This window comes from Hordeum vulgare, chromosome 5H (genome assembly GCF_904849725.1).
Source record: "Hordeum vulgare subsp. vulgare chromosome 5H, MorexV3_pseudomolecules_assembly, whole genome shotgun sequence".
Classification (NCBI taxonomy): domain Eukaryota; kingdom Viridiplantae; phylum Streptophyta; class Magnoliopsida; order Poales; family Poaceae; genus Hordeum; species Hordeum vulgare.
The window spans coordinates 393405107-393477195 of NC_058522.1; the positions used below are offsets into that span (position 1 = coordinate 393405107).

At 44.4% G+C, this 72089-nt stretch overlaps 1 protein-coding gene and 1 long non-coding RNA gene across 2 annotated transcripts; one reads left to right on the forward strand and one right to left on the reverse strand.

Moving 5' to 3' along the window:
* The first annotated feature begins 27358 nt into the window (after nt 1-27358).
* LOC123395654 lies at nt 27359-30349 on the forward strand. Its single transcript, XR_006609806.1, has 4 exons — nt 27359-27562; nt 27640-27866; nt 29800-29849; nt 30113-30349. It is a non-coding gene; the product is annotated as an uncharacterized LOC123395654 (long non-coding RNA).
* Nucleotides 30350-35184: 4835 nt separating this feature from the next.
* LOC123398136 (clavaminate synthase-like protein At3g21360) lies at nt 35185-38829 on the reverse strand. The gene is made up of 3 exons (XM_045092645.1): nt 38205-38829; nt 37856-38109; nt 35185-35644 (listed from the first exon to the last, which is right to left on the reverse strand). The coding sequence occupies exons 1-3, from the start codon at nt 38727-38729 to the stop codon at nt 35299-35301; spliced, it is 1125 nt and encodes a 374-aa protein (XP_044948580.1). The 5' UTR covers nt 38730-38829; the 3' UTR covers nt 35185-35298.
* Nucleotides 38830-72089: the final 33260 nt, after the last annotated feature.

Below are 72089 nucleotides of genomic sequence, written 5' to 3' on the forward strand. Positions count from 1 at the left end.
AGGAATCGAAACTTCTCTTTCTATTCAATGCACATGAAGATGGAGGTTTCTACATCCTCTTTGGGTACCTATCACATTTGGGACTACTTTCATAGCATAAGCCAACTACCAAATCACGCACCGCCGTGCTCTAAAGATATAAGTGAAGCACAAGAGCAAAAGTATCTAGCTCAAAAGATATAAGTGAAGCATTAGAGCAAAAGTATCTAGCTCAAAAGATATAAGCGAAGCACTATGAGCATTCTAGCAAAATCACGTTGAGTGCATGTATCTCTCTCTCTCAAAAAGGTGTTCAGCAAGGATGATTGTGACACAACAAAAAGAAAAGACTCCTAAGATACAAGACGCTCCAAGCAAAACACATATCATGTGGTGAATAAAAATATAGCTCCAAGTAATGTTACTGATGGATTGAAGACGAAAGAGGGGATGCCTTCCCGGGGCATCCCCAAGCTTAGGCTCTTTGGTGTCCTTGAATTTGGCTTGGGATCCCTTGGGCATCCCCAAGCTTGATCTCTTTCCACTCCTTATATCTTTGTCCATGAGAACGTCACCCAAAACTTGAAAACTTCACAACACAAAACTTAAACAGAAACTTGTGATAACATTAGTACAAAAAACAAACTACCACTTCTTTTGGTACTATAGCAAACTTGAATTCCATCTATATTGATGATGGGCTACTATATTCTCACTTTTCCATGGCTAGTACCCCCCGATACTAACCATAGTTTCATCAAAACAAGCAACCAACTCAACAAAAACAGAATCTGTCAAAAACACACGACTCTGTAGAAATCTGTATACTTCGTATACTTCTGGTACCTCAAAAAATCTGAAAAATTACGAAGGCGTAGGGAAAAAGCATATCAATCAGCATAAAAAAATCAACTCAAAAGCTCTTTCTTAATAAAAATTAAAAATCATGTCGTGAGCGAAAAGTTTCTGTCTTTTTCCAGCAGGATCAAACAACCATTACCAAGACTAGTCATGAAGGTTTTGCTTGGCTCAAACACAAAAATAAACACAAAAAACACAATCACAACATAATTGTGATGGTGTGGACGCAACAAAACATAAAAAAAAATATAAATTCATTCGGTTGCCTCCCAACAAGCGCTATTGTTTAACGCCCTTAGCTAGGCATTGATAATTCAATGATGCTCACACAAAAGACAAGAATTGAAGCACAACGAGAGCATCATAAATCATGTGAAAATCACATCTAAGTCTAACATACTTCCTATGCATAGGCATTTTATTGGAAATGAGATTGTCAAGACAACCAATAGTTACCATATGCAAGGAAGAAGAAAGAGACAATAGCAATCTCCACATAACGAGAGGTAAATTGGTAACATGAAAGTTTATACCACAATACTTTCCTCCCTCATAGAAATTACATGTGGGACCATAATCAAATTCAACAAAATAGCTATCACAAAGGATATTCGTTTCATGATCCACATGCATGCAAAGTTGACGCTCTTCAAAAATAGTGGGATTATCATCAACTAAAGTCATGACTTCTCCAAACCCACTTTCAATATTATTGCAAATATCATTGCAACAAGTAGTAGACATAGCAAAACTAGCATCCCCAAGCTTAGGGTTTTGCATATTTTTAGCATGATTATCATTAATAGAATTTATAATGAAATCATTGCAATCATGCTTTTCATTCAAGGAGTCCTCGTGAATCATTTCATAAATTTCTTCATCACGATTTTCAGATTCACGCATCTCAAGCAAAACTCCATAGAGAAAGTCAAGTGCACTCAACTCACTAGCAATTGGTTCCACATAAGTGGATCTCTTAAAGAGATTAGCAAGTGGGTGAGGATCCATATCACTAGATTTTCAGCAAGCGAAGATGCAAGCATATTGAAGGCACATAGCCCCCAAGCAAAGAAAAAGCAAGCGAAAGAAAAGGGCGAACGAAAAAGGCAAACGAAAAAGAGGCAAATATTTTTGTAAATTTTTGTTTTTCAGAAGTGGGGGAGAGGAAAACGAGAGGCAAAAAAGTAAATGCAAGAGATTAGTTTGCGACACTTACTTGGATGAGTTCTTGACTTGATCCTCCCCGGCAACGGCGCTAGAAATTCTTCTGCTACGGCAACAAAAGTCCTTTACTGGCGCTTAGGAATCCTTCTTGTTACTTCTCTGGTTTGCGTCGGTTTTTCCCTTGAAGAGGAAAGGGTGATGTAGCACAGGAGCAGTAAGTATTTCCCTCAGTTTGAGAACCAAGGTATCGATCCAGAAGGAGGGCCTCGTCAAGTCCAAAGTACCTGCGCAAACACAAACAAGCTTGCACCCAACGCTTCCAAGGGGTTGTCAATCCCTTCAAGATTGTTTGCAAAGTGAGATCAGAAGGCGGAAAGTGCAACAAAGTAAAAAGTGTAAGGCTGAAAATATGGTGTGGAGTAGACCCTAGGGCCATAGTGTTCACTAGAGGCTTCTCTCATAATAGCAAATATCACGGTGGGTGAACAAATTACTGTCGAGCAGTTGATAGAATCGCACAAAGTCATGACGATATCTAAGCCAATGATCATGCATATAGGCATCACGTCTGAGACAAGTAGACCGATACTTTCTGCATCTACTACTATTACTCCACACGTCGACCGCTATCCACCATGCATCTAGTGTATTGAGTTCATGACAAACAGAGTAACTCTTTAAGCAAGATGACATGATGTAGAGGGATAATCTCAAACCAATGATGAAAACCCCATCTTTTTACCCTTGATGGCAACAACATGATGCATGCCTCGCTACCCCTTCTGTCACTGGGTGAGGTCACCGCATGGTATGAAGCCAAAACCAAGCACTTCTCCCATTGCAAGAATCATAGATCTAGTTGGCTAGACAAAACCCACAACTCGAAGAGAATTACAAGGATACGGAATCATGCATAAGAGAGATCAGAAGAAAGTCAAATAAGATTCATAGATAATCTGATCATAAATCCACAATTCATCGGATCTCGACAAACACACCGCAAAAGATGATTACATCGGATAGATCTCCATGAAGATCATGGAGAACTTTGTATTGAAGATCCAAGAGAGAGAAGAAGCCATCTAGTTACTAGCTATGGACCCGTAGGTCTATTGTGAACTACACACGCATCATCAGAGAGGTCATGGTGTTGACGAAGAAACCCTCCATGTCCAAATCCCCCCTCCGGCAGGGCACCAGGACGTGCCCCAGATGGGATCTTGCGGAGACAGAAGCTTGCGGCGGCGGAAAAGCGATTGCGATCGTCTCTTGATTTTTTGGGAATATTTGGGAATATATAGGCGCAAGATCTAGGTCGCGGGACCTCCAGGGGGCCCACAAGCCTGGATGGCGCGCCCCCCTGGCCTCGGGGTGGGGGCTTGTGGGGCCCCTGGCACTCCTCTGGCTTGGCTCCCAAGTTCTCCAATCTTCTTCCGTTCCAAAAAAATCTTTTCGGGGATTTTCTTCCGTTTGGACTCCGTTTCAAAATCTCCTCTGAAAGGGGTCAAAAACATGGAAAAACAGGAACTGGCACTTGGCACTGAGTTAATAAGTTAGTCCCAGAAAATAAATAAAAAGCATGTAAAACATCCAAAGTTTTACACGATAATAGCATGAAACCATCAAAAATTATAGATACGTTGGAGACGTATCAATAACCCACAAGTATAGGGGATTGCAATAGTTTTCGAGGGTAGAGTATTCAACCCAAATTTATTGATTCGACTCAAGGGGAAGTGAAAGAATATTCTCAAGTATTAGAAGTTGAGTTGTCAATTCAACCACACCTGAAAGATTTAGTATCTGCAGCAAAGTATCAGTAGCAAAGTAGGGTGATAGGAGCAGGAGCAACAGAGTAAAAGTAGCAACAGCGACAGCAGTAGCAGCAAAGTAACGTAGCAAGGACCAGTAGGAAAGGACTCATAGGCATTGGATCGGTGATGGATGATTATGCCAGATGCTATTCATCATGTAACAGTTATAACACGTAGAGATAAGTAACTAGCTCCCGTTCGTCAATCTAATGTAGGCATGTATTCCGTATGTAGTCATACGTGCTAGGAAAAGAACTTGCATGACATCTATTGTCCATCCCTCCCATGGCAGCGGGGTCCTAATGGAAACTACGGGATATTAAGGTTCTCCTTTTAATAAAGAACCGTACCAACGCATTAACACTTGGTGAATACATGAACTCCTCATACTATGGTCATCTCCGAGAGTGGTTCCGGCTATTGTCACTCCGGGGTTGCCAGGTCATAATACATAGTAGGTAACTACAACTTGCAAGATAGTATCAAGAAAACACATATATTGGCGACAACATAATAGGTTCAGATCTGAAATCATGGCACTCGGGCCCTAGTGACAAGCATTAAGCATGGCAAAGTAGTCGCAACATCAATCTCAGAACATAGTGGATACTAGGGATCAATCCCCGTCAAAACTAACTCGATTACATGATAGATATCATCCAACCCATCACCGTCCACCAAGCCTACGATGAGATTACTCACGAACGGTGAAGAGTATCATGGAATTGGCGATGAAGGAAGGTTGATGATGACGATGGCGACGATTTCCCCTCTCCGGAGCCCAGAACGGACTCCAGATATGCCCTCCGGATGAAGAACAGGAGGTGGCGGTGCCTCCGTATCGTAAAACGCGATGAACTCTTCTCCTTGATTTTTTTCCGGGCGAGACGGACTAAATAGAGGTGAGATTGGAGGCGGTGGAGCTTTTTGGGCCCCACAAGCCTGTCAGGCGCGGCCAGGGGGGGCGCGTCTGGTGGGCTTGTGGGCTCATGGCTCCACTTCCTCCGCTGATTCTTGCGCCGGTATTTTTCATAAATTCCAGAAAAATCTCCATAAATTTTCAGGTCATTTCGAGAACTTCTATTTCTGCGCAAAAACAACACCATGACAATTCTGCTGAAAACAGCGCTAGTCCGGGTTAGTTACATTAAAATCATGCAAATTAGAGTCCAAAACAAGGCCAAAAGAGTTCGAAAAAGTAGATATGACGGAGACGTATCAACAATCTATTTGTTACTAAACCTAATTTGATTAAAGGAAAGTTCAAATTTTGTTATTTACCTATTCACCCCCCCCTCTAGTAAACCATATCGATCCTTTAAATTGGTATTAGAGCCTCGTCTCTGTTTTAAGGGTTTCACCACCCAAAGAATATGGTTGGTGACGAGGAGCGGGTTCGGGAGGTGTCCGAGGGAGCTGCTGCAAACTCGGTCACCCAAGAGGAGTTAAATGAGGTTATGTCCACATTTAAATCCTTAGTGACTGTCGAAGTCAAGAACATGCTTAAAGATTTCCTTGATATTTTCAAACTGTCTACTGCCCATTGTTTGTGGCAAATCCCACAACTTCGGATACGGGGGCCAATTCTGAAAAGGAAAATGCTAGTAGTGAAGAAGATAAATTGCCTCAAGGAATGAGTGGGGCAAATACCTTTGCCTCGGTTCCTCCTCCCATGGTCTATGGGGGACCGGTCCACCCATCACATATTATTAATCTCGGTCCTGCACCAAAGCTTGTTAAGAATGATTTTGCTAACTGGGTTTTTCATATAAAGGATCATTTGAATCATATCTCAACACAACTTTGGAGAATCATCGAGCAAGGCTACTACCCTCATGATCCAAGAAACCTCACTCCAATAGAAGAGGTTGACAGTCAGCTCAACCATTTAGCCCTGTTCATCCTTCAAGCGATTGTTCCCATTGAAGATCTTGCTCACTTGCGTCCCCTCACTTGTGCCAAAGATTGTTGGGAGCACATCATTTCCATGTACAAGGGAAGTTGTAGTATTCAACGTTCAATCTATGAAGTGATACTTGATGAGGCCGATGAATTTGTTATGATTGACGATGAAGATCATCATGAGCTATACCTAAGGGTGAAGACTCTTGATGTCGCTCTTCCAGATCATGGAAGCAAGGATGTGGATGACAATTGGATCAAGTGTAAGTTTCTCAAGGCTATTATGCCCTTCAACAAATCCATGTCCTCCATCATCCTTCAGAGGCTAGACTTTCACTCCTTGTCTTCAAGCGATGTGTTGGATGAGTTTATTGAAATGAACATAATGAATAAGACTGCTGACAATGCTCTTGTTCATGTTCAACTGCCAATAAAATACTCTCCCAACCTTGCCTTGAAGGCCAACGCTGAATTGGAGGAAGATGAGGAAGAAGAAGAGGAATTTTGCCTTGAAGACACAAAGTATACTTATCACGAGCATATGGCTCTCGCCTCAAGACAATTCTGGGGGAACAAGAGAAACTCAAAGCCAAATTTCTCCTAGAACAAAAAAATGGTCCCAAAGGCAAGCAACATGTGAGGACTTGCTACAACAGCGGCAATGTGAGTCACTTGGTGACTGACTGTCCTTATGAGAAGAGGGAAGACAATGGTGGCAAACTTATTCGGAAAGACAAAGCCGAGCCCTTCCTTAACAAGAACAACTTCTTCAAGAACAAGCCCCAAAAGGTGTTGGTGGCTCAAGAGGAATACCTCTCATATGAGGATGAGGATGATGATGCAAGTGGTGAACTGATGGAGATGGCCACCGTAGCCATTGCATCCTCTTCTACAAGAAAGTTGTCCCTCTTCAACGCCCCCAATGACAACCACATTGACAAGTGCCTTATGGCCGAGGCATCCAACAAGGTAACATCCAACATTAAAACTTCCAACCTCAATGCTACCATTTCCACTACCTTCGTTAATGGTGATGAAAAGGAAGAGGTGGAGGATGAGGAAAACTCCTTTGATAAATTCACGAGAAAACTCAAGGGTAAATCCAAGAAGCTTTGTATTTCTCTCTTGGAACAACTAGGAGAGGCTAATGACCTCACTTAATCTCATGAAGAAACTATCTCCACATTACAAGGTCATAGTCGTGACTATGCCGATGAGATTGCGAATCTTTCTATTGCTCTTGAAGAAGAGCAAGGACTTCGTTTAACTCTTGAGGAGTCACATAATGATGACCTTGCTAAGTTAAAAAAAGATATTGATCATCCTCTTGTTCTTACTCGTGAGCTTCAATCCGAAAAGGTTGCACTTGGGCTTGACAATGTTAGACTCAAGGAAGAGCTTGCAACACTTGACAAGCCTCACAAGGCCTTGAAAAATGTTGATGTCCCTTTAAAAGAGTCTCATGCTCAACTCCAAGTAAAACTCACTAAAGAAATAGCCATTTGCTCTCCATTTGTTTTAATTGATAGTGTCATGAGAAGAATAAGGACCAAGCTAAGGGTGGTAATGCCAAGAAGGGCAAAACCCCTCTACCCAACACAGCTCTCAACTTTAAATCCTCTTATGTTTTATGTCGTGCCAGTGATGGGGATGTTTTTGCTAAGTTCGTTGGTTCTTATGATGAGTACGTTGAATGGTCTATTTGGGTTCCTAAGACCCTTGTTACTAACTTGAAAGGACCCATTAAAGAATGGGTACCTAAATGCAAGCATTGATCTTATGCAGGAGTTTGCTTCCTACGGGGTGTCATTGTTGCTTGATAGTGGAGCAACAAATCATATGACCGGAAGAAAGGACTTGGTGGTGAATGTTCTTCCCAACCCATCCATTGCCACTCAAGTCTCCTTTGGTGATGATGCGATGTCAAAGGTATTGGGTCTCGGCAAGGTGGTAACTTCTGTGGAACTTACCATTGAAAAGGTTATGCTTGTTGAGACCCTCACATATAATTTACTTTTCGTTCATCAACTTGCACTTATGGGCTTTAGTATGTTCTTTGGCATTGACTCTATGGCCCTTTGTGGAGCAAGACTATTAAAGTAGCCTTTGTTGGACATGTCAAGAACGGTCTCTATGTGGGAGCGACCCACTAAGACCGTGACTTGCCTAATGGCTAAACTTGGTGAGGGATGGCTTTGGCAGCACTAGCTATCCCATGTCAATATGAGATCTTTGCAAAGTCTCCTCAAAGGGGATCACATTCTTGGACTAAAAGTGTGAGTTTTGCAAGAGACCATGCTTGCAATGCATGTATTAAAGGAAGGATTCATGAGACAGCTCACCGTCCCACGACTGTCATCTACTCAAAAAGGACCTTGGAGCTCCTCCACATGGATCTCTTTGGTCCTCCATCCTATTATAGTCTTGGGGGAAAAAGTATTTCTTGGTGATAGTGGATTATTACTAAAGATATACATGGGTATAATTTTTCAAGAGAAAGAGTGAGACTCAACAAACCATCATCGACTTTGCTAATGAAGCTCAACACCAACATAATGCAAAGATATTGATGATTAGAAGTGACAATGGCACCGAGTTTAAGAATTACACCCTAAATGAATTTCTGAGTGATGAAGGAATCAAGCATCAATACTCTGCTCCTTAAACTCCTCAACAAAATGCTGTGGTGGAATGGAAGGACCGGACGTTGATGGATGTGGCAAGAGCCATGATGGCAGAGTTTAAATCTCTGTATAACTTTTGGGCCGAAGCCATCAACACTGCATGTCATGCATCCAATCAGCTCTACCATCACAAAGGCTTGAACAAGACTCCACATGAAATTCTAACCAGCAACAAGCCCAACGTCAAGTACTTTTGGGTGTTTGGCTATAAGTGTTTCATTCTTAAGAAAGGTGCTCGATTGTCTAAATTTGAACCTAGAGCTCAAGAGGGCATACTTGTTGGTTATGCTACAAACTCTTGAGCTTACCGTGTCCTCCACAAGTCCTCAACACTCATTGAGGAGACGTGTAACGTGGATTTTGATGAGAGTAATGGCTCCCAAGTGGAGCAAAGTGTCTCTATGATGTAGGTGATGAAATTACTCCCCAAGCCATAAGAAGAATGGGTGCGGGACACTTCATGGCCGTTAAGGAACCCCTTGTGGCTGACGGAGAAGGACAATGTTCCACTCATGTGGAACCATCACCGACGCAAGACCCACACGCTTCCAAAGAACAAGCAGAAGGGGCCCTCGACCTTGTGATCTTGATCAAGGACAAGATCAACCTCAGAATGATCCTGCACCTAGTGATGTCCTTGATCAAGATCACCCCTCTGAGGATGCTCATGTTCAAGAGCAAGCTCCAAATCAAGACCAATTTCAAGATCAAGAGAAAGCACAAGAACAAAATCAAGCTCAAGATCAAGGGTAAACTTGCAAAGGCAAGACACAAACGGCTCCTCAGCTTACCCCTGAGGATATTCGAGAAAGACGTGCAGACAGGAATGCCGAAAATCTCATAAAGAATTCTCATATACTGGAGAATGTCTATGACAGCTTACACAGAGGGGTAACCACTCGTCGTCAATTAACAAACTTTATTACCCATCATGCGTTTGTTTCTTGCACTAAACTCCTAAAGGTACAAGAGGCTCTCGATGACATGGATTGGGTTGAAGCCATGTAGGAAGAACTCAACAATTCCGAGCGCAACAAAGTGTTGCAATTGGTGCCAAGACGAAAGGAGAACCATAATGTCCTTGGGATAAAGTGGTTCTTTAAGAACAAGAAATATGTGAACGGTGTCTTCACTCGTAATAAGGCAAGATTGGTAGCACAAGGCTACTCACAAGTCAAGGGCATTCAATACGGTGAAACCTTTGCTCATGTCGCTCACCTTGAATCTATTTGCATGTTGCTTGCATTTGATTCTCATCATAACTTCAAATTATACCAAACGGATGTGAAGAGTGCATGTCTTAATGGTCCCCTTAAGAATTTGGTTTATGTCAAGCAACCCCTGGGTTCGAGGATCCCAAGTTCCCTAATCATGTGTATGGTCTCGATAAGGCACTCTATGGCCTTAAACAAGCCCCACGTGCGTGGTATGAGCACCATACCAAGATGTTACATGACCATGGATTTGAAGTTGGGAAAATTAACCCCACTCTTTTTACTAAGAAGGTCAAGGTAAGCTTGTTCATATGCCAACTATATGTTGATGATATTATCCTTGGTTGTCCTAACAAAGCTTTTAGTGAAGAATTTGCGGCTAAAGAGTTTGAGATGTCTCTGATGGGAGAGTTGAAGTTTTTCCTTGGATTCAAAGTCAAGCAACGAAGTTAAGGGACCTTCATCAATCAAGCAAAATATACTCAAGACATGCTTAAAAGGTTCAAGATGGATGATCTCAAACCAGCCAAGGCCAACACTCCCATTCCTCTCAACTACCATCTTGGCCTCGATCCCAATGGCAAAGTTGTGGCTCCAAAGGTATATCGCTCTATGATCGGCTCCTTGCTTTAGCATTGTACATCCAGACTGGATATTATGTTGAGTGTGGGAATTTGTGCACAATTGCAATCCGCACCTAAGGAAAGACACTATGTGGTGGTCAAGCGAATCTTTCGATATTTTGCTCATTCCCCAAACTTTGGCTTATGGTATCCCAAAGGTGCTTCACTTGATCTCATAGGATATTTCGACTAGGATTGGGCGGAAGACTGTGTGGATAAGAAGTCAACTTCGGGAGGTTGCCAATTCCTTGGTCGCTCTCTGGTAAGTTGGTATTCAAAGAAACAAAATTGTGTTTCTCTCTCGTCCATCCAGGCCAAATATGTAGCTACTGCCAGTTGTTGTGCTCAGTTTCTTTGGATGAGGCAACTTTAAAGTATTATGGTGTCACTTGTGACAAAGTGCATCTTTATTGTGATAATATTAGTGCTATCTCGATCTCCAACAACCCTATTCAGCATTGCAAGACGAAGCATATGAGTATTCTCCACCATTTCATTCGGGAGCATATAAAGCGTGGGAAAATTGATTTCATTTATCTGAACACTAATCATCAACTTGCAGATATATTAATGAAGCCTTTGAATGAAGCAAGATTTCATGAGTTAAGGCATGAGCTAAATATCATTGATTTGAGCAATGTGGATTGAAACTAGGCACACCCCACCACTGTCATGATTTTATCTTGTTTAGGTGTAGGCATGGATTTAGGGGGAGTTTTGTTCTCCCAATGAACTCTACCTCCCCCTATTATGCATAAATCAATCAAGTCTTTCACTTTGCCCATTTTGAATGGTGCTAGTGCTTCAAAGACGAGTTTTGGTCATGGGCCCAAGGTTAAAATCTTCGCGGTGCCATACCATTTGACTCAAACATAGGTGGCCTCGGCCACCGCCCATTCTTTGTGAGACTATTGCTCTGTTTAACTCTTCATTGTGTGTATTGTTATTTCCCTCGAGCTTATTATCATCTTTTTTATTGCTTAAATTTTCTGGAATTTTTGTCGTGTTGTTCTTCGTAGTTTGGGGCTGGGCTGATCTTGTGACAGAAGCGGTACTACCACTCTGGCATGGCCGGTACTACCGCTCATGTCCGCGGTACTACCGCTTCGGGAACCGCCTAGGGGGTCATGAGATGGGCAGGGTGTTGGGTAACGTAGCATAAATTCAAAAAATTTCCTACGCATATTCAGATCTTCCTATGGAGAGACCGGCAACGAGAGAGGGGTGAGTGCATCTTCATACCTTTGAAGATCGCTAAGCGAACGCGTTACTAGAACGCGGTTGATGGAGTCGTACTCGCTGCGATTCAGATCGCGGTGTGATTCCGATCTAGTGCCGAACTACGGCACCTCCGCGTTCAACACACGTGCAGCCCGGTGACGTCTCCTGCACCTTGATCCAGCAAGGAGGAGGGAGAGGTTGGGGAAGAACTCCAGCAGCAAGACGGCATGGTGTCGATGGAGAGACGAGGTCTCCCGGCAGGGCTTCGCCAAGCACCGGTAGAGAGGAGGAGAAAGAAGGGCAGGGCTGCGCCGAGGGAGAGGGAAAAGTCTGTCCCCAAATGGCCAAAACCCTTCTATATTTATAGGAGGAGGGGGAGGGCTACGCCACCCCTAGGGTTCCCTCCCTAGGGGCCGGCGGCCACCAGATGGGAGAGGGGGGGCGGCGGCCACGGTGGGAGAGGTGTGGAGCACCACGTGGTGGGCCTAAGGCCCACCTGCGCCTAGGGTTGCCCCCTATCCCCACCACATGCGCCTTGGGCTGGGTGTGGGAGGCGCACCAGCCCACCTAGGGGCTGGTTCCCTCCCTTACTTGGCCCATCTAGCCTCTCGGGGCCGGTGGCCCCTCCCTGTGGACCCCGGGGCCACTTCCGGTGGTCCCGGTACGTTACCGGTGACGCCCGAAACACTTCCGGTGTCCAAAACCATCCGTCCTATATATCAATCTTTACCTCCGGACCATTCCGGAGCTCCACGTGACGTCCGAGATCTCATCCGGGACTCCGAACAACTTTTGGTAACCTCGTATAACAATTCCCTATAACCCTAGCGTCATCGAACCTTAAGTGTGTAGACCCTACGGGTTCGGGAGATAGGCAGACATGACCGAGACACCTCTCCGTCCAATAACCATCAGCGGGGTCTGGATACCCATGGTGGCTCCCACTTGCTCCACGATGATCTCATCGGATGAACCACGATGTCTAGGATTCAATCAATCCCGTATACAATTCCCTTTGTTTGTCGGTATAGAACTTGCCCGAGATTCGATCGTCGGTATACCTATACCTTGTTCAATATCGTTACCGGTAAGTCTCTTTACTCGTTCCGTAGCACGTCATCGTGTGACTAACTCCTTAGTCACATTGAGCTCATGATGACATTCTACCGAGTGGGCCCAGACATACCTCTCCGTCACACGAAGTGACAAATCCCGATCTCGATTCGTACCAACCCAACAGACACTTTCGGAGGTACCTGTAGTGCACCTTTATAGTCACCCAGTTACGTTGTGACGTTTGATACACCCAAAGCACTCCTACGGTATCCAGGAGTTGCACAATCTCACGGTCGAAGGAAAAGACAGTTGACATTAGAAAAGCTTTAGCATACGAACAATACGATCTAGTGCTACGCTTAGGATTGGGTCTTGTCCATCACATCATTCTCCCAATGATGTGATCCCATTATCAATGACATCTAATGACCATGACCAGGAAACCATGATCATCCATTGACTAACGAGCTACCAACTAGAGGCTTGCTAGGGACACATTGTGATCTATTTATTCACACATGTATTACCTTTTCGTGTAAATACAATTATAGCATGAACAATAGACGATTATCATGAACAAGGAAATATGATAATAACCATTTTATTATTGCCTCTAGGGCATATTTCCAACAGTCTCCCACTTGCACTAGAGTCAATAATCTAGTTACATTGTGATGTATCGAACACCCATAGCATTATGGTGTTGATCATGTTTTGCTCGTGGAAGAGGTTAATCAACGGGTCTGTGACATTCAGATCCGTGTGTACTTTACAAATCTCTATTACTCCACTCTGGACGTGGTCCTGAATGGAGTTGTAGCGGCGTTTAATGTGCTTCGTCTTCCGGTGAAACTTGGGCTCCTTGGCTATGCCAATAACCCAAGTGTTATCTCAGAAGAGTGTCATTGGACCCGACGCGCTTGGAACCACTCCAAGGTCGGTGATGAGCTCCTTCATCCAAATTCCTTCATGAGCCGCTTCTGAAGCAGCTATGTACTCCGCTTCACATGTAGATGTTGCCACGACTTCTTGCTTGCTGCTGCACCAGCTCACTGCCCCACCATTCAAAACATATACGTATCCGGTCTGTGACTTAGAGTCATCCGGATCTGTGTCGAAGCTAGCGTCGACGTAAACATTTACGACGAGCTCTTCGTCACCTCCATAAACGAGAAACATTTCCTTAGTCCTTTTCAGGTACTTGGATATTCTTGATCGTTGTCCAGTGTTCCATACTGGGATCACTTTGGTACCTCCCTACCAAACTTATGGCAAGGTTTATATCAGGTCTGGTACACAGCATGGCATACATAAGAGAGCCTACGGCTGAAGCGTAGGGGACAGAACTCATCTTCTCTCTATCTGCTGCCGTGGTCGGCGACTGAGTCTTACTCAATCTCATACCTTGCAAAACTGGAAAGAACCCTTTCTTTGAGTTTTCCATATTGAACTTCTTCAATATCTTGTCAAGGTATGTACTTTGCGAAAGACCTATGAGGCGTCTCGATCTATCTCTATAGATCTTGATGCCTAATATGTATGCAGCTTCTCCAAGGTCCTTCATCGAAAAACTCTTGTTCAAATAGGCCTTTATGCTCTCCAACATCTCTACATTATTCCCCATCAATAATATGTCATCCACATACAGTATGAGGAAAGCTATAGAGCTCCCACTCACTTTCTTGTACAGACAGGCTTCTCCATAAACCTGTATGAACCCAAACGCTTTAATCACCTCATTAAAGAGAATGTTCCAACTCCGAGATGCTTGCACCAGCCCATAGATGGAGCGCTGGAGCTTGCACACTTTTTTAGCATCCTTAGGGTCGACAAAACCTTCTGGTTGCATCATATACAACTCTTCCTTAAGGTTCCCGTTAAGGAACGTTGTTTTGACGTCCATTTGCCAAATTTCATAATCATAAAAGGCGACAATCGCTAACATGATTCGGACTGATTTCAGCTTCGCTACGGGAGAGAAAGTCTCTTTGTAGTCAACTCCTTGAATTTGTCGAAAACCCTTTGCGACAAGTCGAGCTTTATAAACGGTTACATTACCGTTTGCATCAGTCTTCTTCTTGAAGATCCATTTATTTTCTATGGCTCGCCGGTCATCGGGCAAGTCCACCAAAGTCCATACTTTGTTATCATACATGGATCCTATCTTGGATTTCATAGCTTCAAGCCATTTGTTGGAATCCGGGCCCACCATCGCTTCTTCATAGTTCGAAGGTTCACCATTGTCTAACAACATGATTTCCATCACAGGGTTGCCGTACCACTCTGGTGCGAAGCGTGCCCTCGTGGACCTTCGCGGTTCAGTAGTAACTTGATCCGAAGCTTCATGATCATCATCATTAACTTCCTCTTCAGTTGGTGTAGGCGCCACAGGAACAACTTCCCGTGCTGCGCTACTATCGTGTTCGAGAGGGGGTGTAATTACCTCATCAAGTTCTACCTTCCTCCCACTTACTTCTTTCGAGAGAAACTCTTTCTCTAGAAAGGATCTGTTCTTGGCAACAAGGATTTTACCTTCGGATCTAAGATAGAAGGTATACCCAATAGTTTCCTTAGGGTATCCTATGAATACGCATTTCTCCGCTTTGGGTTCGAGCTTTTCTGGTTGAAGTTTCTTCACATAAGCATCGCAGCCCCAAACTTTAAGAAATGACAACTTAGGTTTCTTGCCAAACCATAGTTCATACGGTGTTGTCTCAGCGGATTTAGACGGTGCCCTATTTAAAGTGAATGCTGTAGTTTCTAATGCGTATCCTCAAAATGATAGCGGTAAGTCCGTAAGAGACATCATAGTTCGTACCATATCTAATAAAGTGTGATTACGACGTTCAGACACTCCGTTGCGTTGTGGTGTGCCAGGCAGCGTCAGTTGTGAAACGATTCCACACTTCCTTAGGTGTGTGCCAAACTCATGACTCAAATACTCTCCTCCACGATCAGATCGTAGACACTTAATTTTTCTTTCACGTTGATTCTCGACCTCACTCTGAAATTCCTTGACTTTTCAAATGTCTCAGATTTGTGCTTCATCAAGTAGATATACGCATACCTACTCAAATCATCGGTGAGAGTGAGAACATAACGATAGCCACCGCGAGCTTCAACATTCATTGGACCACACACATCAGTATGTATTATTTCCAATAAGTCGGTTTCTCTCTCCATTATTCCTGAGAATGGAGTCTTAGTCATATTTCCCATGAGGCACGGTTCGCATGTGTCAAATGATTCAAAGTCAAGAGACTCTAATAGTCCATCAGTATGGAGCTTCTTCATGCGCTTAACGCCGATATGACCAAGGCGGCAGTGCCACAAGTATGTGGGACTATCATTATCAACTTTACATCCTTTGGTACTCACACTATGAATATGCATAACATCACGATCGAGATTCATCAAGAATAAACTATTTACCAGCGGAGCATGACCATAAAACATATCACTCATATAAATAGAACAACCATTATTCTCTGACTTAAATGAGTAGTCGTCTCGCATTAAGCAAGACCCTGATACAATGTTCATGCTTAAAGCTGGTACTGAATAACAATTATTAAGGTTCAAAACTAATCCCGACGGTATATGTAGAGGTAACGTGCCGACGGCGATCACATCGACCTTGGAGCTATTCCCGACGTGCATCGTCACCTCGTCCTTTGCCAGTCTCCGCTTACTCCGTAGTTCCTGCTTTGAGTTACAAATGTGAGCAACAGCACCGGTATCAAATACCCACGAGCTACTACGAGCGCTGGTAAAGTACACATCAATAACATGTATATCACATATACCTTTAACGTTGTCGGCCTTCTTGTCCGCTAAGTATTTGGGGCAGTTCCGCTTCCAGTGACCCTTTCCCTTGCAATAGAAGCACTCAGTCTCAGGATTGGGTCCATTCTTTTTGTTCTTCCCAGCATCTAGCTTACCCGGCACGGCAACGGCTTTGCCGTCTTTCTTGAAGTTCGTCTCACCCTTGCCCTTCTTGAAACTAGTGGTCTTGTTGACCATCAACACTTGATGCTCTTTCTTGATTTCTACTTCTGCAGACTTGAGCATCGAGTACAACTCGGGAATGGTCTTCTCCATCCCTTGCATGTTGTAGTTAAGCAAAAAGCCTTTGTAGCTTGGTGGGAGAGACTAGAGGATTCTGTCAATTATAGCATCATCCGGAAGTTCGACTCCAAGTGAAGTCAGACGACCGTGTAACCCAGACATTTTGAGTATGTGCTCACTGACAGAACTGTTCTCCTCCATCTTACAGCTAAAGAACTTGTCGGAGACTTCATATCTCTCGACACGGGCATGAGCTTGAAAAACTAGCTTCAGCTCTTGGAACATCTCATATGCACCGTGTTGCTCAAAACGCCTTTGGAGCCCCGTTTCTAAACTGTATAACATGCCACACCTAACCAGAGAGTAGTCATCACTCCACGTTTGCCAGACGTTCAGAATGTCCTGGGCTGCTGCGGGAGCGGGAGGGTCACCTAGCGGCGCATCAAGGACATAAGCCTTTTTAGCTGCTTCAAGGATGAGCTTCAAGTTGCGAACCCAGTCCGCATAGTTGCTACCATCATCTTTCATCTTGTTTTTCTCTAGGAATGCATTGAAATTGAGGTTGACGTTGGCCATCTACAATACTTATAAAGACAAATTTTAGACTAAGTTCATGACAATTAAGTTCATTTAATCAAATTAAGTATGAACTCCGACTTAAATCGACATCCCTCTAGTCATCTAAGTGATACATGATCCATGTCGACTAACCCGTGTCCGATCATCACGTGAGACGGACTAGTCACCATGGTGAGCAACTTCATGCCGATCGTATTCAACCATACGATTCATGTTCGACCTTTCGGTCTCTTGTATTCAAGGTCATGTATGTACATGCTAAGCTCGTCGAGTCAACCTAGGTGTTTCGCGTGTGTAAATCTGGCTTACACCCGTTGTATGCAAACGTTAGAATCTATCACACCCGATCATCACGTGCTGCTTCGAGACAACGATCCTTCGCAACGGTGCACATTTAGCGGAATACGTTCTCGAAATTATAAGAGGGATCATCTTATTATGCTACCGTCGTTCTAAGCAATAAGATGAAAAACATGATAAACATCACAATGCAATCATATAGTGACATGATATGGCCATTATCATCTTTGCTCTTCCGATCTCCATCTTACGGCATCGCATGATCATCATCGTCACCGGCGTGTCACCATGATCTCCATCATCATGATTTCCATCATCGTGTCTCCGTGAAGTCGTCACGCCAACTACTACTATCACTACTACTATAGCTAACCGTTAGCAATGAAGTAAAAGTAGTAAGCACATGGCGTTGCATCTCATACAATAAATTAAGACAACTCCTATGGCTCCTGCGGGTTGTCATACTCATCGACATGCAAGTCGTGAAACCTATTACAATAACATGATCATCTCATACATCATACATGCAACATCACAACTTTCGCCATATCACATCACATGTCAAACCCTGCAAAAACAAGTTAGACGTCCTCTAATTGTTGTTGCAAGTTTTACGTGGCTGATTTGGGTTTCTAGCAAGAACGCCTTCTTACCTACATGACAGCCACAACGATGATATGCCAAAGCTATTTACCCTTCATAAGGACCCTTTTCATCAAATCCAATCCGACTAGAGTAGGAGAGACAGACACCCGCTAGCCACCTTTATGCACGGTGTGCATGTCTGTCGGTGGAACCAGTCTCACGTAAGCGTACGTGTAAGGTCGGTCCGGGCCGCTTCATCCCACAATACCGCCAGAAAAGAATAAGACTAGTAGCGGCAAGCAATTGACAAATCATCGCCCACAACCTTTTGTGTTCTACTCGTGCATAGAATCTACGCATAGAAAACCTGGCTCGGATGCCACTTTTGGGTAACGTAGCATAAATTCAAAAAACATCCTACGCATATTCAGATCTTCCTATGGAGAGACAAGCAATGAGAGAGGGGTGAGTGCATCCTCATACCTTTGAAGATCGCTAAGCGGAAGTGTTACTAGAACGCGGTTGATGGAGTCGTACTCGCTGCGATTCAGATCGCGGTGTGATTCCGATCTAGTGCTGAACTACGGCACCTCCGCGTTCAACACACGTGCAGCCCGGTGACGTCTCCCGCACCTTGATCCAGCAAGGAGGAGGGAGAGGTTGGGGAATAACTCCAGCAGCACGACGGCGTGGTGTCGATGGAGAGGCGAGGTCTCCCGACAGGGCTTCGCCAAGCACCGGGAGAGAGGAGGAGAAAGAAGGGCAGGGCTGCGCCGAGGGAGAGGGAAAAGTGTGTCCCCAATGGCCAAAACCCCTCTCTATTTATAGGAGGAGGGGGAGGGCTGCGCCAACCCTAGGGTTCCCTGCCTAGGGGCCGGCGGCCACCAGATGGGAGAGGGGGGTGGCGGCCAGGGTGGGAGAGGTGTGGCGCACCACCTAGTGGGCCTAAGGCCCACCTGCGCCTAGGGTTTCCCCCTCTCCCCACCACCTGCGCCTTGGGCTAGGTGTGGGAGGCGCACCAGCCCACCTAGGGGCTGGTTCCCTCCTGCACTTGGCCCATCTAGCCTCTCGGGGCTGGTGGCCCCTCCCGGTGGACCCCGGGGCCACTTCCGGTGGTCCCGGTACGTTACGAGTGACGCCCGAAACACTTCCGGTGTCCAAAACCATCCGTCCTATATATCAATCTTTACCTCTGGACCATTTCGGAGCTCCTCGTGACGTCCGGGATCTCATCCGGAACTCCAAACAACTTTCGGTAACCTCGTATAACAATTCCCTATAACCCTAGCATCATCGAACCTTAAGTGTGTAGACCCTACGGGTTCGGGAGACAGGCAGACATGACCGAGACACCTCTCCGGCCAATAACCATCAGCGGGGTCTCGATACCCATGGTGGCTCCCACTTCCTCCACGATGATCTCATCGGATGAACCACGATGTCAAGGATTCAATCAATCCCGTATACAATTCCCTTTGTCTGTCGGTATAGAACTTGCCCAAGATTCGATCGTCGGTATACCTATACCTTGTTCGATCTCGTTACCGGTAAGTCTCTTTACTCGTTCCGTAGCACGTCAGCATGTGACTAACTCCTTAGTCACATTGAGCTCATGATGATGTTCTACCGAGTGGGCCCAGAGATACCTCTCCGTCACACGGAGTGGCAAATCCCGATCTTGATTCGTACCAACCCAACAGACACTTTCGGAGGTACCCGTAGTGCACCTTTATAGTCACCCAGTTACGTTCTGACGTTTGATACACCCAAAGCACTCCTACGTTATCCGGGAGTTGCACAATCTCACGGTCGAAGGAAAAGACACTTGACATTAGAAAAGCTTTAGCATACGAACAATACGATCTAGTGCTATGCTTAGTATTGGGTCTTGTCCATCACATCATTCTCCCAATGATGTGATCCCGTTATCAATGACATCTAAGGCCCATGACCTGGAAACCATGATCATCCATTGACTAACGAGCTAGCCAACTAGAGGCTTGCTAGGGACACATTGTGATCTATTTATTCACACATGTATTACTGCTTCCTGTTAATACAATTATAGCATGAACAATAGATGATTATCATGAACAAGGAAATATGATAATAACCATTTTATTATTGCCTCTAGGGCATATTTCCAACACACGGGAGGTTCCAACTTCCCCCCATACCCATTCTCTTTTCCTCCCTCTCGTTCTTCCTCTCAAAGGGGGCCGCAACCCCCCCCCCCCCCCCCGTGGAGGCCGGCTCCTGATCTCCCCCTCCGGGACGTGCCTCGATCTTCTGGTCGGCGGGGCTCCTGCCCCCTTGCACCATGGACTCCGGTATTTCCCATCTCCTTTCCCCTTTTTGTGTTAGGCTTCTCACATCTCATTTTAGGGCAATACATGCAATGCGTTTCTACATTATTTAGCAAAGTATTGTCATAAGAGGGTACGCATTTGTCTTCCTGAATGTATAGTCCTTCTAGGTGTAGTCCTTTGCGCGAGATCTATAATGCCGCGGAAGCTATTTTCCGCCTCTCGAGCGGTAGTACCGCTGCTAGGTGTATGGTACTACCGCGGACGCGGAAGTACCGCTCACAAAGCACGGTACTACCGCTGGTACTCCAGACCTCTCTTTTGTGTGTTTTTCCAGGGTTCTCTCTATTTTCTTTGTTATTTTCGTGGTTGCTGCTTGGTATTCACTTGTGGCTTATCTCTTCTATGCCTTGTTGTTCGACATCCAAGTGATGGTGACTATGTCCCTCCTCGTCATGTCAATCCTGGTCGGGCCGGTTCCAAGCGGTTTCGTACGACTAATGCTGCCGAAGCCGGTGCTAGTACGAAGCAACCTCTACAACACGTGAAGCGAGCTGTTCGCAAGACAAAGGCTCCCAAAACTCCTGATGAGATGACCAATGCTGAATTTTGGAATTTTGCAAGCGTAACCCATACCATCTTCCTCCGAACGAGGACATGGTTGGTTGTCCCTTATGGACCAAAGAGCAGTCTATCACTCTTATAGGGATTCTGAAGAACAAAACCAACATGTTTGTGCCTGACGTCAAGTCCATCGACATAGAGCACATGGGCAACAATCCCCACACTGCCTAATTTGCTGAGGCCCGTGCTCTGTGTGCTCAATGGGGTCTGGATCCAATCATCAGCATCAACAAGGATTTCGACTGCGAAGTTGTGGCTCAATTTTATGCCACCATTCACTTTCACGCTGATGTGAAACGCCACTTGACTTGGATGACTGGCGACAGGGTTCTTCACTCCGACTGGAAAACATTCATGCATTCCTTAGGCTATGAAGATCATGGACTGAATGAGCCTATTGCGCTGAGGCCACACACCGAGGAGAGGCCCATTCACAAGAACATGTTGATTCAACATACGAAGGTTGTCCAGACTGTCGAGGGTACTCGCACTATGCTTGTTCCTTTTCTGGATATTATGTATTGCATCTTCCACAATACCGTGTTTCCTCGGGTTGGTAACAAGGATCAGGTTCACTCCTATCTTGTGAATCTTCTGCTTATGTGCATCAAAAAGAAAGGTCATGATTCTACTTTGGATGTTTCCCACATCATGTGGAATGAGCTTCGGTCTATGGTTCTGGGCAAGAAAGTGCCCATCTATGGACAATATCTATTCATGCTCACTCAGGATACCTGGGCTGCTACATTTCCTAATGAGCTCATGGTGGCTGATCATATGGTGTCTCATGGTGTCCTTAAGCTTCATGTGAAGGAAAACCGGGACACTGCACGAGTGGGTCTAGAAATTGCTACCACCGACTCTAGCGATGAGCCTGAGCCGGCCTACACTGATGACACTTATGTTCCTCCTTCTAAGCATGTTTTGTCTTGGGCATCCAAGCTCAAGACAAAGTTGCAGAACCTTCTGTGCTTTCAAGTCAAGGTGAAGTACAAGGCTCATGTGGACTCCAAGAAAGCTCGCAGCTGTGACCAGATCATCATGAGGAAGATGGGTCTGCCTGTTGACACCGTGTCTGAGGACCGGATTGTTGATCAGGAGGAATGGGTCAAGAAGAACTGTCCGTGGCTTGAGTTAGATGAGGATGTTCCTACTGGCACTAATGAAGAGGATGATGATGAGGAGGACTAATATCTTTGGGCTTGTCATCACCTTCTCTCGTTTTTCATTCTCGTTGTCCCTTTTTGGTGTCTCGATGCCTAAGGGGGAGAGTTAGGGATTTATCTTGCTGAGTTACAAGTGTTTTTATTTGCACAGGTTTTCTCTACCTCGTGAACTCGTTTATCATTTTCTTTGGTTTATGTGTGTCCAAGACTCGTGTGAACTTATGTATGGTGTAAGACATATGCTACCCTGTCTATCGTATTATGTCTATTATCTCTATTTTGTGAGATCCCATGTCTCATATACTTGCTTACTTGTTTTTACTCTTCTTCTGTTCACACAAGTATATAGCCTTGCATATAAAACATAGGGGGGGTATTGATCCTAGTGTGTGCTCTTTGCATTCCAAAAGCATATTCAAATAGAGCACACGTCTAGGTGGAGCCCGTCTATATTTTCTAGGTAGCGGGTTTGCCTAAACTTTCTCTTAAATTCTTGTGGCAAATCCGGTGTTGTCATCAAACCACCAAAAAGGGGGAGATAGTAAGAGCATAATCTTCCCTAAGTTCTTTTGATGGTTGATGACAACACCTTTGTGGACAAATCGTATTCTTTGACATTTCAAAGGTTATCAGGTGGCATGAGACGGTTATTCTTCCCCTTGGATGTTAAATGAGAAGATGGAGTGCTTCGTATGATTTAGTGTTGGTGGACCTGAGTCATACGATAGTCCGTACTATCAAGAGGGGGTCCGCAGTTGGAAAAGTTGGGAGAATCATTCACGTACACATCCGTCACCACCTTTCCTTCTCATCTCTTTGGATCCGTCATCTTGCTGTCTAGTAAGCGGAAGTACCGCTCGAAGTTGGGCGGTAGTATCGCTTGCGCGGTACTGTTGCTCCTTACTTCCGCTTAACTTTCCCGATATTTCGGTTCTGTTTAGCAATTATTTGGTGAGAGGAAGTACCGCTCGGAGTTGGGAGGTAGTACCGCTTCCGCTTAACTTTCCCGATATTTTGATTCTGTTCAGCAATTGTTTCTCAGCGCAAGTTTGCAGCAAAAGTACCGCTTTGAGTGGTATTTTTGCTTTGTTTCTTCTCTATGTGAGCTGAGCAGTAGTACCACTAACCGGAATGATAGTACCGCTCCAGCGGAACTTCTGCTCCTCTTCTCCTATTTGTTTGGCTGCCTGGCCCATTTCTTCCATGCAAGTGGAAGTACCACTCCTCTAAGCGGTACTTCCGCTCTTGCACAGTTTTTGGGCTGAAAACGGTCACTTTGTTCCTCCACTATATAAGTGGGTCTTCTTCCCCATGGAGACTCACCTCTTTTCGCCCAAAGCTCAACTGTTTCTCCAAGCTCCATTTTAGCCTGATCTCTCTCCCTAGCCAACAAAACTTGTTTGTATTCTAGGGTTTGGTTGAGAGGGCCTATATCTACACTTCGACCAAGAGAAATTTGATTCCCCCATTAATACCTTGCGGATCTTGTTACTCTTGGGTGTTTGAGCACCCTTGACGGTCGAGGTCACCTCGAAGCCATATTCCATTGTGGTGAAGCTTCGTGGTCTTATTGGGAGCCTCCAATTAAGTTGTGGAGATTGCCCCAACCTTGTTTGTAAAGGTTCGATCGCCACCTTCAAGGGCACCACTTAGTGGAATCACGGCACCTCATATTGTGTGAGGGCGATAGGAGAATATGGTGGCCTTAGTGTCATCTTGGGGAGCATTGTGCCTCCACACCACTCCAACGGAGACGTACTTCCACCCAAAGGGAAGGAACTTCGGTAACACTTCCTCGTCTTCATCGGTTCCACTTGTGGTTACTTCTTACCTTTACTTGTATTTACTTCTTGCTTATTATTGGTATTGTTAGCATGATATAGGTTGCCCACTTAGCTGCATATCTAGACAACCTATTTGTTGTTAAACCTAATTGGTTTAAAGGAATGTTTAAGGTTTGTTAGTTGCCTATTCAGCCCCCTCTAGTCAACCATATTGATCCTTTCATGTGTTTGACAAGAAGAAGGTGCACATCTATGCTCCGTATCTGTTCAAGATGATTGAGGACACCTGGAATGTTGCCTTTCCTACTAATCTTTTGGTGACTCGTCACATGGTGACTCATGGTGTACTCAAGCTCAGTGTGAAGGAGAATTGGGGCATTCCACCCACTAGTCCATATATTGCTAATACTGACTCGGATGAGGAGCCTGAGCCCGATTATGAGTTTGTTCTAACTCCAAGACTGGACCTTCTTGGGCCTCCAAGCTCAGGAAGAAAATGAAGGCTCTTTTATGCTTCCAGGCACATGTTGATGCCAAGAAGACGCGCAATCGTGACAAGATGATCATCAGGAAAATTGGCCTTCATGTCGAGAGTAGTTTAGAGGACAAGATCACTGACGAGGAGGACTGGATGAAGGCCAAATGCCAGTGGACGGAGTCTGAGGAGGAGGTGTGTACTAAGGAGGTGTGTGCTGCTTGAGATGAGTCTGAGGGAGATGATGACGAGGACTACTGAGCTTCTCTTGTCTCCTCTTTTTGTTGTCTCCATGCCAAAGGGGGAGAAAGTATCTTAGTTTAAGATGGATTTGCCGTGCTGAGTCACGAGTGTGTTTATTTTCATTTTTTTATCTATCTCGTGAAGTCGTTTATTACTTGATTTGGTTTGTGTTTGCCCAAGACTTGTGTGAACTTATGTATGGTGTAAGAATATGCAAGTATATTCTGTTCACGCAAGTATATAGCCTTGTCTATAATATATAGGGGGGAGTGTTGATCCTAGTGTGTGCTCTTTGAATTCCAAAAGAATATTCAAATAAAGCACACATCTAGGGAGAACCCGTCTATATTTTGTAGGTTTTGGGAATGCCTAAGACTTCTTAGTTTATTCTTTTTTGGCAAATCCCGTATTGTCATCAACCCACCAAAAAGGGGGGGATTGTAAGAGCACAATTTGTCCTAAGTAATTTTGGTGGTTGATGACGATGCCCTTTGCGGACTAATCGTGTGCCATATGCTTTTAGAGAATTATCAGGTGGCACGAGACGGTTATATTCCCCTCAATGAGTGAAAGTGAAGACGGTGCTTAGCTATTGATTTAGGGTTGGTGGACTCGAGTCATAGATAATCTCGTACTATCATGAGGGGATCCGCGTTCAGAAAGGTTGGGTGGAACAATATCTCTCACTCTTGCACCCCATCCATTTCCCGGAGCAAAGGATCCTACAATTGAGATAAGTCATATCTTAATTAAATAAAAAAAGTGTTCTCAACAACAACATTGGTTCAAAAGAAAATTAAAAATATATATATAACTTTTTCTTCAGCAATTATTTTCGAGTCAGCTACAAAGAACTTTCCTTTTAGGTGAATAAATAAAAAAATCGAGGGGAAGGGAAAGAAATAACGGATTACATATAACGTTATGGGCCCAAAACTTCCTACACCAAGATCTATGCGCAGTTGAGACGGCCCAATAAGACCCAATACGTTATAAATCCTCTCTCCCACATAACCCTAACCCTAGTTCCCAGCCACGTCCCCTTGCCTCTCTTCTTGCCAGCCACCAGCCGCCAGCCTCAAACGTACAATACAATACCGAGTGAATATGATAAGGAGAGGTTCTTAATACAATAAGATATCACACTAAAATAAAAAGTACACACTGCAGTGCAATATAGTAGTACTATGATTAAGCACAACACACTAATAGTCAATTTATTTAGGTGTACGTGGTGGAATTTCCTGGCCTATAGGCCTTGTTGGAGAGAAACGTGGCCTGGTGCGTGCTTAAGGGAGAGAGACGTGGCCTGGTGCGTGCTTAAGAGAAACGTGGCCTGGCACCACCGCATATCATCTGCCGCATATGAATGGATAAGGGAGAGAAACACATCTGGTTTCCCACAGCACCGCTTCTCCCATTCCCCATCTTCTCCTCGATCTGGTGCAGGACCTCACCACGCCAACCCTCCTCTTCCCATGGCTGCTTCTTCAAGGGAGGCGGGGTGCTCCCCGCGCCGCCGCACGACCACCGCCGCTTCTGCTCGCCCCGGGGGCGCCGGTGAGGCCGAGGGCCGCCGGCGACCACGCGCCCCGGACTGCAGCGCGGTTCTGCGCCATGGCCGCGGCGAACTTCCGCAGGATGCAGCGCGCCTCTGGTGGAGGCGTCGGAGGGAGGGGCGTTGCTGGAGGCGGGGGCGGAGTCGCCGGTGATGGTGGAGGTAGCGTCGACGACGAGCCCAGGTCCTCTATCCCCTCTTCTTCAACCTTGATCTTGATGTTCAAGACGGGGATGGTGGGGTAACCGCCGCGTTCCTCTGGATCCGGTGTCGGAGATGGCAGATCCGGGACGGGGCCGGTGTGTGCTGCCACAGCCGGCGTCAGGGATGGCAGATCCGGGGCGTGCCCGTCCATGCGCGCTGGGCACGGTCCGAACTCGTGTTGCATGCAGTACGGGGGAAGAGGCGGCGGCGCGAGTTCACAAGGGAACAACTTTTCTTCTCCGAGGAATGGCGCTGATGGCCCTGCAAGAAGCCAATCCATAGGAGGGATGTTGAAGGCGGATGGCGGAGTGGCCGGTGCGATGTAGTCGCCGGCGACGGCCGGAGCCGAAGGCCCGGCCTGATGTATTGCAGGTATGTCTCCATTTGCAGCAGGGGTCGGAGTGGAGGATCCAGCCCGGTGCACCGTCGGTGCTTGCCCACGTAGTTGGTGGTTGCCTCGCCGGGCATAGCCACGACGACGGTTCTGGCGGTGGTTCCCGGCGAAGAAGCGGCGATGAGGGCCACTCCGGTTCTGGCGGTGGTTCCCGGCGAAGGAGCGGCGACGAGGGCCACTCCGGTTCCGGCGTTGGGTGCGTGGAAATCGGTTGTCTTCTTTCTGCAGGAAGCGTGCGAAAGCGAAAGCAAGCGAGGACAAATATCTTCCTGCCATTCTCAGCTTTCTCGTGGCTCTTTGTCGCTCTCGGCAGAGCGAGTGCTGATAACGTGTAAAGTGTAAAAACGATGGATAGAAACAAATGATGGAACAGTGTTCTCATTGATTGAAGATGTGGGTATTTATATCCCTGGTACAAAGGCGGTTTACAAGGAGCAGTTGTCAGATTGAGGCAACCGACATAGCAGGGATTATCCCTTAATTAACGTATTTAATTAATTCCTAACAAGCACCACCTATGCCCAACCACCATGTCCAGATCCGCGCACCCTTCCCCGTCACCACCCGAGCACAACCACCGAGTTGTCTCCCACATGGCGTCCTGCTTCCCGCCCCCTCGTCCTCAACACTTGCATCGCAATGGACACCAGCGTCACCGCCCTCGCAGCCACGTACACGGTGGAGCTCTCCGAGAAGCTTGCTGCTGAGCGGCATCTTCACAGTCGCGCGCTCCGGCGGATCCCTCACCAGGCCCTCAGGTTCGTCCCCGACCCATCCTTCCCGGATGCGTTCCCTGTCTGTACAGGGGATCTTGATTTTAGTTTTGGTCTCGTAGGAAGCTGGTGGATTGGATGTACCTGAAATGTGTGGATCGGAGAAATTGGCACTTGTTTTGGTGGATGAGAGGGCCGTGAGCATGAGTATTGTACCTACAAGATCGTTCTAGATGGTTTGTTCTCCCAAGGTATTCCCATGTGTTCATCCTGGATCCGTTCTCCATCGTCAGAGAGCACGCCGATCAGCTACAGGCTCGCATGTACTCACATGTATTTCAGCTGACAGGTATTCACAACACACCGTATTCTCTATTTACTCCCTTCATGTTCAGGCAGTGCGATTAGTTCACTATGGTTCAGCTTACCACAAAGTGTTTAAAAGGACCATCTTGTGAACGACAGGTCCTTTATCATCAAAAAGAAACTGCACATAACGCCGTAACTATTCTGATCCTGTGAACGATGAACACATCAACTAATGAGAAACTAAGCTTGTTTGAAAATGCAACACAAGGGCCGTGCCCATAAATTGAACCAGCAGCAAAACATAGCACAGCCCTCTTCTGAATACCACACAACATCACTGCAAAAACATCACCACTAAACATCATGAACAGGATTAATTAGGGAACATGAAATGACCTTCGAGTCCAACAAGATCCTTAGCTATCTTGGTTGATCCCTGCCTTTTAAGAAATTTGCGATTATATTTGTAATAGCATATATTATTCTATGAGTATGCATTTTGGAGTATATTTGTAAGAGCATATATTGTTTTGGAGGAAAAGCATATACCGTTAACTTTAAATAAGTCTGTATCTATCTTGGTTGATCACTGCCTTTAAGAAATTTGTGATTATATTTATAAAAGCATATACTATTTTGATGTATCATAGATAGGGAATTAATCTGTTTTATCGCCATAGCATGACAGCACATCATATCAAGGATGCCACTCCATTTTCAGATATTTTAAAAATAATAACTCGCCAAGTATTCCAGTCTTTTTATATTTTAATGTATATGTATTTTCTGTAGTACATCATTTTTTTGTTCTATGAGTATGCATTTTGGAGTATATTTGTAAAAACATATATTGTTTTGGAGGAAAAGCATATACCGTTAACTTTAAATAAGTCTGTATCTATCTTGGTTGATCACTGCCTTTAAGAAATTTGTGATTATATTTATAAAAGCATATACTATTTTGATGTCCCATAGATAGGGAATTAATCTGTTTTATCGCCATAGCATGACAATACATCATATTGAGTATGCAACTGCATTTTCAAAACCGTTGGTTGTTAACTCCTTCTGACCGTTCCATGGTTACATGATTTAATAATTTTGTCGCAATAGCATGTCAGCACATCATATCGAGGATGCCACTCCATTTTCAGATATTTTAAAAATAATAACTCGCCAAGTATTCCAGTCTTTTTATATTTTAATGTATATGTATTTTCTGTAGTAGATCATTTTTTTGTTCTCTAATATCAGCTAAAATTAACAATGTAATATTTTATTCTCAGAAATTTTCAAATATAATAAGCAAATTACTTGGTCTGTAGCATAATACTAGCGGTCTCTGTATGCATTGTCTCACTGCTAGAAATCATTTCCTTCCTGTCCCGTTCAGCATTAAACTCAACCATCTAACGTACACTGCAGCCGTCAGCACAGCTTGCCTATACTTGTTCGTGCAATCAGACAGAACGGATACCCACGGCAAGCACAACAACGCACAGCACTGCTGTATTTCCACCAGGCACTGTTGTATTCTATACGGCTCCATACTTTATAAGCATAATCTGCTTACTGTAATACATTGGGTACAACCAAATTTAACGAATTTCTGTTGTGGTTCTTACCCAATGAAAACTGGAAACAAACCCCAATATATATACTATGTGCAAAACTATACGTCAATGATCAGTAGCACCTCCTTGTCACGATCAATGCCCTGTAGAAACTCATATGTTAGGTATTCTACAATGTCCCAAGCTTAGCATAGATCTTGTACAGAAATAATGCCTCCTGCTTGCTTGAAATTTGTTGGGTATGTGCGTCCTGTATGAGTTGGAAGTATGCATTAGCATACCCATATCAAATATATATAACTCGATTCTGTTTTCTGTAATGTGCAGCCTTCTCTTTTCTTCGGTAATGTACATCTCAATCTCACCTTTCTGCATATGTTATCATTTTTTCTCTTCCAGATCTAGCCTGCACTGTCCAGGTTGTATGCTTATGTTGATATTTCTGCCAGGTAATGCTCTTTCCCCCATTCTGTTATGCAAGAAAAATATAAAGAAGATTCAAGTGAGCGTTCTTCATGGGGTTTCTTGTATGTATGTTGTTGTTCAAGGGTTGTACTGTAAATCCATTCAAGTAAAGAAACATGTTGCCCACCTTATTTCTGCCAGCATACAAGCCTTTCTATCTTGCTTATGTTTACTGCTTAATGTAAAACTGCCATATGTCTCCATTATATTTTGTATGTTTCTAATGTTTTATCGTTCGAAATGACAGGATGTTCTACAATACAGCTACTCGGAAGTGGAGGGAAGAAGATGCTTTGTGTCTCATTTTAATTTAAATCCATGTGATAGATCAAGTTTTGCGTGAACTTTTTGGCCATGACTTGTTGGTCTTAGATGTGTAGAGTCGACAGATGATGTATATTATATTTTCTGTGATACGTGGTGCAGAAATAAAGATGTATTTCATTTGTAAATATTATATTTTAGCTTGCATTTCATCACGTCATTCCTTATCTCAGAAACGTGATTTTTTGGAGCTGAACCTTTTGAAATAAGGACTCAACAAAATCTAGTTAGACTATTTGAGCCAAATAAATTTTGTATTGATTATGGTGTTAGATTAAATGGACCAAATTTGATTATGTCCTTGAAAATAAATGGACCGAATTGGCTGTGGACTTACAAAAAGGAATGGGCCAATCAATTAGGTTGGGCCCATTGGGCCCAAGTAGAACCGGCTTGAAAATGATGGCACGTAGGATCCTATGTCATCGCATGTGCCACTTCAGCATGCCATGTCAGATATTACGTGGGCTCTCACGGGCCACGTAGGCGTGCCATGTAAGATCCTGCGTGGCTTAGGTACTTACCCTTGACAAAAAATTTGGTCAAAGAATTAATGACCATAACATTTTTGTCGTAGATCTCATGACCAAAATATCAGAAAGGTCAAGTTTCTTCATTCTTGATGGCCAACTGTTGACGTTGTAAATTTGGTCAAAAAAAGGTCAATAAACGACAACAATGACGAATCAATGACCAATATAGGGAGTCATAACTGACCTTATTTCTTGTAGTGGGAGCTACCCTGAAAATGTGCCCGGAAAGTTGCATAAGCAGTAGTACCGCTCTGGTGAGTGGTAGTACCGCTCCAACGGTACTGCCGCCCACCAGAGTCGGGCTCTCTATCGCTTATTTTATTCCTCTCGTGTATTGGGGGCATTTTTCTCTGATTGGGCGGAAGTACCGCTTAAGGGGAGCGGTAGTACCGCTCCAGCGGTACTGCAGCCTCCTTCTACCGCGCCCACTTCCACTTAAAAAAACCTCTCGTGTCTTACCTCTCGTCGACCAGGCTAAGCGGAAGTACCACTCCTACAGGACGGTAGTACCGCCCAGGTGCATGGTACTACCGCTTAGCTGGGTCGGTAGGGGCTGGTAACGGCCAGATTCCCCCCACTATAAGTAGGGGTCTTCTTCCCCGAGGAGATCTCACCTTTTCCTCTCCAGCTCCATCGATTCTCCAAAAGTTCAAACTTGCCCGATCTCCCTCCCTAGCCATCAACTCTTGTTGATTCTCTAGGGTTTGGAGGAGAAGGCCTTCCTCACACTTCCACCAAGAGAAAAGTTGCTCCCACCATTAATACCTTGGGTGTTTGAGCATTCTAGATGGAATAGGTCACCTCGAAGCAATATTCCATTGTGGTGAAGCTTCATGGTCTCGTTGGGAGCCTCCAATTAAGTTGTGGAGATTGCCCCAAGCTTGTTTGTAAAGGTTCGGTCGCCGCCTTCAAGAGCACCACTTAGTGGAATCACGACACCTCGCATCATGTGAGGGCGTGAGGAGAATACGGTGGCCTTAGTGGCATCTTGGGGAGCATTGTCCCTCCACACTGCTCCAACAAAGACGTACTTCCTATTAAAAGGAATGAACTTCAAAAAATATCCTCGTCTTCATCGATTCCACTTGTGGTTATTTCTTACCTTTACTTGTGTTTACTTCATGCTCACTATTGTTTTTGTTAGCATCATATAGGTTGCTTACTTAGTTGCATATCTATACAACCTATTTATTGCTTAAATTAATTTGGTAAAAGAAAAGATTAAAATTTGTGAGTTTCCTATTCACCCCCCCCTCTAGTCAACCATATCGATCCTTTCAGCAGCCATCTAGTAGTTGCGTCTTGGTCAATTCACCATGCCAAGTTTACTCATATGCCCAAGGCTCATATGCCAAATATTAGATTTATTGGATTTATTAGAAGTAATAACACCATCAGTAGTACCAATGATGGTGCTTCCTCTAAGAACATATAAATCGACAGAATTCATATCACCTATCTTATGAATGAGGAAACATTTTGCTACCTTCAAAACTCCAATTGAACCGAAGTGCTTCTAACATTTGATTTCAAGAGTACTCAACGAGATGACGTTTCTATCCATGCGTGGTATGTGTCTCACATCTATCAATGTCAGTACCATGTCGTCATGCGTCCTAACTTAATTAGAACCAATGCCTACAATCTCACGCCGGTTGTCATCTCTTATATGCACAACATCTCCACTATGCATAGACTCATCAAAACTGAACCAATCTCTGTTAGATCATATATGAAACGAACATGCAGAATCAAGTATCCATTCATCGTGACATGAAACACAACCAACAAAAACAACTAGAGCATCATTTGAATCAGACTTATTACAAGATGTAACATTGAACTTACCATCATCATTAGATTTGCTTTGAGGTTTCCACATAATGTTCCTTTTGTCCTTACAACTTCAAACATTCATCAATAAAGTGTCCCTCTTCCTTACAATACCCACATAATTTTTCTTTTCTAGATCCTCTAGATTTTGGACGACTTCTATCATTCTTACTTTAGCTCTGGTGCTGGAGTAGTATTTTTTCTTCTCAGGCCCGCCTCAAACATGGAAAGCTTCTCCTTTGGAGGATGATTCCTCAGATTTCAACATATCTTTCATCTTTTCCTTCTATTGAAGGGCCTCGTATACTTCCCCAACAGTTAGTTCATCATGGCTATATAATGTGGTATCTCAGAAATTTAAAAGAAACTAGGCCGCGAGCATAAAATTAAAAGACCTAGATCTTCATCATCATACTTTACCTCCATGGAATGTAAGTCAGAAATGATCTCCATGAAAACCGATAAGTGGTTCTACATCGAACCACCTTCTTACAACTTGTGCGTGAACAACTTCATCTTCATGTGCAGCTTACTAGTGAGATCCTTGGACATGTAGATCGATTCTAGTTTGAGCGAGAGGGCTGCTGCAGTTTTTTTGCCAGCACTTCTTGCTAAATATATTGTTAGATAGATAAAGATGAACCAGAGACACAACCTTACAATCTTCTCGCTTCTCATCATCGAACGATGCCTTATGTTCTTTACCACCAAACCCATCAAGAGCCTCATCCAGATCGGGATGCACCAGCACTGCTTGCATCTTTATTGGCTCTTTACCCTCTGTTGTGTTTCCGTCACCCCCCGAGGCGCCAGAGCGCCTCCCATCTCCACCCCGTGTAGACCCCCTCCTCCTTCATCCCCCTTCACCACCACCGACAGAAGCCACCAGCATGCCCGGGGGCCACCGCCGGCGGCGAACATCCCTTTCCCATGCGCTTGGAGGTGGAGTCAGGGCTCCCTCCTGCTCGGCAGCGATGCGGCATGGCTGGCGGCGGTCTGGCTCAATGGCGGGGTTCCGTGGGAGCTGATTGCCCTTGACGCGGCAGCATCGTCATTGGCTACGGGGTGACGCAATGTGCGGCTGGCCAGCGACACCCAGTCGGCTTAGATCTTGGCCCTTTCGGGGCCCATCTCAGCTAGGGCAGGCCGGCTGTTCGGGGCACGATGGCGCGGCTCCTTGGTCGTGCGGCGAGGCGGTTGTGGCTGCGATCGTGATGCCTCTGGCGGCCAGCATGCTGCAGCGTGGCTGCTGGGACTGTCCGGACCCGTCCGTGTCCGACTGGGCCTGTGATGGCCTGGCAGGTCCCCATCGCAACGTCCGGTCAGCTTCGTGCGGCGGTGGAGGTTGTGTCCTCTTGTCGATTGCGTTGCCCCTGAGAATGGTATCTCCTTGTCCTTCCTCCGGTCTCGTGTTGGTGGCCTCAGTGAGATGTTGAAGTTGGTGCGGTGATCGTGGTGGCACAGGCTGGTGGGAGGCATGTTGGGCGGTGCACTTCTGATTGTCTGGGTGATGGTGGTGGTTTCGGCGCGGGAGAAATCCCTGGCGGCTCGTCCGACACCTGCGCGGCTGCGCCCGTGGGCGCAGCTGGACCTTCCCGAGGGGCATCGATGATACCCCTTCCCCACTATCATTCGCATGCCGGGGGAAACCCTAGGACTTGTTCGAGCATCAGCGACATCGTTGTTGCATTCCTTCCTGAAGGTATTGCTTGGTACGCGAGGTTTCAGAGTGCTAGGCGTGCGGTGGTACTTCTTCAGAGGATGCATCGATTGTGGCCATCTTCGCTTACTTGAGTTGTCGGCTTCGGCATATGTTTCTCTTCTCTTTCTTTCTTTTTTCTTTTGGTCTTGTCAGTGAGCTGGTTGTATCGGTTGGTTGTTGCTTAATAATATAAAGGGGGGGTCCTTTTTCGTCTTCACTTGCCACAAGGAAAACCTGGTGTCGTAACCGAGCAAGGAAAGATCGAACTTCATCGATGCCATGTCGTCGAAACCCTAGACGAAAACAAGGCTTTGATGTCACTTGTTAGAGATTCCACACGCAAATAAAACGATGAAGAATGAAATCAACACATGATTTTAACGTGGAAAACTCCTTCAAAGCGAAGGGCGAAAAAACCACGGACGCTAGCTAGCCAACTTCACTATATCGGGAGAGGTTACAACGTTGAGGATTTAGAACTGATTAACTTATCTCGTATGGCTGCTTATAAGAGGTATATATAACACTAGTGACCTATATCCACTATCCCGCTTCGGTCCAAGCCTACCGGCGACGGGCCTCACTCCGTTCGCTCGTCAGAAGTTAGTATTTCTTTTTATACTTGAGTTTGAAGCATAACATAACATACAACAATTGGATGAGATTAGCAACATCTACATGAGGAGATGTGAGTGATTAATTAAGAAAATTCTAGCCGAGTGAAACATAAGTTTGCGGCCGCAGATTGAACGATGAAATTCGTCCTTCATAATGCACAGTTCAAGATATTCTTCGTCTGAAAGAATTCTTCTTGTCGATGCGATCATGGTGGCATATGAAGGGTTCGAGAGGGGGGGGGGGGGGGGCTCCAATGTGTCCGTAAGGTTCAACTGCGCTTTTACATTGGGCGAGATACTAGACGCGTCCTAAGTTAAATTGTGTTGTACTGATTCAAATGCCTCCTTACGTTGATAAACTCTTGGATGCCCCCACATGGCATATCTGGGGGTACTGATCAATAAAAAAAAACTCATCGGTGTGTCACTTGCAAGTAGCCACGAGAACCCGCCTAGGCGGCAGCGACGGCCGCCGGCCGTGTAGGGTGGCGAGGTTGTCGAGGACGAGGATGTCGCCCTTGCGCCAACGGAACTGGACGCTCTCCTCCTCGATGATCTCCTCGCAGCGTTGCACGAAGCTCGCCGGGATCTCGGCCCCGTCGGCCGCTGTGGCCGAGCTTAGCTCCTTGCCGTGCATCCCGACCAACGTGTTGAACCACATCCTCCGGCCCTTGCGCCCCGGGAAGACGCGGGTCAGCGTGCGTGGACCCAAGATCGTCTTCACGCCACCGTCCTGAAGCCACTCCACGTCCATTCCCAGCGCCTTGGCCCTGCAAACATCCCAAATCACTTTTTCTGATTTTATTTTTAGAGAGGCTTGCTGTTGTTCTTTGACAAAAAAAATACAGCAACATACTTAGTTTTTTTACTCTTTTTGCGCGCAGAATTTAGTTCTATCTACTTGTGTACAGGTGTGGATATCCATTTTCCCAACGAAGCACACATTTTTGTGATATTCTTGTTATATCTGGTGATTTCCTATTTCTAAATTTGTGCTTCCTTTTCAAAGTTTTAATCAATCTTTTAAGCAATATTTAACTGTTCTTATGACCACTCCTACTTCATAGATAGAATTTGATTTTTGTTGAAACTGCACACTTTGTAGAGTACAAGGTTAGGCTCAATTACGTGAAGTTCTAGGTTACTAGGGTTTATGAAATACTTCGATGACTTAGAGTTCGAAAAAAACATAATCTTCAATATTTGATTTTTGAACCATATATGTGTGACAAAAACTCCATTGTTTCACTTATTTTTCAGTTTATTTGTAAGATAACGAATTCCCCATTGTGCTCTGCAAACTTGAGATACCTTCATATCTGATTGTTGGGGCTTCGGAAATGTTTATTAATTTTGCACGGTTTATTATAGAAATCAATTGAAGTAAGTTTGGAAGATTCCCAGGTCCAAATATAACCTCTTTTTTCTCTCTTATGCAAGTGCCACTAAAGTGCGCACACTAACTCTGCCCCCGGTTTTTTCCTTCAGCCAAAACACCGAGATTGGTGACATGGTATGTGAATAGCTTGGGCGGGTTACCAAGGAGATATTTTTCTAGCGTGGATGATAGACTAGGTTCCCCGTCAATGCTTTTCCACATGTTCTCTCTTGTTTCATACTAACTTTTTCGTGTTGTGGTGTCATGACCGTATTTGATTGTAGGCGGTACCGAGGTTGAATTATTGTGTGTGCGGTTGTATCGGCTTGTTGTGATGATAAAATTAAGAAAAGTATGCATTATCAAAACGAACTCATGGATAAGCTCACGATATATAAACATGTGAATCTATAGAATTTCTCACCATGCATTGACTCACTAATCATTAGAATGGCAAAAGCTACTTAATCTTTGCAAAATCAATTTTTTAAAATATGTACAAAAAATAGCAGCATATACAATGCCTAATAAATACATTATGAAAGTATATGCCATCTTGAAAACATATGTCATGATAGTCTAGTGATATTGATTTAGTAGTGTAAATGTAAATATTTTACTATAACATAGTCAAACTTAAAACAGTTTGACTCAAGACAACGGTAGGTGTGTTTTTAATTTGTATAAGGAGTGAGTACTTAAAAATATCATATTACCCTAGATAAAACATATATCACTGAAATATAAACACAAAATTGTACTCCCTTCGTCCCAAAATAAGTGTCTCAAGCTTAGTATATCTTTGTACTAGAGCTAGCAAAAAGTTAAGACACTTATTTTAGGACGGAGGGAGTATTTTATAATTCAAAATTCCAAAAAAGGGTAGAACACACCTCCAGATTATTGAAAACGATGGAGATACATTTATAACTATGAAGCGCATGCAAGATGGTTCTTTTGAAATGTTTGTCTGCCTTTTAATAGTTTTATTTTTATAAATGTTGATTCCTTTATGATTATTTCAATTTTCAATTTTGCATATTTTACAAAAAAATGAAATTATTATTTCTAAAAAAAAAGCAAAACCTTTTAGTTTGCAGGTTTTGTAAATTAAAAGGTTTTGCTATTTATTAGGCGACTGGAAAATAACTATTTTTAAATCACTTTAAACTATTTGATTGATCTGATCAGTGAGATTCAAGATTCTTTAGGCCTCGTTTGGTTAAGCGGGATTGAGGAGGTTTTGAGAGGGAGGGATTTCAGAGGATTGTGTGAATCCCTTTGTTCCACCCAATCCTCTCAAATCCCCGGGGCTTTGCTTCCACTAGTCCTCCAAAAAGGATTTTGAAACACATGGATAGGAAGGGATTGAAGGGGAACGGAGGGGATTGGCCTAAGCAAACCCCTCCTACCAAATGGGCGTCCGAGGATTTGTGGGGTTTCTGGACCCCCGGGGATTTTCCTCTCATTCCTCAATCCTCCTTAACGAAACGAGGCCTTGTGGAGACGAGAAGATCTTTATCGAGCGGCTATGACTCCCTGAAAGTCATAATAAACACAGAAAAGCAAAGGCAAATCGAGCCAAGAAGGTGACGTGTATTACCTCGTTTCCGCTTCAGACTTGTCTGACGTGCCGAAAGCGTCCTCCCATCCTCTGCCTCTCATGGACTCGGTGTTGTTGTTGCTCGGCGCCGTGAACGTGTACAAGAGTCCCTTGGCGTCGAGCTCCTCCACCATCTCCGGGAACTCGTCCAGCGCTCGCTCCGTCACCCGGAAGCTCGGCACGAACGGCGTCTCTCCGCCCTCCGGCGGCGGCACCTCACAGAAGAGTATCACCTTCGCCGGGAACTCTTTGATCTGTACATCAATGGATTATGGATAGACACTTCACAAGGCCGGCATGCTGTATTGTTGCAGATCATGGCATGGCATGTATGGGACTATGGGCTCACCAGCACCATCTCGTGGTGGAAGTAGACGCTCTGCTCGAGGGGCCCCTCGTTGGCGGTCCAGACGCGGCCGTGGACGTGGGTGCGCGGCGCGGGGCCGACGTACCGGATGTCCGGCCACCCCAGCGCCTCCACGACGGCGTCGAACTCCGCCGCGTCGTGGACGTCGAAGCCGCGCAGCAGGACGGCGCTGTTGGTCACCACCTTGTCCTCAAGCCATTCCCTATTGCCCTTCACGGCGGCCACGAGCGCCTCGTACCCAGCGCCGTCCTCTTCGCCCGCCCCTTCCCATGACGGGCCCAGGACCAGCGGCATCTGCTCGCCGTCGATGGTCTTCTGCCCTTGGCACTCGCCGACGACAAAGGAACCGCCGAGCTGCGACGTGGCTGAATCGCTGGCCGCGAACATTGCGTTGTTGATGCCGACCTTGGCTTCCAGCAGCTGCCTGTTAGCCATCAGGGCTGCCATGAGAGCCTCGTAGTCGCCGGCGCCGCTGCCACCTCCGTCTTGTTCTGAGGTGGCTTCCATGGTGGTTCCTTACAAAGTTACAGTGTAACTCTGCCTTTCGTTGGGAGACGCTAACTTCGGATAACTAGAAGATTGCCTCTCGTAGTTTTCAACTGGGAACTTCAACGGGAATGCTGGTTTATAAAGTCGTCATAGTCGGCAAGGCCGTACGGTGGTTTCAAAGGTGACGTACGTACTAAGTGCATGGAGGATTAAACAAATGTAGTTTGTTGTTGTACTAAAAGCGACTAGTTTGTTGGCTTCCTCCGCTGCAAAAGAGGCTCTGCAATGGACATTTGTCACCTCTAGTTCGAGTACATGGAAATTGCACGCGGTTTGATTTTGGAACGATCTAAAAACCATTACTTAATTTTCAGTGAAGCAGCCTAGGCCCTGCTTTTTATATGACACGGTCAATTTTGCAGGCACAAAAGGATATTAAAATCGCTATCACTGGCTTGAAAGAAAGACAATTGGATACAGTCCAAAACAAAGGTTCCGGTAAAACCTAGAGAATGCTTCCCCGGGATTCCCCTCGTCTCCTACTCAGGTAGATATAGGCATTAGCTATTCCCTTCGTTTAAAAATACTTGTCATATAAATGAACGTATTAAAATATATTTTGTTGAAGGGAATAGAGAAATTGGTGGAATAGTTGTTGTATTGCTTGTGTCTTATGAACATATATATAGAAGTATAATGATCAATTTAAAGTATAAATTAAGGTAGGATAAATCCTAGTCTATCTCATATTTTCTAATAATCAATATACTCAACATCCCCCCGCAGTCACAACGATAGTGACACAGACTGTAAGACTGGAGAAGAATCCGAAGGTAAGCCGACAGTCATCTCCCACAGTCGTAACGGTCGATGCATCGCGGATGTTGTGGCTGGAGTGGAAACCGACGAGGTTGCTCAAGCAAAGAGGTAGCCCTTTGTGCCGATGTGGAGGTAGTCGAGAGCAAAGGGTGGTGTAGCCGTGGTCGAGGGAGCCGTGCGAAGAACGTCGCGGTCGATGTCGAGTCGGGGTAGCCGGTGTCGAGGAAGTCGTCGTTGAGCCACGGGCACAAGGAGGCGTCGAGTTAGTCATGGACGCAGTGGTGTTGAAGAAGTGGTGCGCCGGGAAGGAGATGTAGTTGACGACGCGTCGCGTCGGGTTTGCCAAGCCCAGGGACACATCGTGGACGAAGGCACGCATCGGTGTTGCCAGCACCGCGCTGTTGGGTAACGTAGCATAAATTCAAAATTTTCCTACGCCATATTCAGATCTTCCTATGGAGAGACCAGCAACGAGAGAGGGGTGAGTGCATCTTCATACCTTTGAAGATCGCTAAGCGGAAGCGTTGCTAGAACGCGGTTGATGGAGTCGTACTCGCGGCGATTCAGATCGCTGTGTGATTCCGATCTAGTGACGAACCACGGCACCTCCGCGTTCAACACACGTGCAGCCCAGTGACGTCTCCCGAACCTTGATCCAGCAAGGAGGAGGGAGAGGTTGGGGAAGATCTCCGGCAGCACGACGGCGTGGTGTCGATGGAGAGACGAGGTCTCCCGGCACGGCTTCGCCAAGCACCGTGGGAGGAGGAGGAAGGAGGGGAGAAGGGCTGCGCCGAGAGGAGAGAAAACCGTGTGCAAAACAGCCCCAAACCCCTCTCTATTTATAGGAGGAGGGGAGGGGGTGCCACCCCTAGGGTTTCCCCCCTAGGTGGTGCGGCAGCCCCCCCCCCCCCAGATGGGAGGTGTGGCGGCTAGGGCAGGGGGAGGAGGTGGCGCACCCCTTAGGTGGGCCTTAGGCCCACCAGCGCCGAGGTTCCCCCCTTCTCTCCGTCCTACGCCTTGGGCCTCTTTGTTGGAAATATGCCCCAGAGGCAATAATAAATTAGTTATTATTATATTTCTTTGTTCATGATAATCGTTTATTATCCATGCTATAATTGTATTGATTGGAAACACAATACTTGTGCGGATCAAAGATGGTCAAGGTTTCCTGACCATAGGCAAGTGTTGTCACTTGATAACGGGATCACATCATTAGGAGAATCATGTGATGGACTAGATCCAAACTAATGAACGTAGCATGTTGATCGTGTCATTTTGTTGCTACTGTTTTTCTACGTGTCAAGTATTTATTCCTATGACCATGAGATCATATAACTCACTGACACCGGAGGAATACCTTGTGTGTATCAAACGTCACAACGTTACTGGGTGACTATAAAGATGCTCTACAGGTATCTCTGAAGGTGTCAGTTGAGTTAGTATGGATCAAGACTGGGATTTGTCACTCCGTGTGACGGAGAGGTATCTCGGGGCCCACTCGGTAATACAACATCACACACAAGCCTTGCAAGCAATGTGACTTAGTGTGAGTCACGGGATCTTGTATTACGAAACGAGTAAAGAGACTTGCCGGTAAACGAGATTGAAATAGGTATGCAAATACTGACGATCGAATCTCGGGCAAGTAACATACTGAAGGACAAAGGGAATGACATACGGGATTATATGAATCCTTGGCACTGAGGTTCAAACGATAAGATCTTCGTAGAATATGTAGGATCCAATATAGGCATCCAGGTCCCGCTATTGGATATTGACCGAGGAGTCCCTTGGGTCATGTCTACATAGTTCTCGAACCCGTAGGGTCTGCACACTTAAGGTTCGGTGTTGTTTTGTGCGTATTTGAGTTATATGGTTGGTTACCGAATGTTGTTCGGAGTCCCGGATGAGATCACGGATGTCACGAGGGTTTCCGGAATGGTCCGGAGACGAAGATTGATATATAGGATGACCTCATTTGATTACCGGAAAGTTTTCGGCATTACCGGGAATGTACCGGGAGTGACGAATGGGTTCCGGATGTTCACCGGGGGGGCATCCCACCCCGGGGAAGCCCATAGGCCTTAGGGGTGCCGCACCATCCCTTAGTGGGCTGGTGGGCAAGCCCAAGAAGGCCCCTGCGCAGGAGAGAAAGAAAATCAAAGAGAAAAGAAAAGAAAAAGGGGGAAGTGGGAAAATAGAGAAGGACTCCACCTTCCAATCCTAGTTGGACTAGGATTGGAGGAGGAATCCTCCTCCCCCCACTTCGGCCGACCCCTTGGGGCTCCTTGAGCCTCAAGGCAAGGTCCCTCCCCTCCCTCCTATATATACTAAGGTATTAGGGCTGATTTGACACAACTTTGCCACGGCAGCCCGACCACATACCTCCACGGTTTTTCCTCTAGATTGTATTTCTGCGGAGCTCGGGCGGAGCCCTGCTGAGATAGATCACCACCAACCTACGGAGCGCCGTCACGCTGCCGGAGAACTCATCTAGCTCTCCGTCTCTCTTGCTGGATCAAGAAGGCCAAGATCATCATCGAGCTGTATGTGTGCTGAACGCGGAGGTGCCGTCTGTTCGGCACTAGATCGGAACGGATCGTGAGATGGATCGCAAGACGGTTCGTGCAACGGATCGCGAGATGGTTCGTGGGACGGATCGCGGGACGGTTCGTGGGACGGTTCGCGGGGCGGATTGAGGGACATGAGGACGTTCCACTACATCAACCGCGTTTCTTAACGCTTCTGCTGTGCGATCTACAAGGGTACGTAGATCAGAAATCTCCTGTCGTACATAAACATCACCATGATAGGTATCGCGTGTGCGTAGGAAATTTTTTGTTTCCCATGCGACGTTCCCCAACAGTGGCATCATGAGCTAGGTTCATGCTATTTGTTATCTCGAGTAGAACACAAAAGTTTTTGTGGGCGGTGATGTGCGATTTGCTGCCCTCCATAGTCTTTTCTTGATTCTGCGGTATTGTTGGATTGAAGCGGCTCGGACCGACATTACTCGTACACTTATGAGAGACTGGTTTCATCTCTATGAGCAACCCAGTTGCTCAAAGATGACTGGCAAGTGTTGGTTCCTCCAACTTTAGTTGAATCGGATTTGACCCAGGAGGTCCTTGGAGAGAGGTTAAATAGCAATTCATACATCTTCGTTGTGGTGTTTGCGTAAGTAAGATGCGATCCTACTAGATACCCATGGCAACCACGTAAAACATGCAACAACAATTAGAGGACGTCTAACCTGTTTTTGCAGAGTATGCTTGTGATGTGATATGGCCAACGACGTGATGTGATATATTGGATGTATGAGATGATCATGTTGTAATAGTTAATATCGACTTGCACGTCGACGGTACGGCAATCGGCAGGAGCCATAGGGTTGTCTTTAAACTAGCGTTAGTGCTTGCAGATGCGTTTACTTGTTGCTAGGACGTAGCTTTAGTAGTAATAGCATGAGTAGCACGACAACCCCGATGGCGACACGTTGATGGAGATCATGGTGTGGCGCCGGTGACAAGTAGATCGTGCTGGTGCTTTGGTGATGGAGATCAAGAAGCACATGATGATGGCCATATCATGTCACTTATGAATTGCATGTGATGTTAATCCTTTATGCACCTTATTATTCTTAGAACGACGGTAGCATTATGAGGTGATCTCTCACTAAAATTTCAAGCTCAAATTGTGTTCTCCCCGACTGTGCACCGTTGCGATAGTTTGTCGTTTCGAGACACCACGTGATGATCGGGTGTGATAGACTCAACGTTCACATACAACGGGTGCAAAACAGTTGCACACGCAGAACACTCGGGTTAAACTTGACGAGCCTAGCATGTGCAGACATGGCCTCGGAACACATGAGACCGAAAGGTCGAGCATGAATCGTATAGTTGATATGATTAGCATAGAGATGCTTACCACTGAAACTATTCTCGACTCACGTGATGATCAGACTTGAGATAGTGGATTTGGATCATGTACCACTCAAATGACTGGAGAGATGTACTTTTTGAGTGGGAGTTCTTAAGTAATATGATTAATTGAACTAATTGTCATGAACATAGTCTAATGGTCTTTGCGAATTACGATGTAGCTTGCACTATAGCTCTACTGTTTTATATGTTCCTAGAGAAAATTTAGTTAAAAGTTGATAGTAGCAAACTTTGCGGACTGAGTCTGTAAAACTGAGGATTGTCCTTGTTGCTGCGCAGAAGGCTTATGTCCTTAATGCACCACTCGGTGTGCTACACCTCTAGTGTCGTTTGTGGATGTTGTGAACATCCGACATACACGTTTCTGATGACTACGCGATAGTTCAGTGCAAATACTTAATGGCTTAGAAGCAAGGCGCCGAAGACGTTTTGAAACGTCACGGAACATAAGAGATGTTCTAAAGAGATGAAATTGTGATTTCATGGTTGTGCCCTTGTTAAGAGGTATGAGACCTCCGACAAGATTCTTTGTCCACGAAGTAAAGGAGAAAAGCTCAATCGTTGAGCGTGTGCTCAGATTGTCTGAGTACGACAATCACTTGAATCAAGTGGGAGTTAATCTTCCAGATGAGATAGTGATGGTTCTCCAAAGTCACTGCCACCAAGTTGTGAGAGCTTCGTGATGAACTATAACATATCAAGGATAGATACAATGATCCTTGAGCGATTCGCAATGTTTGACACTGCGAAAGTAGAAATCAAAAAAGGAGCATCAATAGTTGATGGTTAGTAAAACCACTAAGTTACAAGAAAAGGCAAGGGCTAGAAGGGATACTTCATGAAACGTCAAAACAGTTGTTGCACTAATGAAGAGACCCAAGATTAAACCCAAACCCGAGACTAAGTGCTTTTCTTATGAGGGGAACGGTCACTGAGGCGGAGCTACCCTAGATGCTTGGTAGATAAGAAGGCTAGCTAAGTCAAAAGAAGTATATTTGATATACAAGATGTTGATGTGTACTTTACTAGTACTCCTAGTAGCGCGAGGGTATTGGATACAGGTTCGGTTGCTAAGTGATTAGTAACACGAAATGAAAGCTACGGAATAAACGGAGACTAGCTAAAGGCAAAGTGACGATACATGTTGGAAGTGTTTCCAAGGATGGATATGATCAAACGTCACACGCTCCCTCTACCATCGGGATTCGTGTTAAACCTAAATAATTTTTATTTGGTGCTTGCGTTAAGCATGAACATGATTGGATCGTGTTTGTTTCAATACGATTATTCATTTAAAAGGAATAATGGTTACTCTATTTGCTTGAATAATCACCTTTAATGGCTTATTGAATCTCGATCGTAGTGTTACACATGTTCATGATATTGGTGCCAAAAGATACAAGGTAATGATGATAGTACCACTTACTTGTGGCACTACCGCTTGAGTCGTGTTGGTATAAATTGCATGAAGAGGCTCTATACTGATGTATCTTTATACTCACTTGATTTTGAATCACTTGTGACATGCAAATCATACCACATGAGCAAGGCCTTGTTTTCATTGAGATGAGACAAGATAGTAACTTGTTGGAAGTAATACATTTTGATGTATGTAGTCCAATGGGTGCCGAGGCACGCAGTGGATATCATTATGTTGTTACTTCAATGACGATTTGAGTAGATACAGGAGTATTTACTTAATGAAACACAAGTCTGAAATATTGAAAAAGTTCAATTATGTTTCAGAGTGAAGTTCGTCGTAACAAGAGGATAAACTGTCTACGATATGATCATAGAGATGAATATCTGAGTTGCGAGTTTGGGTACACAGTTAAGACAATGTGGAAGTTGTTTCACAATTCATGCCACCAAGAACACCATGGTGTGATGGTGTCATAGCCGCGACCTATTTGATATGGTTCATGCTATGATGTCTCTTATCGAATTACCAGTATCATTTATGGGTTTTGCATTAGAGACAACCACATTCACTTTAAATAGGGCACCGCATAATTCCGTTGAGATGACACAGTATAGACTGAGGTTTAGAGAAATCTAAGCCGTCGTTTCTTGAAAGTTTGGGGCTGCGACACTTATGTGAAAAAGTTTTGGTCTGATAAGCTCGAACCCAAAGCGGATAATTGCATCTTCATAGGATATCCAAAACAGTTGGGTGCATCTCCTATCTCAGATCCGGAAGCAAAGTGTTTGTTTCTACAAAACGGGTCCTTTCTTGAGGAAAGGTTTCTCTCAAAAGAATTGAGTGGGAGAGTAGTGGAACTTGATGAGGTTATTGAACCGTCACTTCAATCAGTGTGTAGCAGGGCGCAGGAAGTTGTTCCTGTGGCGCCTACACCAATTGAAGTGGAAGATGATGATAGTGATCATTGGAGCTTCGGATCAAGCTACTACAAACATCATAGGCGGACAAAGGTCGCGTACTACTACAGAGTGGTATGGTAACCCTGTCTGGGAGGTCATGTTGTTGAGCAACAATGAACCTATGAGTTATGGAGAAGCAATGGTGGGCCCGGATTCCGACAAATGGCTAGAGGCCATGAAATCCGAGAGAGGATCCATGTATAAAACAAAGTGTAGACTTTGGAGGAACTGCTTGATGGTAGTAAGACTATTAAGTAAAGATGGATCTTTAAAAGGAAGACAGACTATGATGGTGAAAAGTCACTATTAAGAAAAGCTCGACTTGTCGCAAAGATGTTTCCGACAAGATCAAATAATTGACTATGATGAGACTTTCTCACTTGTAGCAATGCTAAAAGTATGTTAGAATTATGTTAGTAGTTGCTGCATTATTTATGAAATATTGCACATGGGATGTCAAAATATTGTTTCCTCGACGCTTTACTTGAGGAAAAATTGCATGTGATACAACCAGAACATTTTGTCGATCCTGAAGATACTAACAAGTATGCAAGCTCCAGCAATCCTTCAATGGACTGGTGCAAGCATCTCAGAGTTGGAATATACACTTTGATGAGATGATCAAAGATTTTGGGTTTGTACAAGGTTTATGAGAAACTTGTATTTCCAAAGAAGTGAGTGGGAGCACTATAGAATTTCTGATAAGTATATGTGGTTGACATATTGTGGATCAGAAGTAATGTAGAATTTCTTTAAAGCATAAAAGGTTGTTTGAAAGGAGTTTTTCAAAGGAATACCTGGAATACGCTACTTGAACGTTGAGCATCAAGATCTATGGAGATAGATCGAAACGCTTAATAGAAGTTTCAACAAGATACATGCCTTGACAAGTTTTTGAAGGAGTTCAAAATAGATCAACAAAGAAGGAGTTATTGGTTGTGTTGTAAGGTGTGAATTCGAGTAAGACTCAAAACCCGGCCCCGACAGAATAAAGAGAATAGACGAAGGTCGTCTTCTATGCCTTGGCCGTAGAATCTGAAGTATGACATTCTGAGTACTGCACCTGATGTGTGCCTTGCCTTAAAGTCTGTTGAGAGGTACCGAGAGTGATCCATGATTGAATTGCTAGTAGCGGTCAAAGTTATCCTTAGTGACTAAATGGACTAAGGAATTTTTCTCGATTATGGAGGTGGTTAAAGAGTTCGTCATAAAGGGTTACGTCGATGCAAGCTTTGACACTAATCCGAATAACTATGAGTAGTGAAACGGATTCGTATAGTAGAGTAGATATTTGGAGTATTTTCGACTAGCACGTAGTAGCAGCATCTATAAAGATGACATAAAGATTTGTAAAGAACACATGGATCTGGAAGTTTCAGAACCATTGACTAAAACCTCTCTCACGAGCAAGACGTGATCAGACCCCAGAACTATATGGGTGTTGGATTCATTGAAATCACATGGTGATGTGAACTAGATTATTGACTCTAGTGCAAGTGGGAGACTGTTGGAAATATGCCCTAGAGGCAATAATAAATTAGTTATTATTATATTTCTTTGTTCATGATAATCGTTTATTATCCATGCTATAATTGTATTGATTGGAAACACAATACTTGTGTGGATACATAGACAAAACACTGTCCCTAGTAAGCCTCTAGTTGACTAGCTCGTTGATCAAAGATGGTCAAGGTTTCCTGACCATAGGCAAGTGTTGTCACTTGATAATGGGATCACATCATTAGGAGAATCATGTGATGGACTAGATCCAAACTAATGAACGTAGCATGTTGATCGTGTCATTTTGTTGCTACTGTTTTTCTGTGTGTCAAGTATTTATTCTATGACCATGAGATCATATAACTCACTGACACCGGAGGAATGCCTTGTGTGTATCAAACATCACAACATTACTGGGTAACTATAAAGATGCTCTACAGGTATATCCGAAGGTGTCAGTTGAGTTAGTATGGATCAAGACTGCGATTTGTCACTCCGTGTGACGGAGAGGTATCTCGGGGCCCAGTCGGTAATACAACATCACACACAAGCCTTGCAAGCAATGTGACTTAGTGTAAGTCATGGGATCTTGTATTATGGAACGAGTAAAGCGACTTGTCGGTAAACGAGATTGAAATAGGTATGCGGATACTAACGATCGAATCTCGGGCAAGTAACATACCGAAGGACAAAGGGAATGACATACGGGGTTATATGAATCCTTGGCACTGAGGTTCAAACGATAAGATCTTCGTAGAATATGTAGGATCCAATATGGGCATCCAGGTCCCACTATTGGATATTTACCGAGGAGTCCCTCGGGTCATGTCTACATAGTTCTCGAACCCGCAGGGTCTGCACACTTAAGGTTTGGCGTTCTTTTATGCGTATTTGAGTTATATGGTTGGTTACCGAATGTTGTTCGGAGTCTCGGATGAGATCACGGACGTCACGAGGGTTTCTGGAATGGTCCGGAGACGAAGATTGATATATAGGATGACCTCATTTGATTACCGGAAAGTTTTCGGCATTACCGGGAATGTACCGGGAGTGGCGAATGGGTTCCGGATGTTCACCGGGGGGCCAGCCCACCCCGGGGAAGCCCATAGGCCTTAGGGGTGCCGCACCAGCCCTTAGTGGGCTGGTGGGCAAGCCCAAGAGGGCCCCTGCATAGGAGAGAAAGAAAATCAAAGAGAAAATAAAAAAAAGGGGAAGTGGGAAAATAGAGAAGGACTCCACCTTCCAATCCTAGTTGGACTAGGATTGCAGGAGGGATCCTCCTTCCCCCACTTCGGCCGACCCCTTGGGGCTCCTTGAGCCTCAAGGCAAGGTCCCTCCCCTCCCTCCTATATATACTAAGGTATTAGGGCTGATTTGAGACAACTTTGCCACGGCAGCCCGACCACATACCTCCACGGTTTTTCCTCTAGATCGTATTTCTCCGGAGCTCGGGCGGAGCCCTGCCGAGATAGATCACCACCAATCTCCGGAGCGCCGTCACGCTGCCGGAGATCTCATCTACCTCTCCGTATCTCTTGCTGGATCAAGAAGGCCGAGATCATCTTCGAGTTGTACGTGTGCTGAACGCGGAGGTGCCGTCTGTTCGGCACTAGATCGGAATGGATCATGAGATGGATCGCAAGACGGTTCGTGCAACGGATCGCGAGATGGATCGCGGGACGGATCGTGGGACGGATCGCGGGACGGTTCGTGGGATGGTTCGCGGGGCGGATCGAGGGACGTGAGGACGTTCCACTACATCAACCGCGTTTCTTAACGCTTCTGCTGTGCGATCTACAAGGGTACGTAGATCGGAAATCTCCTCTCGTAGATGAACATCACTATGATAGGTATCGCGTGTGCGTAGGAAATTATTTGTCTCCCATGCGATGTTCCCCAACACTCTTGTGGGAGGCGCACCAGCCCACTTTGGGTTGGTCGCCCTCCCCTTTTGGCCCATGCTACCTCTTGGGCCTGGTGGCCCCTCCCGGTGGACCCCCAGGACCATTTCCGGTGGTCCCGGTGGTCCCGGTACGCTACCGGTGACGCCCGAAACATTTCCGGTGTCCAAAACCATCCATCCTATATATCAATCCGGTGACCCCCAGGACCATTCCGGAGCTCCTCGTGACATTTTGGATCTCATCCGGGACTCCGAACAACTTTCGGTAACCTCGTATAACATTTCCCTATAACCCTAGCGTCATCGAAACTTAAGTGTGTAGACCCTACGGGTTCGGGAAGCATGCAGACATGACCGAGACGTTCTCCGGCCAATAACCATCAGCGGTATCTGGATACCCTTGGTGGCTCTCACACATTCCACGACGATCTCATCGGATGAACCACGATGTCAAGGGTTCAATCAATCACGTATACAATTCCCTTTGTCTCTCGGTATAGAACTTGCCCGAGATTCGATCATCGGTATACCTATACCTTGTTCAATCTCGTTACCGGTAAGTTTCCTTACTCGTTCCATAGCACGTCATCGTGTGAATAACTCCTTAGTCACATTGAGCTCATGATGATGTTCTACCGAGTGGGCCCAGAGATACCTCTCCGTCACAGGGAGTGACAAATCCCGATCTCGATTCGTACCAACCCAACAGATACTTTCAGAGGTACCCGTAGTGCACCTTTACAGTCACCGAGTTACGTTGTGACGTTTGATACACCCAAAGCACTCCTACGGTATCCGGGAGTTGCACAATCTCACGGTCGAAGGAAAAGACACTTGACATTAGAAAAGCTTTAGCATTCGAACAATACGTTCTAGGGCTATGCTTAGGATTGGGTCTTGTCCATCACATCATTCTCCCAATGATGTAATACCGTTATCAATGACATCTAATGTCCATGATCAGGAAACCATGATCATCTATTGATCAACGAGCTAACCAACTAGAGGCTTGCTAGGGACACATTGTGATATATTTATTCACACATGTATTACTATTTTGTGTTAATACAATTATAGCATGAAGAATAGACGATTATCATGAACAAGGAAATATGATAATAACCATTTTATTATTGCTTCTAGGGCATATTTCCAACAGTCTCCCACTTGCACTAGAGTCAATAATCTAGTTACATTGTGATGTATCGAACACCCATAGCATTATGGTGTTGATCATGTTTTGCTCGAGGAAGAGGTTTAGTCAACGGGTCTACAACATTCAGATTCGTATGTACTTTACAAATCTCTATTACTCCACTCTGGACATGGTCCTGGATGGAGTTGTAGCGGAGTTTGATGTGCTTCGTCTTCCGGTGAAACCTGGGCTCCTTGGCTATGGCAATGGCCCCAGTGTTATCACAGAAGAGTGTCATTGGACCCGACGCGCTTGGAACCACTCCAAGGTCGGTGATGAGATCCTTCATCCAAAATCCTTCATGAGACGCTTCTGAAGCAGCTATGTACTCCGCTTCACATGTAGATGCTGCCACGACTTCTTGCTTGCTGTTGCACCAGCTCACTGCCCCACCATTCAAAACATACACGTATCCGGTCTGTGAATTAGAGTCATCTGGATCTGTGTCAAAGCTAGCATCAACATAACCCTTTACGACGAGCTCTTCGTCACCTCCATAAATGAGAAACATCTCCTTAGTCCTCTTCAGGTACTTAAGGATATTCTTGACCGCTGTCCAGTGTTCCATACCGGGATCACTTTGGTACCTCCCTACCAAACTTATGGCAAGGTTTATATCAGGTCTGGTACACAGCATGGCATACATTAGAGAGCCTACGGCTGAAGCGTAGGGGACAATACTCATCTTCTCTCTATCTACTGCCGTGGTTGGTGACTGAGTCTTACTCAATCTCACACCTTGCAAAACTGGCAAGAACCCCTTCTTTGAGTTTTCCATATTGAACTTCTTCAATATCTTGTCAAGGTATGTACTTTGCGAAAGACCTATGAGGCATCTCGATCTATCTCTATAAATCTTGATGCCTAATATGTATGCAGCTACTCCAAGGTCCTTCATCGAAAAACTCTTGTTCAAATAGGACTTTATGCTCTCCAACATCTCTATATTATTAACCATCAATAATATGTCATCCACATACAGTATGAGGAAAGCTACAGAGCTCCCACTCACTTTCTTGTACAGACAGGCTTCTCCGTAAACCTGTATGAACCCAAACGCTTTAATCACCTCATTGAAGCGAATGTTCCAACTCCGAGATGCTTGCACCAGCCCATAGATGGAGCGCTGGAGCTTGCACACTTTGTTAGCACACTTAGGGTCGACAAAACCTTCTGGTTGCATCATATACAACTCTTCCTTAAGATTCCTGTTAAGGAACGATGTTTTGACGTCCATTTGCCAAATTTCATAAACATAAAATGCGGCAATTGCTAACATGATTCGGACGGATTTTAGCTTCGCTACGGGAGAGAAAGTCTCTTCGTAGTCAACTCCTTGAATTTGTCGAAAACCCTTTGTGACAAGTCGAGCTTTATAAACGGTCACATTACCGTTTCCATCAGTCTTCTTCTTGAAGATCCATTTATTTTCTATGGCTCGCCGGTCATCGGGCAAGTCCACCAAAGTCCATACTTTGTTCTCATACATGGATCCTATCTCCGATTTCATAGCCTCAAGCCATTTGTTGGAATCTGGGCCCGCCATTGCTTCTTCATACTTCGAAGGTTCACCGTTGTCTAAGAACATGATTTCCATCACAGGGTTGTCGTACCACTCTGGTGCGGAGCGTGCCCTTGTGGACCTTCGTGGTTCAGTCGTAACTTGATCCGAAGCTTCATGATCATTATAATTAACTTCCTCTTTAGCTGATGTAGGTGCCATGGGAACAATTTCCCGCGTTGCGCTACTTTCCTGTTCGAGAGGGGGTGTAATTACCTCATCAAGTTCTACTTTCCTCTCACTTACTTCTTTCGAGGGAAACTCTTTCTCTAGAAAGGATCCGTTCTTGGCAACAAAGGTTTCACCTTCGGATCTAAGATAGAAGATATACCCAATAGTTTCCTTAGGGTATCCTATGAATACGTGATACGTCTCCAACGTATCTATAATTTTTGATGGTTTCATGCTATTATCTTGTCAAACTTTGGATGTTTTGCATGCCTTTTATTTATTTTTTGGGACTAACTTATTAACTCAATGCCAAGTGCCAGTTCCTGTTTTTTCCAAGTTTTTGAACCCTTTCAGAGGAGATTTTGAAACGGAGTCCAAATGGAAGAAAATCCCTGAAAGGATTTTGTCTGGAACGGAAGAAGATCGGGGAGCTTGGGAACCAAGGCAGGGGAGCCCCAGGGGCCCCACAAGCCCCCACCCCACGGCCAGGGGGAAGCTGCGCCATCCAGGCTTGTGGCCCCCCTAAGCATCCCCTGACCTAGGGGTTGCGCCTATATATTCCCTAAAAATCCCAAAAAAATCAGGAGATCATCGAAAGTACTTTTCCGTTGCCGCAAGCTTCTGTCTCCGCAAGATCCCATCTGGGGCACGTTCTGGTGCCCTGCCGAAGGGGGGATTCGGACACGGAGGGCTTCTTCATCAACACCATGACCTCTCCGATGATGCGTGAGTAGTTCACCAAAGACCTACGGGTCCATAGCTAGTAACTAGATGGCTTCTTCTCTCTCTTGGATCTTCAATACAAAGTTCTCCATGATCTTCATGGAGATCTATCCGATGTAATCTTCTTTTGCGGTGTGTTTGTCGAGATCCGATGAATTGTGGATTTATGATCATATTATCTACGGATCTTATTTGAGTTTCTTCTGATCTCTCTTATGCATAATTTCATATGCTTGTAATTCTCTTCGAGTTGTGGGTTTTGTCTAGCCAACTAGATCTATGATTCTTGCAATGGGAGAAGTGCTTGGTTTTGGGTTCATACCGTGCGGTGACCTCACCCAGTGACAGAAGGGGTAGCGAGGTACGCATCTTGTTGTTGCCATCAAGGGTAAAAAGATGGGGTTTTCATCATTGGTTTGAGATTATCCCTCTACATCATGTCATCTCGCTTAAAGCGTTACTCTGTTCGTCATGAACTCAATACACTAGATGCATGCTGGATAGTGGTCGATGTGTGGAGTAATAGTAGTAGATGTGGAAAGTATCGGTCTACTTGTCTCGGACGTGATGCCTATATGTATGATCATTGCCTTAGATATCGTCATGACTTTGCGCGGTTCTATCAATTGCTCGACAGTAATTTGTTCACCCACCGTAACACTTGCTATTTTGAGAGAAGCCTCTAGTGAACACTATAGCCCCCAGGGTCTACTCCACACCATATTTTCAGCCTTACACGTTTTACTTCGTTGCACTTTCCGCCTTCAGATCTCACTTTGCAAACAATCTTGAAGGGATTGGCAACCCCTTTGAAGCGTTGGGTGCAAGCTTGTTTGCGTTTGCGCGGGTAGTCTAGACTTGACGAGACCCTCCTTCTGGATCGATACCTTGGTTCTCAAACTGAGGGAAATACTTACTGCTCATGTGCTACATCACCCTTTCCTCTTCTAGGGAAAAAACCAATGCAAGCCCAGCCTCTGTCAACATGCCAATTTCTGGCGCTCTTGTCTGTGGGATAGCACAAGAATTTCTGGCGCCGTTGCCGGGGAGGAAGATCAAGTCAAGCTCATCCACATAAGTGTCGCAAACTCATCTCTTGCATTTACTTTGTTTGCGAGTTGCCTCTCGTTTTCCTCTCCCCCACTTCACCAATTTTCCTTTTTCGTTCGCCTTTTCGTTTGCCCTTTTCTCTCGCTTGCTTTCTTTTCGCTTGTGTGCTATGTGCCTTAAATATTCTTGCATCTTCGCTTGCTGAAAATCTATTGATATGGATCCTCATCCACTAGCTAATCTCTTTAAGAGATCTGAGTATGTTGAACCATATGCTAGTGAGTTAAGTGCACTTGACTTTCCCTATGGAGTTTTGCTTGATATGCGTGAATCCGAAAATCATGATGAAATTTATGAAGTGATTCACGAGGGCTACTTGAATGAAAAGCATGATTGCAATGGTTTCACTATAAATTCTATTAGTGACAATCATGCTAAAAATATGCAAAACCCTAAGCTTGGGGATGCTAGTTTTGCTATGTCCACTACTTGTTGCAATGATCATGATTGGGGCAATGATTTTTCTTATGATCTTGAAAAATTGTTTAAGCCTCATGATGAGTATGATATTTGCAACAATATTGAAAGTGGGATTGGAGAAGTCATGACTTTATTTGATGATAATCCCACAATTTTTGAAGAGTGTCAACTTTGCATGCATGTGGATCATGAAAAGAATATCCTATGTGATAGTTACAATGTTGAATTCGAATATGATCCCACATGTAATTATTATGAGAGAGGACAATATGGTGGTAGAAACTTTCATACCACTAAATCACCTCTCGTTATGTTGAGATTGCTATTGTCTCTTTCTTCTTCCTTGCATATGGTAACTATTGGTTGTCTTGACAATCTGTTTTCCTATAAAATGCCTATGCATAGGAAGTATGTCAGACTTAGATGTGATTTTCACATGCTTTATGATGCTCTCGTTGTGCTTCAATTCTTGTCTTTTGTGTGAGCATCATTGAATTATCAATGCCTAGCTAAGGGCGTTAAACAATAGCGCTTGTTGAGAGGCAACCCAATGAATTTATCTTTTTCTTTCTGTTTTGTTGCGTCCACACTTTCATAATTCTTTTTTTGATTGTGTTTTTTGTGTTTCTTTTTGTGTTTGAGCCAAGCAAAGCCTTTATGACTAGTCTTGGTAATGGTTGTTTGATCCTGCTGGAAAAAGACAGAAACTTTTCGCTCACGAGATGATTTTTCATTTTTATTCAGAAAGAGCTTTTGAGTTGATTCTTTTTGCTGCTGATTGATATCCTTTTTTCCCAGACCTTCGTAATTGTTCAGATTTTTTAGGTACCAGAAGTATACGAAGTATACGAAGTATACAGATTGCTACAGACTGGACTGTTTTTGACAGATTCTATTTTTGTTGAGTTGGTTGCTTGTTTTGATGAAACTATGGTTAGTATCGGGGGGTACTAGCCATGGAAAAGTAAGAATACAGTAGCCCACCATCAATATAGATGGAATTCAACTTTTCTACAGTACCAAAAGAAGTGGTAGTTTGTTTTCTCGTACTAATGTTATCACAAGTTTCTGTTTAGTTTTGTGTTGTGAAGTTTTCAAGTTTTGGGTGATGTTCTCATGGACAAAGAGACAAGGAGTGGAAAGATCTCAAGCTTGGGGATGCCCAAGGCACCCCAAGCCAAATTCAAGGACACCGAAAATCCTAAGCTTGGGGATGCCCCGGGAAGGCATCCCCTCTTTCGTCTTCAATCCATCGGTAACATTACTTGGAGCTATATTTTTATTCACCACATGATATGTGTTTTGCTTGGAGCGTCTTGTATCATAGGAGTCTTTTCTTTTTGTTGTGTCACAATCATCCTTTCTGCACACCTTTTTCAGAGAGAGACATGCACTCATCGTGATTTTGCTAGAATGCTCATAGTGCTTCACTTATATCTTTTGAGCTAGATACTTTTGCTCTAGTGCTTCACTTATATCTTTTGAGCTAGATCCTTTTGCTCTAGTGCTTCACTTATATCTTTTGAGCTAGATACTTTTGCTCTTGTGCTTCACTTATATCTTTTAGAGCACGGCGGTGCGTGATTTGGTAGTTGGCTTATGCTATGAAAGTAGTCCCAAATGTGCTAGGTACCCAAAGAGGATGCAAAAACCTCCATCTTCATGTGCATTGAGTAGAAAGAGAAGTTTCGATTCCTCTCAATTAGTTTTGAGACCTGGATTCGGTAATATTAAGAGTTATGTTAGTAGGTTGTTGTGAATCTAGAAATACTTGTGTTGGAGTTATTGATTCCCGTAGCATGCACGTATGGTGAACCGCTATGTTAGGAAGTCGGAGCATAATTGATCTTTTGGTTGTCATCCTTTGTGTTGAGGTCGGGATCGCGCGATGGTTTACACCTACCAACCCTTCCCCTCGAAGTATGCGTTTAGCACTTTGTTTCGATTACTAATAAAAACTTTCGCAATAAGTATGTGAGTTCTTCATGACTAATGTGAGTCCATGGTATAGATGCACTTTCACCTTCCACCATTGCTAGCCTCTCTAGTGCCGCGCAATTCTCGCCGGTGCACAAACCCACCAAATTCCTTCCTCAAAACAGCCACCATATCTACCTACTATGGCATTTTCATAGCCATTCCGAGATATATTGCTATGCAACTACCACCGTTCCGTCTCATGACTTGTGCCGTCACTCTCATATTGCCATTGCATGATTGTAAGATAGCTAGCGAGATGTTTCAACGTCATATGCCATGCTAGATCGTTGCACACTGCCGGAGGCATTTCCTATGGAGTCATCATCATTGTGATCTTTGAGCTGTGAGTAAATAAAAGTGTGATGATCATCATTATTAGAGCATTGTCCCATGCGAGGAAATAAAAAAAGAGCCCAAAGAGCCCAAAAACAAAAAGAAAAAGAAAAGAAAAAAGAAAAAAAGGAGGCCTAAGAGCCCAAATGAAAAAAAGAGAAAAAGAGAGAAGGGACAATGCTACTATCTTTTTCCACACTTGTGCTTCATGTTAACACCATGTTCTTCATGATTGAAAGCTTCTTGCTTTGTCACTATCATATGCTAGTGGGAATCTTCATTTTATAACTTGGCTTGTATATTCCAATGATGGGCATCCTCAAAATTGCCCTAGGTCTTCGTGAGCAAGCAAGTTGGATGCACACCCACTAGTTTTCCTTTTGAGCTTTCACATACTTAAAGATCTAGTGCATGTCTTGTATGGCAATCCCTACTCATTCACATTGATATCTATTAATGGGCATCTCCATAGCCTATTGATACGCCGAGTCAGTGTGACAATCTCCTCCTTTTTTGTCTCACAACCACCACCACACTCTATTCCACCTATAGTGCTATATCCATGGCTCGCGCTCATGTATTGCGTGATAGTTATAAAAAGTTTGAGAAACTAAGAGTGCGAAAACAATTACTTGGCCAATTCCGGGGTTGTGCATGATTTACATTAGTTGTGTGAGGATGATGGAGCATAGCCAGACTATATGATTTTTTAGGGATAACTTTCTTTAGCCTTGTTATTTTGAAAGTTCATGATTACTTTTCTAGTTTGCTTGAAGTATTATTGTTTTCATGTCAATAGCAAACTATTGCTTTGAATCGTACGGATCTGAACATTCATGTCACGTGAAAGAAGTTGCAAAGGACAACTATGCTAGGTAGCATTCCACATGAAAAATTCATTCTTTATCACTTCCCTACTCGAGGACGAGCAGGAGTTAAGCTTGGGGATGCTTGATACGTCTCCAACGTATCTATAATTTTTGATGGTTTCATGCTATTATCTTGTCAAACTTTGGATGTTTTGCATGCCTTTTATTTATTTTTTGGGACTAACTTATTAACTCAGTGCCAAGTGCCAGTTCCTATTTTTCCAAGTTTTTGATCCCTTTTAGAGGAGATTTTGAAACGGAGTCCAAACGGAAGAAAATCCCCGAAAAGATTTTTTTCTGGAACGGAAGAAGATCGGGGAGCTTTGGAGCCAAGGCAGGGGAGCCCCAGGGGCCCCACAAGCCCCCACCCCACGGCCAGGGGGAGGCAGCGCCATCCAGTCTTGTGGGCCCCCTGAGCGTCCCCTGACCTAGGGGTTGCGCCTATATATTCCCTAAAAATCCCAAAAAAATCAGGAGATCATCGAATGTACTTTTCCGCCGCCGCAAGCTTCTGTCTCCGCAAGATCCCATCTGGAGCACGTTTTGGTGCCTTGCCGGAGGGGGATTCGGACACGGAGGGCTTCTTCATCAAAACCATGACCTCTCCGATGATGCGTGAGTAGTTCACCATAGACCTATGGGTCCATAGCTAGTAACTAGATGGCTTCTTCTCTCTCTTGGATCTTCAATACAAAGTTCTCCGTGATCTTCATGGAGATCTATCCGATGTAATCTTCTGTTCCGGTGTATTTGTCGAGATTCGATGAATTGTGGATTTATGATCAGATTATCTATGAATCTTATTTGAGTTTCTTTTGATCTCTCTTATGCATGATTTCATATCCTTGTAATTCTCTTCGAGTTGTGGGTTTTGTCTGGCCAACTAGATCTATAATTCTTGCAATGGGAGAAGTGCTTGGTTTTGGGTTCATACCATGCGGTGACCTCACCAAGTGACACAAGGGGTAGCGAGGTACGCATCGTGTTGTTGCCATCAAGGGTAAAAAGATGGAGTTTTCATCATTGGTTTGAGATTATCCCTCTACATCATGTCATCTTGCTTAAATCGTTACTCTGTTCGTCGTGAATTCAATACACTAGATGCATGCTGGATAGCAGTCGTTGTGTGGAGTAATAGTAGTAGATGCAAAAAGTATCGGTCTACTTGTCTCGGACGTGATGCCTATATGTATGATCATTGCCTTAGATATCGTCATGACTTTGCGCGGTTCTATCAATTGCTCGACAGTAATTTGTTCACCCACCGTAACACTTGCTATTTTGGGAGAAGCCTCTAGTGAACACTATGGCCCCCAGGGTCTACTCCACACCATATTTTCTGCCTTACACTTTTTACTTCGTTGCACTTTCCGCCTTCAGATCTTACTTTGCAAACAATCTTGAAGGGATTGACAACCCCTTTGAAGCGTTGGGTGCAAGCTTGTTTGTGTTTGGCGGGTACTCTGGACTTGACGAGACCCTCCTTCTGGATCGATACCTTGGTTCTCGAACTGAGGGAAATACTTACTGCTCCTGTGTTGCATCACCCTTTCCTGTTCTAGGGAAAAATCAACGCAAGCCCAGCCTCTATCAACGTGTCAATTTCTGGCACTGTTGTCTGTGGGATGGCAATACGCATTTCTCCGCTTTGGGTTCGAGCTTCTCTGGTTGAAGTTTATTCACATAAGCATCGCAGCCCCAAACTTTAAGAAACGACAACTTAGGTTTCTTGCCAAACCATAGTTCATACGGTGTCGTCTCAACGGATTTAGACGGTGCCCTATTTAAAGTGAATGTTGTAGTTTCTAATGCGTATCCCCAAAATGATAGCGGTAAGTCGGTAAGAGACATCATAGATCGTACCATATCTAATAAAGTGTGATTACGACGTTCAGACACTCCGTTGCGTTGCGGTGTGCCAGGCGGCGTCAGTTGTGAAACGATTCCACACTTCCTTAGGTGTGTGCCAAACTCGTGACTCAAATATTCTCCTCCATGATCAGATCGTAGACACTTAATTTTTCTGTCACGTTGATTCTCAACCTCACTCTGAAATTCCTTGAACTTTTCAAACGTCTCAGATTTGTGCTTCATCAAGTAGATGTACCCATACCTACTCAAATCATCGGTGAGAGTGAGAACATAACGGTAGCCACCGCGAGCTTCAACGTTCATTGGACCACACACATCAGTATGTATTATTTCCAATAAGTCGGTCGCTCTCTCCATTATTCCTGAGAATGGAGTCTTAGTCATCTTGCCCATGAGGCACTATTCGCATGTGTCAAATGATTCAAAGTCAAGAGACTCTAATAGTCCATTTGTGTGGAGCTTCTTCATGCGCTTAACACCGATATGACCAAGGCGGCAGTGCCACAAGTATGTGGGACTATCATTATCAACTTTACAGCTTTTGGTACTAACACTATGAATATGTGTAACATCACGATCGAGATTCATCAAGAATAAACCATTCACCAGCGGAGCATGACCATAAAACATATCACTCATATAAATAGAACAACCATTATTCTCTGACTTAAATGAGTAGCCGTCTCGCATTAAGCAAGACCCTAATACAATATTCATGCTCAAAGCTGGTACTAAACAACAATTATTAAGGTTTAAAACTAATCCTGACGGTAGATGTAGAGGTAGCGTGCCGACGGCGATCACATCGACCTTGGAGCCATCCTGACGCGCATCGTCACCTCGTCCTTGGCCAGTCTCCGCTTATTCCGCAGTTCCTGCTTTGAGTTGCAAATGTGAGCAACAGCACCGGTATCAAATACCCAGGAGCTACTACGAGCGCTGGTAAGGTACACATCAATAACATGTATATCACATATACCTTTAACGTTGTTAGCCTTCTTGTCCACTAAGTACTTGGGGCAGTTCCGCTTCCAGTGACCTTTTCCCTTGCAATAGAAGCACTTAGTCTCAGGCTTGGGTCCATTCTTTTTCTTCTTCCCAGCATCTGGCTTACCGGGCGCGGCAACGGCTTTGCCGTCTTTCTTGAAGTTCTGCTTACCCTTGCCCTTCTTGAAATTGGTGGTCTTGTTGACCATCAACACTTGATGCTCTTTCTTGATTTCTACTTCTGCAGACTTGAGCATCAAGTACAACTCGGGAATGGTCTTCTCCATCCCTTGCATGTTGTAGTTCAGCACAAAATATTTGTAGCTTGGTGGGAGAGACTGGAGGATTCTGTCAATTATAGCATCATCCGGAAGTTCGACTCCAAGTGAAGTCAGACGACCGTGTAACCCAGACATTTTGAGTATGTGCTCACTGACAGAACTGTTCTCCTCCATCTTACAGCTAAAGAACTTGTCGTAGGCTTCATATCTCTCGACACGGGCATGAGCTTAAAAAACCAGTTTCAGCTCTTGGAACATCTCATATGCATCGTGTTGCTGAAAACGCCTTTGGAGCCCCGTTTCCAAACTGTATAACATGCCACACCTAACCAGAGAGTAGTCATCACTTCGCGCTTGCCAGACGTTCGGAATGTCCTGGGCTGCTGTGGGAGCGGGAGGGTCACCTAGCGGCGCATCAAGGACATAAGCCTTTTTACCTACTTCAAGGATGAGCTTCAAGTTGCGAACCCAGTCCACATAGTTGCTACCATCATCTTTCAGCTTGTTTTTCTCTAGGAATGCGTTGAAATTGAGGCTGACGTTGGCCATCTACAATATTTATAAAGACAACTTTTAGACTAAGTTCATGAAAATTAAGTTCATTTAATCAAATTAAGTATGAACTCCCACTTAAATTGACATCCGTCTAGTCATCTAAGTGATACATGATCCATGTTGACTAATCCGTGTCCGATCATCACGTGAGACGGACTAGTCATCATGGTGAGCAACTTCATGCTGATCGTATTCAACCATACGACTCATGTTCGACCTTTCGGTCTCTTGTATTCGAGGTCATGTCTGTACATGCTAAGCTCGTCGAGTCAACCTAGGTGTTCCGTGTGTGTAAATCTGGCTTACACCCGTTGTATGCGAACGTTAGAATCTATCACACCCGATCATCACGTGGTGCTTCGAGACAATGATCCTTCGCAACGGTGCACACTTAGGGGAATACGTTCTCGAAATTTTAAGAGGGATCATCTTATTATGCTACCGTCGTTCTAAGCAATAAGATGAAAAACATGATAAACATCACAATGCAATCATATAGTGACATGATATGGCCATTATCATCTTTGCTCTTCCGATCTCCATCTTGAGGCATCGCATGATCATCATTGTCACCGACGTGACACCATGATCTCCATCATCGTGTCACCGTGAAGTCGTCACGCCAACTACTATTATCACTACTACTATAGCTAACCGTTAGCAATGAAGTAAAATTAGTAAGCACATGGCGTTGCATCTCATACAATAAATTAAGACAACTCCTATGGCTCCTGTCGGTTGTCATACTCATCGACATGCAAGTCGTGAAACCTATTACAATAACATGATCATCTCATACATCATACATGCAACATCACAACTTTGTCCATATCACATCACATGTCAAACCGTGCAAAAACAAGTTAGACGTCCTCTAATTGTTGTTGCAAGTTTTACGTGGCTGATATGCCAAAGCTATTTACCCTTCATAAGGACCCTTTTCATCAAATCCAATCCGACTAGAGTAGGAGAGACAGACACCCGCTAGCCACCTTTATGCTCGGTGTGCACGTCTGTCGGTGGAACCAGTCTCACGTAAGCGTACGTGTAAGGTCGGTTCGGGCCACTTCACCCCACAATACCGCCGGAAAAGAATAAGACTAGGAGCGGCAAGCAATTGACAAATCATCGCCCACAACCTTTTGTGTTCTACTCATGCATAGAATCTACGCATAGAAAATCTGGCTCAGATGCCACTGTTGGGTAACGTAGCATAAATTCAAAGTTTTCCTATGCCATATTCAGATCTTCCTATGGAGAGACCAGCAACGAGAGAGGGGTGAGTGCATCTTCATACCTTTGAAGATCGCTAAGCGGAAGCGTTGCTAGAACGGGGTTGATGGAGTCGTACTCGCGGCGATTCAGATCGCGGTGTGATTCCGATCTAGTGCCGAACCACGGCACCTCCGCGTTCAACACACGTGCATCCCGGTGACGTCTCCTGCACCTTGATCCAGCAAGGAGGAGGGAGAGGTTGGGGAAGATATCCGGCAGCACGACGGCGTGGTGTCGATGGAGAGACGAGGTCTCCCCGCAGGGCTTCGCCAAGCACCGTGGTAGGAGGAGGAAGGAGGGGAGCAGGGATGTGCCGAGAGGAGAGAAAACCGTGTGCAAAACAGCCCCAAACGCCTCTCTATTTATAGGAGGAGGGGATGGGGGTGCCACCCCTCGGGATTCCCCCCTAGGTGGTGCGGCAGCCCCCCAGATGGGAGGTGTGGCGGCTAGGGCAGGGGGACGGAGTGGCGCACCCCTTAGGTGGGCCTTAGGCCCACCAGCACCAGGGTTCCCCCCTTCTCTCCCACCTGCGCCTTGGGCCTCTTGTGGGAGACGCACCAGCCCACTTTGGGCTGGTTGCCCTCCCCCTTTTGTCCCATGCTACCTGTTGGGCCTGGTGGCCCCTCCCGATGGACCCCCGGGACCATTTTCGGTGGTCTCGGTGGTTCCGATACTCTACCGGTGACGCCCAAAACATTTCCGGTGTCCAAAACCATCCATCCTATATATCAATCTTTACCTCCGAACCATTCCGGATCTCATATGGGACTCCGAACAACTTCGGTAACCTCGTATAACATTCCCTATAATCCTAGCGTCATCGAACCTTAAGTGTGTAGACCCTACGGGTTCGGGAAGCATGCAGATATGACCGAGACGTTGTCCAGCCAATAACCATAAGCGGGATCTGGATACCCATGGTGGCTCCCACACGTTCCACAACGATCTCATCGGATGAACCACGATGTCAAGGATTCAATCAATCCCGTATACAATTCCCTTTGTATGTCGGTATAGAACTTGCCCGAGATTCGATCGTCAGTATACCTATACCTTGTTCAATCTCGTTACTGTTAAGTCTCTTTACTCGTTCCGTAGCACATCATCGTGTGAATAACTCCTTAGTCACATTGAGCTCATGATGATGTTCTACCGAGTGGGCCCAGAGATACCTCTCCGTCACACGGAGTGACAAATCTCGATCTTAATTCGTACCAACCCAATAGATAATATCAGAGGTACCCGTAGTGCACCTTTATACTCACCCAGTTACGTTGTGATGTTTGATACACCCAAAGCACTCCTACGGTATCCAGGAGTTGCACAATCTCACGGTCGAAGGAAAAGACACTTGACATTAGAAAAGCTTTAGCATACGAACAATACAATCTAGTGCTATGCTTAGGATTGGGTCTCGTCCATCACATCATTCTCCCAATGATGTGATCCCGTTATCAGTGACATCTAATGTCCATGTTCAGGAAACCATGATCATCTATTGATCAACGAGCTAGCCAACTAGAGGCTTGCTAGGGACACATTGTGATATATTTATTCCCACATGTATTACTGTTTCGTGTTAATACAATTATAGCATGAACAATAGACGATTATCATGAACAAGGAAATATGATAATAACCATTTTATTATTGCCTCTAGGGCATATTTCCAACACGCGCATGCATAGACAGACGAAGTCGATGTTGACAATGTGTAGCTCCAGGCTTGCCAGTCCTGGGAACACACCGAGGACGAAGACACACGTCGGTGTTGCTAGCACCGGGCATGCATATATGAGGGACCTGCACAAGTTGTACGTCATGTCGAGGAGTTGGGGTAGACGATGTCGACGCAGGCGAGGAGCTGGTGCGGGACTTAGATGAAGGAGGTGGATGATACGTGTCAAACGTATCTATAATTTTTGATGGTTTCACGTTGTTATCTTGTCAACTTTGGATGTTTTGTTTACCTTTTATATCTTTTTTGGGACTAATTTATTAACTCAGTGCCAAGCACCAGTTCTTGTTTTTTCTGTGTTTTTGACTCTTTCCAGATCTGATTTTGGAACGGAGTCCAAACGGAATAATTCTTTCGCGATGATTTTTTATCAAAAAAATCAAAAATAACGGAAGAAAAAGATACCGGAGGGGGGCCACGAGGGCGCCACAAGCCCTGTCGCCGCGGCCCCCCTAGGTCGCGCCAACCAAGCTTGTGGGCCCATCGGGGGCCCACTTGATGCAAATCCACCGCCATATGGTCCTATAAATTCAGTAACCTCCAGAAAGAAACCAAGATCGGGAGTTCCGCCGTCGCAAGTTCCTATTTCCGCGAGATCTCATCTGGAGACCCTTCCCGGTGCCCTGCTGGAGGGGACTTTGGAGTTGGAGGGCCTCTTCATCAACATCATCGCCCCTCCAATGACTCGTGAGTAGTTCACTTTAGACCTACGGGTCCGTAGTTAGTAGCCAGATGGCTTCTTCTCTCTCTGGGATCTTCAATACAAAGTTCTCCATGATCTTCATGAAGATCTATCCGATGTAATCCTCTTTGGCGGTGTAATTGTCGAGATCCGATGAATTGTGGGTTTGTGATAAGATTATCTATGATATATATTTGAGTCTTTGTTGATTTCTAATTTGCATGATTTGATATCCTTGTAAGTCTCTCCGAGTCTTGGGTTTTGTTTGGCCAACTAGATCTATGATTCTTGCAATGGGAGAAGTGCTTGGTTTTGGGTTCTTACCGTGTGGCGACCTTTCCCAGTGACAGTATGGGCAGGAAGGCACACATCGTGTAGTTGCCATCAAGGGTAACAAGGTGGGCTTTGTCGTAGATATGAGATTGTCCATCTACATCATGTCATCTTGCTTAAGGCGTTACTCTGTTCTTTTGGACTTAATACACTAGATGCATGCTGGATAGCGGTCGATGTGTGGAGTAATAGTAGTAGATGCAGAAAGTATCGGTCTACTTGTTTTGGACGTGATGCCTATAGATATAATCATTGCCATAGATGTCGTCACGACTTTGCGCGGTTCTATCAATTGCTCGACAGTAATTCGTTCACCCACCGCCTACTTGCTTTCATGAGAGAAGCCACTAGTAAACACTACGGCCCCTGGGTCTATTCACACCCATCGTTTACACCTCCACTTTTACTTTGCTTTGTTACTTTGTTGCTTTCAGTTCTCACTTGGCAAACGATCTATAAGGGATTGACAACCCCTTCATAGCATTGGGAGCAAGCTCTTTGTGTTTGTGCAAGCACTTGTGATACTCCTTCACTGGATCGATACCTTGGTTCTCAAAACTGAGGGAAATACTTACCGTCGCTGTGCTACATCACCCTTTCCGCTTCGAGGGAACACCAACGCAAGTCTCCAAGGCCACGGGGTAATCCTTTGCATATTTTCCTAGGAAGTCCCTAAGGCGTAGCCGCTGCTGCAGGATTCCTGGCGCCGTACCAGGGAAGGTTTGTTGTCGCAGTAGCAAGAAGAATTTCTGGAGCCGTTGCCGGGGAAGGAGAGATCTATCCAAGTAGGTCTCACAAACTCATCTCTTGCATTTACTTTTTTTGCCAGTTGCCTCTCGTTTTCCTCTCCCCCACTTCACATTTGCCGTTTTCCTTTGCCTTTTTCCTTTGCCTTTTTCTTTTGCCTTTGCCGTTTTCCTTTGCCAGTTTTCTTGCTTGCTTGTGTGCTTGTTTGTTTGTTCAAGTCATCATGGCTGAAAACACCAAACTTTGCGACTTCTCGAGCACTAATAATAATGATTTATTAGTACTCCGATTGCTCTCGCCACTAGTGCGGAATCGTATGAAATCAACGCAGCTTTGCTGAATCTTGTTATGAAAGAGAAATTCTCTGGCCTTCCTAGTGAAGATGCCGCATCCCATCTCAATACCTTCATTGAGCTTTGCGATATGCAAAAGAAAAGAGATGTGGATAATGACGTGATTAAGTTGAAACTTTTTCCTTTCTCGTTGCGAGATCGCGCAAAAACTTGGTTTTCTTCTTTGCCTAAAAATAGTATCGATTCTTGGGATAAGTGCAAAGATGCTTACATATCCAAGTATTTTCTGCCAGCTAAGATCATCTCCTTACGTAACGATATCATGAATTTCAGGCAACTTGATCATGAACACGTTGCACAATCTTGGGAGAGGATGAAGCTTATGATTAGAAATTGTCCCGCTCATGGCTTGAGTTTGTGGATGATTATACAAATCTTTTACGCTGGTTTGAATTTCGCTTCTCGCAATATCTTGGACTCCGCTTCAGGTGGAACATTCATGGAAATCACGTTAGGAGACGCTACAAAACTCCTAGACAATATCATGACCAACTACTCTCAGTGGCATACTGAAAGGTCACCTGCTAGCAAAAAGGTACACGCTATAGAAGAAATTAACTCGCTTAGTGCTAAGATGGACGAGTTGATGAATTTGGTTGCTAGTAGAAACGCTCCTTTAGATCCTAATGACATGCCACTATCTTCCTTGATTGAGAGTAGCAACGCTAGTTTGGACGTTAATTTTGTTGGTAGGAACAATTTTGGCAACAACAATGCTTTTAGAGGAAACTATGTTCCTAGGCCTTTTCCTAGTAACTCCTCTAACAATTATGGCAATTCCTACGACAACACTTATGCAAATCACAACAAATTACCCTCTGATTTAGAGAGTAATATCAAAGAGTTCATCAACTCTCAAAAGATTTTCAATGCGTCCATAGAGGAAAAACTACTCAAAATTGACGATTTTGCTAAGAGCGTTGATTGGATGTCTTGTGATATTGATGCTTTGAAAGTTAGATGTGCTCCTCCGAAGGTCAACTTGGATGAAACTTTGAAATCTATGCGTGTCTCCATGAATGAGAGCAAAGAAAGAACCATCCAAATTCGCGCTAGGCATGAATGGTTTAAAAGGGTGTGTTCTAGTGATGCAAATCACAAACATCTTAAAGTGCTTGGTGTGTCTCCTCTTGAATCTTTGTTTTCATGTGTCAAACATATTGATGAAGGGGCTGGATATGAATCCACTTTGGTTGAAAAACGCCCCAATGATTCGGAGTCCACCTATCTTGATGATAAAGGTGTGGAGAGTGGAGTAGAAGAAATCAAAATTTTGGGTAGTAATGAAACTCTCACTTTGGATTTCAAGGAATTCAATTATGATAATTGCTCCTTGTTTGAATGCATCTCTTTGATGCAATCCATTGCAAACTCTCCACATGCTTATAGACAAAGCAATTCTTTTACCGCGCATATCGTAGATGCTATGATGAAATCTCTTCAAGAGAAGCTCGAACTAGAAGTCTCTATACCTAGAAAACTTCATGATGAGTGGGAACCTACTATCAAAATCAAGATCAAAAACTATGAGTGCAATGCTTTGTGTGATTTGGGTGCTAGTGTTTCCGCGATTCCAAAATCTTTATGTGATATTCTTGGTTTTCATGAGATTGTAGAGTGTTCTCTTAATTTGCATCTTGCGGATTCTACTGTCAAGAAACCCATGGGAAGGATCTATGATGTTCTTATTGTTGCAAATAAGAACTATGTACCCGTGGATTTCATTGTACTTGACATAGATTGCAATCCTTCATGTCCCATTATTCTTGGTAGACCTTTCCTAAGGACTATTGGTGCTATCATCGATATGAAGGAAGGGAATATTAGATTTCAATTTCCCTTGAAGAAGGGCATGGAGCACTTTCGAAGAAAGAAAATAAGATTGCCTTATGAATTTATGATGAGGGCTACTTATGGTTTGAGCACCAAAGATGACTATACGTGATTCCATCACCTTTTGCCTAGCTAAGGTAGTTAAACAATAGCGTTTGTTGGGAGGCAACCCAACGAATCTATCCTTTTTCTTTCTGTTTTGTGTTTTCCACACTTTCATAATTCTGTTATGATTGTTTTTTTTGTTTCTTTTTGCGTTTGTGCCAAGCAAAACCGTTATGATTAGCCTTGGGGATGATCGTTTGGTCATGCTAGAAAAGACAGAAACTTTCTACTCACGAAAAGAATTTTCATTTTTTCTGTAAGAGCTTTTGAGTTGATTCTTTTTGCTGCTGATTTCTACGCAAATTATTCAGACTGTCGTAATTGTTCAGAATTTTTGAAGTACCACAAGTATACGAAGTATACAGATTGCTACAGACTGGTCTGCTGTTAACAGATTCTGTTTTTGTTGTGTTGGTTGCTTATTTTGATGAAACTATGGATAGTATCGGGGGGTATTAGCCATGGAAGATTGCAAATACACTACCCAACATCAGCATAAGTAGAATTTAAGTTTGCTACAGTAGCTAAGTGGTGGTTTGCTTTCTTATACTAATGTTAGCACGAGTTTCTGTTTAAGTTTCGTGTTGTGAAGTTTTCAAGTTTTGGGTGAAGTTCTTATGGACAAAAAGATAAAGAGTGGCAAGATCTCAAGCTTGGGGATGCCCAAGGCACCCTAAGATATTCAAGGAAGCCGTAAAAGCCTAAGCTTGGGGATGCCCCGGGAAGGCATCCCCTCTCTCGTCTTCAATCCATCGGTAACGTTACTTGGGGTTATATTTTTATTCACCACATGTTATGTGTTTTGCTTGGAGCGTCTTGTATCGTAGGAGTCTTTTATTTTTGTTGTGTCACAATCATCCTTGCTGCACACCTAAAGAGAGAGACATGCACTCACCATGATTTTGTCGAGCTTCACTTATATCCTTTGGTAGACAATTCATCTCACATGTGCTTCACTTATATCTTTTGAGCTAGTTGATTTTGCTCTGTGTGCTTCACTTATATCTTTTAGAGCACGGCGGTGCGTGGCTTGGTAGTTGATCTATGCTTTGAAAGTAGTCTCAAAAGGGGTAGTTATCCAAAGGGATACGAAAAACTTCCACCTTCATGTGCATTGAATAGTTAGAGAAGTTTGATTCATCTCAACTAGTTTTGAGTTGTGGTTATGGTAATATTGAAGTTATGCTAGTAAGGTGTTGTGGATCTAGAAATACTTGTGTTGAAGTTAGTGATTCCCGTAGCATGCACGTATGGTGAACCGCTATGCGATGAAGTCTGAGCATGATTAGTCTATTGATTGTCATCCTTTGTGTAGCGGTCGGGATCGCGCGATGGTTTATACCTACCAACCCTTCCCCTAGGAGTATGCGTTGAATGCTTTGTTTCGATTACTAATAAAACTTTTGCAACAAGTATATGAGTTCTTCATGACTAATGTTGAGTCCATGCTTTAGATGCACTTTCACCTTCCACCATCACAATCTTCTTTAGTGCCGTGCAACTTTCGCCGGTGCACAAAACCCACCATTAGCCTCCCTCAAAACAGCCACCATACCTACCTACTATGGCTTTTTCAAAGTCATTCCGAGATATATTGCCATGCAACTACCACCATGACATGTGCCACCACGTCTACATTGACATTGCATGATCATAATTAGCTAGCATGATGTTTCCATTTATGTCTATGCCATGCTAGATCATTGTCACGGTACACTACCGAAGGCATTCCATATAGAGTCATCGTTGCTCTAAGTTTTGAGTTGTAAGTGTGATGATCATCATTGATAGAGCATTGTCCCATGTGAGGAAATAAAAGAGGCCAAAGATGCCCACCAAAAAAAGAAGAGGCCAAAGAGCCCATCCAAAAAAATGAGAGAAAAAGAGAGAAGGGACAATGCTACCACTTTTCCACACTTGTGCATATTAAGCACCATGATCCTCATGATTGAGAGTCTCTCGTTTTGTCACCACCATATAGCTAGTGGGAATATTTCATTATATATAACTTGGCTTGTATATTCCAATGATAGGCTTCCTCAAAATTGCCTTAGGTCTTTGTGAGCAAGCAAGTTGGATGCACACCCACTAGTTTCCTTTAAGAGCTTTCACCTACTCTTAGCTCTAGTGCATCATTTTTATGGCAATCCCTACTCATTCACATTGATATATATTGATGAGCATCTCCACAGCTCATTGATATGCCTAGTTAATGTAATCATCTTCTCCTTGTTTGTCTTGCAACCTCCACCACTCTCCACACCACTTATAGTGCTAAAACCATGGCTCACGCTCATGTATTGCGTGAGAGTTGAAAAAGTTTGAGAAAGTAAAGGTGTGAAAACAATTACTTGGCCAATACCGGGGTTGTGCATGATTTGAATTCATTGTGCAATGATGATAGAGCATAGCCAAACTATATGATTTTGTAGGGATAACTTCCTTTTGGCCTTGTTATTTTGAAAGTTCATGATTACTTTGCTAGTTTGCTTGAAGTATTATTGTTTCCACGTCAATAGCAAACTATTGTTTTGAATCTAATGGATATGAATATTCATGTCACATAAGAGGAGTTACAAAGAACATCTATGCTAGGTAGCATGAAAGCATCAAAAATTCATTCTTTATCACTTCCCTACTCGAGGACGAGCAGGAGTTAAGCTTGGGGATGCTTGATACGTCTCAAATGTATCTATAATTTTTTATGGTTTCACGTTGTTATCTTTTCAACTTTGGATGTTTTGTTTACCTTTTATATATTTTTTGGGACTAACTTATTAACTCAATGCCAAGCGTCAGTTCCTGTTTTTTTGTGTGTTTTTGACTCTTTTTCGATTTGATTTTGGAACGTAGTCCAAACGGAATAATTCTTTCGCGATGATTTTTTATGGAAAATATCAAAAATACTGGAAGAAAAAGATACCGGAGGGGGGCCACAAGGGCGCCACAAGCCATGTCGCCGCCCCCCTAGGTCGCACCAACCAAGCTTGTGGGCCCCTCGGGGGGCCACTGGATGCAACTCCACCACCATATGGTCCTATAAATTCAGAAACCTCCAAAAAGAAACCAAGATCGGGAGTTCCGCCGTCGCAAGTTCCTGTTTCCGTGAGATCTCATCTGGAGACCCTTCCCGGTGCCCTGTCGGAGGGGACTTTGGAGTTGGAAGGCCTCTTCATCAACATCATCGCCCCTCCAATGACTCGTGAGTAGTTCACTTCAGACCTACGAGTCCGTAGTTAGTAGCTAGATGGCTTCTTCTCTCTCTTGGATCTTCAATACAAAGTTCTCCATGATCTTCATGGAGATCTATCTGATGTAATCCTATTTGGCGGTGTGTTTGTCGAGATCCGATGAATTGTGGATTTGTGATCAGATTATCTATGATATATATTTGAGTCTTTGCTGATTTCTAATTTGCATGATTTGATATCCTTGTAAGTCTCTCCGAGTCTTGGGTTTTGTTATGCCAACTAGATCTATGATTCTTGCACTGGGAGAAGTGCTTGGTTTTGGGTTCTTACTGTGTGGTGACCTTTCCCACTGACAGTAGGGGCAGCAAGGCTGTAATGCCCCAAGTGTAGAACTTTCCCTTCTTGTAACCTTCCATGTGGGGCCACCTTGTCAGAGATCTTGATGATATCTTTTTGTGCCATGAATTCATGTGTGTTCCCTAGTGCTTACTTCCCTTGCATGCATGAATTACATAT

Coding starts and splice junctions, on each gene's coding strand:
- LOC123398136 (XM_045092645.1), bottom strand. CDS start 38,729: ATGGAAGCCACCTCAGAACAAGACGGAGGTGGCAGCGGCGCCGGCGAC. Junction 38,110..38,204: donor TCCACCACGAGATGGTGCTG/GTGAGCCCATAG, acceptor ATTGATGTACAG/ATCAAAGAGTTCCCGGCGAA. Junction 35,645..37,855: donor AAGTCTGAAGCGGAAACGAG/GTAATACACGTC, acceptor GGATGTTTGCAG/GGCCAAGGCGCTGGGAATGG.